Source organism: Dipteris shenzhenensis, chromosome 20, assembly GCF_047967505.1.
Source record: "Dipteris shenzhenensis isolate YYH24624 ecotype China chromosome 20, Dip_SZ_1.0, whole genome shotgun sequence".
NCBI lineage: Eukaryota > Viridiplantae > Streptophyta > Polypodiopsida > Gleicheniales > Dipteridaceae > Dipteris > Dipteris shenzhenensis.
The window spans coordinates 36,915,763-36,987,851 of NC_141615.1; the positions used below are offsets into that span (position 1 = coordinate 36,915,763).

Below are 72,089 nucleotides of genomic sequence, written 5' to 3' on the forward strand. Positions count from 1 at the left end.
ATCTCTAGCTCGAGAGGTGCTTCTGCCAAAATTGGTTCGCTTTTGTTTACCTAAGCAGCATGCTTTGCAAACCTTTCCCAAGAAACTGAAGCTTACGAATTCCAATTGCCATATTCTGATTTCTAACTCTATCAAGCTTTTGAAATTGACATGTTCATATCTCTTGTGCCATTTTGCGAAAAGTGGCATTTGTTGTGGTTGAGCTAACATGGCATGCAAATCTGGTACACTGAAGCTAGCATTTTGAACAACCGTCCTTCCTTGACTACTTTTCCTACTAGCTGATATCCTCTAGATTTTGTCTCTGATAGTGCATTCATCTCCATCAAAGATGACTCGGGAGTTGTGTTCCATCATTTGCCCAACTGTTAAGAGGTTCTTGCTAAGTTTTATAACATAGAGTACATCTTTCACTAATCCTTTTGTACCAGTGAAATTGTTCATAGGGACAATGCCTTTCCCTTGAACTCGATTCGGTGTATTATATCTGCCGCCGTGTAGATGACATTTGTCTATCCTTCTAATGGTTTCATCTATGTGAACCATTCCTGATGCTGTCATATGAGATGATGCACCATTGTTGATGTACCCATGATCTTGATCCCCTATATAGAAGGTCATATTGGTCACACGTGGCTCTTAGAGGGATACATGGAAGGATACTTTTTAATTTGGTGAACTTATGGGACATTTATAGATAGGAGGGGTGTGAAAACATACTTAGCTATATAATTATTGTATGTGCATTTCTAGAGGGTACATTTAAAATCAAACTTATAAGGTGTATATGTACAAAAGAGGGGGAAACAAATGTAAATATTAAACATCCCAAATTCCTATTGTAAATCCACTTGGCAAATTTTGGCTAGATTTGACCACTTTTTTTTGTAATTTTGAAAATGTTTAGGTCTATATTCACTTTTCTCTTTGCTAGCAACTTGGACATAGTAAAATAAATTTTCAAAAAAGTTACATCAACATTATCACTATTGTCATTTTATTTAGGAAGTAATACTTCTCAAATAGAAGCATGTCATCAATTTCAAGTTTTTGGCTATCAATAAACAGTCCAAGTTTAACAAGATATGGGAAGATTTTTTAGAAACCTATTACTTATCAAGTGCTAATGAATGTCAAAAGACTTCCTATAACTTTATGAAGGTTTATAAAGCTTTATGTAGAGGATAAAAAATCAAAACAAATTGAGATTATTTAGAAGATATGATCAGTATTGTCATCACAACAATGGATTCACTATAAAGAAAGATTCTAGTACAAATGCAAAAAATGCAATAATGATCACCAAGATAGCACCACTTTGCAACATTCACCAAGATAGCACTCATGTATTATAGTAATTTACAACATAGCACCAGTGTGCAATATTTAGTCAAATTATTTGAGTCATGAAGTTGTCAATGAAATATATAATACATTGTCAGGATTCTTCATGCTCCATAACAAACACCCAACCTATGCTAATTTTGACAATTTGACTTTGTGAACTCTTGTAATTATTGCAATTTTAAGAATGTACTAGGTGAATGTCAAGCATCAAAAGTTATCTTTAGCACCAATAGCAATGCAATCATTTTTCAATAATGGAAATCATCAATGATTTTGGTCTTGAAGGAAATTTTCCAGATATTCATTAAGTAGATGAAACCTATTTAGCATTGCAAAATCACAACTATCTCAAACAATCAACAAAGGAATTTTTCATGGTGACTATTAGTAATATTCTTCAAAACAAATGCATTTAGATATTGCACATGCAATGCAATCAAAGTTTGTAGTGATAAATTTAGTTTTTCCAATGAAGGCAAATGAGGCTAAGGAGCCTTCTCCAATTAAGAATTTTGATGAGGAGAGAAAAATTAAGCCATATCATGACTCTATTTAAGCTTGTATTCTCATATTTTTATTGGTATTTTGGTTTTGCATGGCAAATAAGTTCTCTACATTGTAATGGAGTAAACACTACCCTTGACTTCCATATAAGGCAAGTGGTAAGACCTTTTCTCATACATCCATATATCCATTTAGAGGAATGCCCTCATTGCCCTTGGAGGTGATTATTATGCCTCATTGGCAAAGGAGGAGGTGTTATTGCCCTTATAAGTTGGAGGAGGTATAGTATGAAGATAAGAAACAAGCATGTTCATGGAAGACAAATTAGATCATGTGCAAATCACTTGAGAAAGGGTGGTAGCCTTGTTTGTTTGCAACCCATTCACGATTCTGGATCTTTGCATGGCATCCAAGATTGAATATCTGGCATGAGAAAATCTTTATGTCATAACCTTGACCATATTCATTGTCTTGTAGATTAATGCATTGATTTTATAGATGCCTTCTACCCTCTATGCCTTCCATAATCTTTACACCTATGGCTTTAAACTGTACGACAACTGTATATTCTTCATTGAATACCAAGTCATCCAATTTCTTGCAAATTGGTTCACAAAGAACATACTCTTGCATAGATTTAGGATGTCAAGCTCTTCCTTGAGTATTTTCTCTTCCCTTATGATGGTGGTCTTGAATGACACAATTCTAATGCCCATGATGGGGCAGCTTTGATTGTCACCCACAATGATTGGATTTAGAACCCACTCCAACCAGTATTTTGTTTTTGACATGTGATTTGGTGCACCAGTGTCTATGTATGAATTGTCCCTCAATCATCACCATACAAGGTCACTACAAGTGCGAAATACATTTATAGCACTTAATTAACACGTCCTCCTTAAAAATGTTTCCAATTCTATTTTCATTCAACTTGCTTGGCTTTGCTAGAGTATTTTTTGTTTGAATCACTTTGTTGATTGTACAATCTTTGGCAAAATGTCCCAATTTACCATAATTAAAGCATGTTAGCCTAACAAGGGGTGGAAAGATCATCAACGTGTGACACGATCTGACACCTCCATAGCTAATGCTCGTGTTGATGTCAGAAGGAAAAAAGCAGGTGCTTCAGAGTACAAACGAAGACCTCCCCGAAGCTAACCATAAGAAGAGGATACCATAAGACAAGGGCAAGATGCAAGGCCCTTTTCCAAAAGTACAGCCAAAGGGACATGTTCAATTCTCAAAAGGTATGTACAAAAGGATTAAAGATATGGCTAGGAATTCTAGTGGGGGGAGGGAAAGGAAACCATTTCCATTTTCTTAGGATGCATACAAGGTTTGCATAATTAGGGACAAATATTTTGAAGGTGAAGGTGGTTTTATCCTAGAATCTATGGGGTTGCCATGACAAAAGTAAGCAAAGAGGCTGTGTAGATTTGGTTAGGTTATGTAGGAATTGAAGTGCGGGATGAATGGCAGTTTTTGGTTCACTTTTCACTAATTGGGGTTTTTTAGTGTTTGTTAATTGTCCAAGTTCGGGGAAAGGTGGATCTATTGTCTTGGTCCATTAGTCATTGTCTACTAGAGGGAGCTGTTTAGCAATACAGAGGGGTACTTTATTGGGGTTGAGGTCTTGGTATGGTCATTTATCTTTAATTTCCTTAGTGTTTATGCTCCTGATAATGTTTTAGGGAGTTGTGAGTGATGGAGACAATTAACTAAACATGTTGCATCCTCATTTTCTCTATAGGGGTGATTGGAACATGAATGAGTCACAAGAGGATAGGTCTCATTTGGGGAGAGTCCTGTCGAATGCAAAGAGAGAGGCTTGGGAAGACTTGTCGATGTCTTGCGGGCTATTGAATTGTGTGGAGCTAGATATAGAGGGTCATGGTGGGTCTTCATGGAATAACAAATGTCGAGGAGTGGACTTTAGACTAGGAAGGCTAGATAGCTTAAGGAAGGTTGGTGGATATCTTCCCCCTTCAGGGGGGTCATATATTTTGCTTCGTGTTTCTGTGGTCATCTCTATAAATTCTCTCTTCCCATCCCCTTGGGTCATTCTTTTGATATTACTTTCAAGTTTGACAACAGGTCTTAGTAGCGTAACGACTTCTATTATTTCATTCAGAAGAATTGCAAAGCAACTACTCATGGTATCAAGGACTTGTGTGATTTGGTATCCGAGTAGTCCATAAACATAAGGATTGAATGTCACATAGATGAAAAAGAAGAGTGATATAGAAGATCAAATGTTGTCAGCTAGGAGAGCCTTGGCGAGAATCCATGGGACCAGGTTTTCAATCCCTTACTGATAGGGGGGGCGGGGGGGGGCATTAAAACCTGGAAACTCGATCAAGCAAAGTCGGCAAGAGTCTAAAGCCATCAGACTTAGGTGGTGGTGGGGGACTTCCTCTTGGATCCATTCTTCAAGTTAGTTAAATGCAAGTAGGAAAGGGAGGTGGATCGTGTCACTGGTAAGCATAGGAATATGGTAACTCGTTTGGCACATTGTAGAGGACTTGGCTCAGAATTGAGTCCTATTGTGGGAAAACTTTGTGCTACTTAAGATGCTGCATGGATGGATAATTTGGATAAGGCTTTGTTCATGTTGATTGCAGGCTGTCAGATGGTCAGAGATCATTATTGGAGAGAGACTTTATAGAGGAAAAAATATGGGAGGCTATCTCATCCATGGACGTAAAGAAGTGCATGGTTATGTTGGCCTCACTATGGAGTTCCATGTGTTCTTTTGGGACATGCTGAAAGGAGATTTGGTGAGTATATTGAATGGCAAAATTGCTAAGGGAATGTTTTCTGTGATGTTAATGCTAGGTTGGTCAAGTTATTTTCCAAGCATTAGTCCTAGCTAGCTGTTAGTGACTAGCAACCCATAACAATGCTTAACTCCTCATACAAGGTTTTGGCCAAGGCTTTATCTCCCAAATTTTGAGATGTTTGCACAAAAGTGGTGGATCGAGAGCAAATGGGATTCATCAGGTCATGTGATATTTTTGAGAATAGATTAAATGTATCAACACCCCTGGGCTATGCCTAGTAGGCTAGACAACAAAGGTGATTTTGTTTGGTATTGACTTGGACAAACTTCGGATTCGTTTGGATTTTATGCTAGTTGTGCTGGAAAAGTTGGGATTTGGCCCTACTTTTTGTAGAATGGTGGCAGTACTAGTTGGCCAAGCTGGTATGATCTGTGTTGGTTAGTCAGGCAAGGATTGCCATTGGCTTCTTGTTGTTCACCTTGTGCACAGTTCCTTTGATAGTTCTCATCAGGAAGGCAAAGGAGGAGGGTCATGCATGTTTTCCTCGGCAATTAGCAGCTCTGTACCCAGCTCTTTGCAAAGGATACCGTGTTGCTCTCACAAGAGTTGCTGCCATGCCTATAAGCTCTCTTCCCTCAGAAGTAGGGCGGTCTGAGTGTGTGTTGAGGTGAAACTTAATTGGGAGAGTTCCATGTTCACCACTTCCCTCAGGAAGTCTTGTAGTGAGGCATGCTCAGGGAGTTTGTCAACCATCCTTAAAGCAACGATGGAAGGTATTGCCTTCAAAAATCACCCCTTCATGATGGCATCATTGGGTGGCACAGACATATTTGCGGCCAGGACCCTCATCCTTGTGTACATCTCCGCGGAGATACTTTCGCTAGGCTTCATGGTACTAGTGGACAACTCCTAGACAATCATATGTTCGAATTTTTCCAACTTAAAAGTGCGCAAAGGATAACTCTTTGGGGAAAGAAGTGTGCTGCCTCCCCACCCACACACTGCGTGGTTATAATAATTATATATTATATATTATCATACAAATATTTTCAATTACTCATCCATTCAAAATTGCTTGTCTTCAATCTGAATTCTTATAACATTCCTCTCTTTTGATACACGTTCTCTCGATGCGAGGGAGCAAGGAAAGCCAAGTTGGATGCAAGATCAAAAGAGATGGACACTTCTATTCATATGATTATAGTCTGTGTGATAATTTGCAATGAGGATCGATTATGAGCTCTTGTGAGCATCACCTTATTCATGTATTTGTTTGAATTCAACTCCCAAAACGCATATGTGGGGGTTAAAGGTCACTGTGCCTTTACCTCGGTTATGTACAATAGTCAAACACATATATAAATGAATGAAAAAGAAGATTAGGGTGTTCTGCACCCACCAAAACTTGTGTGGCTCTCTGTTTCTCTCTTTCCCTCTTCCGTTCTTGCTTCCGTTGAGAGCACTCTCAACTGGTATTAGAGCTCGGGTGATCTAGCTGAGCGTGCGTGAATGCCTGGAAGCTCAGCAACTATGTGGGAGGAAGGAGAAGCTCTGTGGGAAGCTTTGTGGGTGACTTTACTTACATCCAAGTGTGCAGAGACCTTGGAGGAACCTTTGGAAAAGTCACTTTGGCTTTGCGAAGTGGTTTTGAGAGCCTGTTAAGTGTTTTCAAAGAAAAAGTCATTTTTTGAGCTTTTCCCTGTTCCGTTCGATGACAGAGGCTCCGTATTGACTTGTAGAGGCAACTATTGCTTGCTTTTGGTATCCACTTCACTTCAGGAGCTTGGAAACACCTTCATTCTTGAATCTGGGATCATTTCATTGGATTTCTGACTCACTGTGTCAGTTTCTGCGTTTTTTTGCTCGGGTGTTGGAACTCAAGTGTGGAGTAACCATTTGCAGATTTGTCAGTTCCAGTGGACTCAGGAGGTCCTAAAACTTCTATGTTGCTCATCATTCGCACTCCGGTGGAGTTTACAAACAGCTCTATTTCCAAAAACGTTTTTTAGTCCATGTGTTGGACCCAGTGATTGAGACAACGGTTTCCAAAACCGTCTGTCCCATTGTATTCCGAATGCCCAAAAACCCCTACCTGTCAGTTCTTGCGGAATTCGGTGGAGTATTTTCAGAGTTATCGATCTCTGTGTATTCTATTTTGTCTCTGTTATGTATTTTTTCATTCTAAGGTTTTGAAACCTTAGATTTATGCCACATGGCAGTTGATAAGTGTTGACTCCCATTTCTCACTCATCGGTTAGGATTTTGGAGTTCTGGCAGAAGAGAGATATTTGCAGATTTTCTTATTGGGTCCGATTATGCAATGGCGCCCATGTTTTGAGGCATCTCAGGTTCTATTTTCAGTAGCGGTCATTATCGTGGGACCATGATTTCTTAAGCATACCTTATGCAGATCACTCTGGTTGCAGTTTGAGTAGTGTTGTACACTCATTCGTGGTATGCATTGGTTTGCAGTGGATGATTTATAGGCCATTTGGATGCATTGCGGTCCTTATTGGATGCATTGATAGGCCCAAATTACCTTGTGGGATGCTATTTTTATGGACGCTTTGCACATGGATGCTATTTTATGCTGAGGGACAGCTTTGACACATTGCAGGTGATGCACTAGTAGTGCTATGCTCTCTTGGATGAGATATTATTGATGCATATGCCAGTGGACCGGTGTTTATGCTTGAGTCATTTGGCACTTATTAGCATTTTGGATTGCCATTGCAGTTGGCATTTTCTTTTGGGCCAGATTTGCTCATATGGATGCATAGTATATGCACATGAGTCAGCTGCATCTTTTGATGCTTTGAGCTTTGAGTTTTGGTGATATTTCACTCTATTGTGGCATACACATTTGGGTGCACCTGGTATTTGGTGTGATTCTCTCTTGTAGGCACTAGCATTTGGGATTTTTGCTTCATTTGCATCATGGCATCCTCTTCCATGTCTGAAAAGGAGTTTTTTAGCATTAAAAAGTTTGATGGGACAAACTTTTCTTTGTGGAAAGAACAAATAAGGGATGTGCTTATTCAAAAGAAGCAGATAAAACCCTTGGCAGGGATTGAAGCTAAGCCTGCAAAAATGTCTGAGGATGATTGGAATGAGTTGGATGCATTAGCAAAATCTACTATTAGACTTAATCTTGCAGAGTCAGTTTATTTCACAGTAGTAAAAATGAGCAGACTACAGAAGATTTATGGAAGAAACTGTGTGCCACTTATGAGAAGGAAACTGCCTCTAATAAAGTTTACCTCATGAAGAGATTGTTTGAGCTGCAGATGAAGGAAAGGGTCTCCATTGCTTCTCACTTGAATGAATTCAATATTATTTTCAGTCAGCTTCAGGCTCAGAAGATGAATTTTGATGCGGATACTAAGGCAATATTTCTCTTATGTTCATTGCCATCCTCATGGGATACCTTCCGTACAGCTGTCAGTAACTCTGCACCTGGTGGAGTACTGAAATTTGATGATGTTGTGGTTAGCTTGTTGGCCGAGGAGATTAGACGGAAGTCTATGGACGGAAATAAGCAGGATGCAGCCTTAAATGTGTAAAGGGACAGATCACAGTTCAAGGGGAAGTCCCAAGAAAGAGGGAAGTCTCGTAGCAAATCCAGGGCACAAAACATTGAGTGTTACCACTGTGGCAAGAAGGGCCATATGAAAAAGGATTGCTACAAGCTGAAAAGAGAGCAAAAGGATAAGAAAAAGAATGCAAATTGGGGTACAAATAAGAAGGAAGAGAGTCCAAGGGAGGACAAAGGAAAAGTGAAGATCGAGGAGATCAATGCAATCACACATGATAGTGACAATGACGTTCTCTTCATGTCTAGTTTATCTACAGAGTTGCTTACCACTTTAGATGATGCATATTTCTAGGATTGGATTTTGGATTTTGGTGCTTCATTCCATGTTACTCTCCATAGGGAATGATTCTCCACTTATGATAGTGGAAAGACAGGTTGTGTGCATCTTGGAAATGACTATGCATGTGACATAGTGGGAGAAGGTGACATAAAGTTTTCTTTTGCAAATGGGTCTGAATTTATTTTGAAACATGTGCCTAAGTTGACCAAGAGTCTTATTTCAGTGGGTCAACTAGATGATGCTGGTTTTCACACCACTTTTGGCTTTCAAAGTTGAAAAATTCAGAAGGGCTCTATGCTTTTGGCTAGGGGTGCCAAGTGTGGGACTTTGTATCCCTTACATGTATCAGGGGTATTTGATCATGTTGTTGCAATAACCGAGCAGCCAAGCACTTCTTTGTGGCATTGCAGGTTGGGGCACATGAGCCAGAATGGAATGAAACTCTTATGCTGTTTGGGTTATGTACCACATTTGAGTTTCTCTAATTTTGAATTTTGTGAGCACTGTCTCTATGGGAAGCAGCCTAAATCAGCCCATAAAAGAAAGGGAAAGAAAGAGTTTGAAAAGCTTGATTTGGTGCATTCAGACATATGTGGTCCCATGCCTACATGGTCATTAGGCGGGGCTGAATACTATTTGACATTCGTTGATATAACTAGGAAAGTGTGGGCTTATGCTATAGCTCGGAAGAGTGATATGTTCTAGGTATTTTAGAAATGGCTGGCCTTGGTTGAGAATCAGTCAGGTAGAACGCTTAAATGCCTACGGACTGACAATGGTGGAGAGTATCTCTCTCATGACTTTCAGCATTTCTATGATACACATGGGATTAAGAGGGAGCTCACATCCCCTCGTGCTCCAGAGCAAAATCTAGTTGCAGAGAAGATGAACCGTACCAATCAAGAAAGGTTATAATGCATGCTTTCCAATGCAAGTCTTTCTGGTGGTTTTTGGGCTGAGGCAATGAAGATTGCAGTGCATGTGATCAATAGATCACCTAGTAAGAGTTTGTATGGTGGTATTCCTGAAGAGGCATGGAGTGGCAAGAAGCCCTCTTACTATCATTTGCGTATATTTGGGTGTGAGGCATATGCACATGTGCCAAAAGAGCTTCGAAAGAAGCTAGATCCTAAGTCTAGGAAATGTATCTTTTTGGGTTATGGTGAAAGTGGAGAGATGGGCTATCGTCTCTGGGATCCAGAAGTAAAGAAGATCATATGCAGCCATGATGTAGTCTTTAATCAGAAGGAGATGCATAAGGCACCCATGAGGGATGTGGAAATGAGGAGAATCACTTTCCAGGATGTGAATCCACCTGCATATGTTGATAGACAGCAAGCTATCGATGCACCAAATGTGCAAGAAATGGTACCACCAAATACTCCCACAGGTATACAATCAAGGATAGATGATGGATTATCTATTGGTGGAAATGATGAGCCAAATGTGGCTGATATGTAGGTGGGACAACAAGCTGAAATGCCCTCGAGAAGATCATTTAGAGTGTCTAGGCCGTCTGATAGGTTTGTTATAGGGGTAGACTATGTGATGCTTACTGATTGCGGGGAGCCTTCTTGCTACAGAGAGACTATGATGCGCGAGGATCAACGCAAGTGGGAGTATGCTATATGCAATCAGAGATGAGTTCACTTATGAAGAATAAGACTTGGGACTTAGTTTCTTTGCCACATGGAAAGAAAGCATTGCCATGTAAATGGGTCTACAAGATGAAGGTCACAGGTGATGATGTGCCTAGGTACAAGGCCCGTTTGGTCGCTAAAGGGTTCAAGCAAGAGAAGGGTGTGGACTTTGATGAGATATTCTCTCCGGTTGTGAAGATGACCACACTTAAATGCATGCTTGAACTAGTGGCAGCAGAGGATATGGAGCTTATGCAGATGGATGTCAAGACAGCTTTCTTGCATGGGGATTTGCATGAGGAAATTTACATGGTGCAGCCGGAAGGCTTTGAAGAAAAGGGCAAAGAGCATTTAGTTTGTAAGCTGAAGAAGAGTCTCTATGGTCTTAAGCAAGCGCCTAGAGAATGGTATCAGAAGTTTGATGCTTTCATTCGGTCCCACGGTTTTAGAAGGAGTGAAATTGATCACTGCCTCTACACTAAAAGGGCTAAGGATAATAGCCTGATAATCCTGGCACTATACGTGGATGATATGCTATTGGCTAGCAAGAATACTTATGAGCTAGATGCATTAAAGGCCAAGTTGCATGAGGCCTTTGATATGAAGGATTTGGGACTTGCAGGTCATATTCTTGGTATGCATATCACGCATGATCGGAGTAGGAAACTCCTTTGGCTTTCACAAAAAGAGTATGTTACAAAAGTATTGCAACGTTTCAATATGGAGGGGGGGAAGGGAGTGAGTACTCCATTGGCTCCATATGTGAAACTGAGTCATACAGATAGTCCCAAATCAGATGAGGAAAGGGCCATGATGGCCAAGGTTCCTTATGCATCAGCAGTTGGGAGTCTTATGTATGCTATGATAGCTACTAGACTAGACATTGCATTTGCAGTGGGAGTTGTGAGCCGGTATATGGCTAATCTAGGAAAGAGGCATTGGGAGGCAGTTAAGTGCATCATGAGGTACATGAAGGGCACCAAGGAGATGTGCATCTGCTTTGGTAGAGGAGACATGCGTGTACTTGGGTACACAGATTCAGACTATGCAGGGCATGTGGATAGTAGGAGATCCACTTCTAGTTATGTGTTCACCTTTGCAGGTGGTGCAGCGTCATAGGGTGTTCTGCACCCACCAAAACTTGTGTGGCTCTCTGTTTCTCTCTCTCTCTCTTCCGTTCTTGCTTCCGTTGAGAGCACTCTCGGCATAAACAATATGGCTAATTCAATAATAAATCACCACCCCTGACATTTGCAGGGAGGATCTGGTCCTAATAGACCCTGTGTTGTGCCTCACATCCATATTTTTACTCAATTGTTTTTTTCCTTTAAAAATTTGATAAAATGCTAGGATTAGTTAGGTGCTTGACAATGGAAAGCATGCCTACCACAACCTAGTTTTCAATAGGGGGAACCTATTCCCTTCAATCCCTTCATAGGATGAGAGAGAGATGCAACATGAAACACATAGACGAGAGGAGAGGATGCAATTTGTTTTAAAGAGAAGAAATTTTTTAACATCAGGCCAGAAGGCAGGGGATTGAACTCAACACACCTAACAACCTTTCTTAGGCCGAGTTCACACCACCAGACGGCATTGAGGAGAGCCATTGAGATGCTGAGTGGAGTGGGCAGTTCACACCATGCGGCGGTCATCTCTAGCCCGAATTGAGGTGTCTCTGCAGCGCACGACAAAGTTTCCAAAATTTCTGTCAGGTCGGAAGACCCTGGGCATTCCCTCTGGGATCAGGGGCAAGCAAAAGGAGTGCATCTCACTCAACCATGTCCGCCAGATGGTGTGAACTACTCAACCTCAGCGCCGGTTACAGACTTGTCAGGGTGGCAGCCTGAAATGAAGAGGGAGATGAAGCTACAGTCCAATCCAATGTATGGCAATAAAATCAAGTAAGTATTCTTCTGTCATATGCAAAATTTCTCACAGGACCGTTGAAGTGGCTCCCAGGAGGTATGTATTTTTGCGTTCATGTTCAGGATTTAGGGTAAGAGCAACCAGCACAGAGCAGATGTGGCTCCCAGAAGTTATGTGTTTTTGCGTTCATGTTCAGGGTTTAGGGTAAGTCAGCAACCAGCTCAGAGCGGATGATTGTGGTTATCAGAATTTGAGAAGACCGGAAATGCAGATGAAACCGAACATCTAGCTCTTTTGATTTTGTTCAGGTATGTACATCCATTGGAACAGGAAAATTTTGGTGCTATTAGTTGAGAAGATTGGAAATGGAATTCCAGCCGAACAGCCATTTCTTTTGATTACTTGGAGGAGAGAGCCTTAGCTGCAATTTTTCTTTCGATGCAGCTCCGTTACTGTTCCACAAACCAATAAGCCTTGCCACAAGCTCGGCACTCATCTGGATATGCTGTGCGTTGCGCGTATCTGTCCATATTTTGTAGGCTAGATTCATCTTGCGTTGCTTCGTCTTTAGTGGGATGCCCCATTGCCTATAAAGCTCCTGTCTTTCGATTTCTGTTAGCCGAGTTTTCATGTATTTTGCCAGCAAATCTCTCTCACGCTTCAGAGCTTGCGTGCTGTAAACAATTAAAGAGAGGTACTTTTTAGTTCTCAGAGGATAGGTTTGCTGCTGACCTCAAAATAAGAGACTAAAGTTCAAAGAAAGTAAGAACACAGATCTCCTATCGGGATGTTGTACCTAACAGCGAGTGTCGCCAGCTCCTCTCTTGGGACAAGACCTGTAGTCTTCAAGCCTAACGTTGCATGTTGATTTCTTAGCCTCATTAACCTTCGCAGCTCCATTTCTATATATATCGCGTCTGCACAATCCCCTTGGAACAGAATGTAAAACTGCGATCTGTGAAACATTGAGATACAACACGCATCCCAGAGTTCAAAGATCTGCTTCTGTTTGTTCTGGATGTCACGTTTCCATCTGTCAGGTGACGCTGGAGTTACCAGATCATCAAAGGCTTCTTCAGCATTTCTGTTTCTCTCTAGGTTCAAAACCTTGAGGACAAAATCCCACGAAAGAAACCAATTTATCAGCACCTTACATTACTTCTATTGGGACGATAAAATTTAACACCAATAATGCAAATCCAAGAGAGATTGAAATTAAAGAAAATGCTTCAGCTCCTGCACTTTTATATCGACCTCTTGCAAAGTTTGGCTTGTGGAAAGCTGGAGCAATTCTTCCACCCCTGAATCAAGGTATTGAAATTTGGTAACCCCCTCTTTCAAACCTGTCACGTAGGAACGCACGCTTCTGGTATTTTCCTCTGCAGCAGTTTTACACACGTCTTATGTAAGTTAAGTATCACTTCTTTGGCTTAACCATTGAATTGCTAGTTTCTCATGAACGGTTGCTGGACGTGAGCTTAACCTGCTTGTGGTGGGGTGGTTTCATCAATCATAAAACTCGTCTTCATACATGATTGGAGGGAATGAGGACTTTCTTCTGTAGATTCCCGTCTGCTGTTGGTGCTCTCCAAATCATTCGAAGGTGTTCCCGCAGACTGGACAGTCGATCTAGGTGAGACAACTTGGTCCAGTGACAGTTGCCTAATCATAAGCAACTTCTCCAAGTCTGTCATATTGCCATTGGCAATGCTAAATCTCTCTTTGTGCCTGGACACTGTCCTTTGAATTTTATTGTCAAGGGACATGCTGCCAGTGTCCTCTTCAATAGTGAGGCTTTTACCGACTGGGTCCTTTGTTGTGAAAGCTCCAGTAACTTGAGACTTGTACATTGCATCTCTCTCAGCCTGCATCTTGACAACACTTTCTGCCGGAGGGTTCTTGCCAGTTCGAGCTGAATGAAGGCATGCAACATCTTTCTGAACTGCCTCGAATGTTTGATTTGCATCCTTAGTAAGTTCATTCTGCAGATGTTCTATCTTGCAGATTTGTTGAAGTAAAACTGCAGAAGCTGATGATGCTTGCCTTTCCAACCATTCATTTCTATTCTTTTCCAACGGTTCCTCCAAGATCGTATCCATAATCTTCGCCTCAACCTTACAGTCTTGGTCTTGGTTTTGGGCAAGATCCTTGGTATGTTGAAGGGCCTCATCACATAAGTATCTCTGCAAGAGTTGATCATCAGCAGTACTCAACAGTGGCGTTGAAGACCTTGTATCAACAGTATGACACAGTGCCTGTTAAATGCAGATATATTATCAGAATGGTTCTCTTGCTCTTACCTGTTTGTACCACAAGATACCATAGCTTTTAACTTGAACTATGTCTAGTAACTCTGGTGTACATTCTAAATGCTTATCAAACATCTGCATTGACTAGAAAGGAAAAATCAAAATGCTGTAGAATCTTTTTCAAGGGAAGCACTAATCCATTTTGGAGAAAATCAATTAGCTTACAAGGGCTCTTGTTTGCTGAGCTGATTCCATTTGTTTCAGAAACTCATTGAGTTGAGACTGTGCAAAATCCCGTTGCTGTAAGGCTTCATGCATTTCATTTTGCATCTGATTTGGCATTAAATTGTATCAAGAAGGAAGTGTCAAAAGCTATTGATGAATGAATTGAAAGGAAAGATGTTGACTCCAGCAATTGTTTGAGGGGTAAAAAATTACCTGCTGAATCTTGATATCTTTCTCTAGTAACAATATCTCAGAGGAGCTCTGTGAGGATAAATACATGGTAGAGAATTGCAATTTGGCTTCAAGAAGAGTTAGCTCCTTTTTCAACTGCTTGATTAGAGCCTTGTCCGAGATTATCTTGAAGAGTTCTTAATATATGTTAGACAGGTATTAACCGAAGTCATAAATCAGCATGAGAGAGACCTCTTTGCGCAATGCTTGTTTTGACATGAAAAGCATATTTTACCAGTGTAATAGCATTTGCTAAAAGATCTGCAATGCTGGGTCGGTTATCCAATAAAGAGAAGCAGTGCAATCTCCAAACACAAATTGCCACTCACCATGTTCACTCGTGCAATGTTAGTCACCTCCTTCGCACAGGTAGCAAAAGACAATGTGTTCTTTGATTGCTCAATATGTCGATTGGATGGACTCATCATGCATATTATTGCCGTACGGGCATTGCCTCCGAGAGAATTTTGTAGTATGCGTGTAAGTTTTGAATCCCTGTAAGGAACATGTCCCTCTTTGGCTCTCTTGGAATCGCTGCATTTCATAACAATCGTAAAACAGTTTTAGATGGTAGTCCCTCAATGAGACTCACAATACTACTACATTCAACTTATTTGAATTTTATATATGAGATTACCTGAGCTTGCGAATAACAGTGCACAGGGTCAAAAGGCTGCGATTAATGTGGCAACCCTCCCTCAGCCTAGTTCCCTCTGGTTGTGAAAGTGATGCACGTTCACTGCCTGCAAGGTCAACGAAGTTCTGTATAGGGTTTAATTCTTTTCTATCAACTGAATCTGGATCTGGGCTCCATGATGGGATATCTTTTATGAATTACAATGTTCACCAACTATCAGAATCAGGCAAGACGTGGAATATGAATAAAGAGAGTTTACTCACCAAAAGTGCAACTAAAGACTTGCCAGGGTTTTCATTGGCCACCTTTTTTGGGGAGCTCTCAATTGTCTGCACAAGGTAAAGTCAGAGTGAGGAGTGATTCACTTTCCACTCATTGAATATTCACTTAAAAAGAACAGAAAAGATGAAAATGTGCCAGCCTACCATTCTGATAATCTGATGAGACCTTGAACTGACATCATTCAATGATGTCTCTCCAACTTGCCTGTGTGCTGCAGACATTATAACATGAAAATACTTACTTCAGTTGGCTTCCCCAAAAGATTCCCCCTATTTCAATACTCGAAAAATTTCCAGCCATACACTAATAGAATCCTTAATTCTTCAAGCCTGCTGAAAAAGGTAGATTAGTTCTACTCACTGCCACATATGGCCAAAAGATTACGAAGATGATCTTTATCCCGGACAATTTCTTCCACCAATTTCTCTATGACCGTTCCCCTCTGTCCAATCAACACACATGTTAGTGCCTGCATAACATTGAGGCTTCTACAAGATGATAACTTGAAAGTCATTAGAGCTGATCAAACACTGATGGCACTTTGGTTAAGCTGAGAAAGGTTGTGCCAGACTGGTGCATGCTTAATAGGGGATGTGTATTGCATTCGATATTTGCAATGGCAGGTGGTTTTGTAGAGATTTAGGATAGCAAGGAAGCAGGAGTTTGCAGCCAAGCTGAGCACAGAGGATTCTTCTGCGTAGGTTGACGTGATGGAGTACCAGCAATGTGTACGTAGCTTGATCTTTCTCACCAACGACATTAGTTTTGCAAGGGGGATGTTGAGCTGCCTTGACTAGGAAGGGGAGCTGCCAGTTGAAGAAGGTAGGGATAGGGGAACAGATTAAGGTGAAGGGGGGTTATAATTGGAACTATGTTGGCGTACTCGAAGGTGGTAAAGGGGGTCTTAAACCAAGGGATTGAGGATGTGGAAGGTGGGCGAGTCCCTTGCGATTGAGAGGAGGGGCTTGAGGAAGAGGAAGGGGGAAAAGGATGACTTTATCAGGGTAGGGGGCAGGGGGGACCATGTGGCAGAAGTGTTATGTTCCAGTTAGAATGGGGCATGACTTTGGATGGATCGATGAAAGAAGATCCTTAGAGAGACCAATGTGATGTGTATAAATGTAAATAGTTGATTGTGTGGATATATTTTAAGGATTGTTCTATGATTTAGCGAGGTCTTTGGTGATTGGGATCCAGGATGACTAAGGAGCTCTGAGACTATGCACATTTGATGGTTAAATCATTAGTCATGCTCCTATGGGCAACTGCCTAGGGGCAAAGTAAGGTCTTAATTAATTTAATGCATGGGAGAAGGGACTAAGGCCTCCTCCTCTCATGGGAACGATTCTCCCATAGGCTCTATAGCATAGCCTCAGCAATGAACAGACACGTAGCCTCAGCATAGCCCTCCAATGGGGACTCAAACATGCCCTCGTCAACGAGGAAAACATATAGTTGTATAGAGGGGTGGTACTAGCTAGCATAACCAGTCCACAGTTCTCTCTCTCTCTCTCTCTCTCTCTCTCTCTCTCTCTCTCTCTCTCTCTTTAGCATTCCACACTTCTGCATTGAGTAGTTAGGACGGGCACAATTAGTCAGAGAGTGCTCCAGGCCCCTTGTAGCAAGGGGCGTAGGGAGTGGAAGTAGGACATCTCAGGTCTCTTGTAGCTGAGGGAGCATCTCCATGACTTTCCTCTTCAGTCCCGATGGGAGATCCACAAGATCTAGATAGCACAACCATTGCATGCTGATGACTTGCTCTAGCAAGACGACCATGAGTCTCAGAGAACAGACCGACCCTGGCATGGAGGACGAGGCAGCTTCAACTCAATAGGAAGCCCTGCAACCAGCACCTCTACCAGCAGCACCTCCAGCACCAGAGGCACATGGATCATGGTTGCCAATGTGTAAGAAATCCTAGATTTACTATATTTAGAAATGTGCTAAGGAACAGAAAGGAGACTGAAATAGCAGAGAACAAGGAATAATTGTATTGCTTGAGTGTCTGTAGTGTATCTGTAGTGTGTCATCCATACAATTGGGCCTCTCTTATATAGAGAGTGAAGAGTCACACATGAAAAGGTGTGTACTCCAAAGTGTATGTGCACGAAGAGGTGTGTACCCCTTGTGAAGGGTGTGACCCTTGATGAGAGGGTACATTACAATAGAATGTCTCTTGTGAAGGGTTGTGCCTCATAGGAAGTGTCCCGTCGAAAGGGCATACCCTTCCACAAGTGTCCATTCATCAAACCATCCATAAGTCTAGATATAGAGAAAGGAATACGTCACAGATCGTGACATCCCCTCCCACTCAAAATAAGACCCTGGTGGAGATAATGAACTGATGCAGAAAATATCACGGTAAATTCTGAAAATACTGCTGTAAAATGTCAGGGTACTGCTGTAAGTCTTCATCAGATTGCCAAGTAGCGTCGGAGTCATCCAGATCTCACCAAAGAACAAGGAATTCCGTGATAAGTCAATGTCGAGTCTCTCGCTATCGATGGTCCAGAATACGCTTAGGAATAAGGAGAACATAATCGTCTTCAATTTCTAGGACATAATCACCTGCAGGAGGAACTGCTTCATCGCGTGGAATGTACGTCTTTAGCAAAGAAATATGAAATGTCGGATGGATTTTACCCCATGATAGTGGTAATTCCAATTCGTAACTTAAAGGTGAATTTTTCTTGATGATCCGGAAAGGTCCATAGTATCTTGGTCGCAACTTAGGAAACACAGACTTAACCGTCTTATAGCAATGTGGGGCTACAAATAATAGCACCATGTCACTAGTGTCAAATTCCAAGTGACGTCTATGTTTGTTGGCAGACCGTTGATACCGCTCTTGCACTTTTCGCATATGATCCCTGACTTGGAGTAGAATGTCTTGCATTTCTTGAACCAGTTGATCAGCTAGGGCCACTCGATGTTGAAGTATGAAATTCGTTGGTACAATTGGAGTGTGTCCATAAGCTGCTTGAAATGGAGTCATGCTGATGGCACTATGGAAAGAGTTATTATAAGCAAACTCAAGGAGTGGTAGATACTCTTCCCAAGTTGCTATGCGTGACTGAATATAATGTCGAAGCATTTCTTCGAGAACTTGGTTGACTCTTTCAGTTTGGCCATCTGATTCTGGGCGGTAGGCTGAACTGAACAGTAGAGTTGTACCCAAAGATTCGAAGAGTGAAATCCAAAAGTGACTGGTAAACTTAGGATCTCTGTCGGATACGATATTCTTGGGCAATCCATGGTGTCGGAAGATGTGTTGCATGAAGAGTTTGGCGATGTCCGGAGCCTGTGCACTGCTTTTGCAAGCAACAAAGTGTGCCATTTTGGACAATCGATCAACAATTACCATAATCTGAGTGTTACCTCTGGAGGATCCTGGTAGTGTTGTAATGAAATCCATGGAAATACTTTCCCATCTTTCAGTTGGAACTGGAAGAGGCTGAAGAAGTCCTGCTGGAAGTCATTGGCTTGCTTTCATTTGTTGACAAGATAAGCAAGATGTAACCATTTTGATGACGTCGCTTTTCATCTGAGGCCAGTAGTATGTTGCACTGAGTAACCTATAAGTCTTATTGATGCCTGGATGGGCAGCATAAGGAACTACATGATGCTCTTTTAACAAAAGACGTCGAACATCCTTGTCATGTGGTACACAGACACGATCTTGATAATACAGAAGGTCGTCCGTATAAGAATAGGATGAGAAAATCTTCTGTTCGGAAGTCGAAGGTTGATCTTTTGAAAGAACTTGTACTGCTGTGCCGGAGTCTTTATCATTGAAATACTTCCCTTTGAATGAATTCGGAACAGCCATAGATAATGTAGAGATTACCATAGCTGATGCTAGAGTTAACCTGCTGAGAGCATCTGCAACTACATTGCGTAGTCCTGGAATGTACTCAATGGTCATGTGAAAGTTGGCCAAAAACTCAACCCAGCGTGCTTGTCGAGCGTTCATGACTGGCTGAGTAAAGATATACTTTAAAGAGTGATGGTCTGTCTTGACCACAGAGTCGGCTCCCATGAGATAATGTTTCCAAGAGCGATAAGCATGTACAACAGCAAGAAACTCCTTATCATAAACTGGGTATCGGGTTTGGATATCGGAATGTTTATGGCTGTCAAAAACAATAACTCTGCCTTCTTGCATCAAGACTGCTCTTGTAGCGATGTCGGAAGCATCGGTCATGACCTCAAATGGAAGGTTTGGGTCAGCAATAGCCATAACTGGTGTGGTAGTGAGCTTGAGTTATTGGAAACTATACTCTGTTTCGGGAAGCCATTGAAAAATTACTGTGCTTTTCAATAATTCAGACATAGGAGCTGCGATTTCGGAAAACTGATAGACCTTTGTATGGTAGAAGTTTGCCAATCCAAGAAAAGAGCGGACATCATGAACATTCTTAGGAGTAGGCGAGTTTCGGATTACCTCGACCTTCTTGGGATCCACAGAGATGCCTTGAACTGAAATAACATGTCCCAAAAATTCGAGTTGGGTCTTGAAGAACTCACTCTTCTCAATGTTGATGTAGAGAGAATTTGCGCGGAGAACTTTAAATACTTGGTGAAGATGTTGTTTGTGCTCATGTAGGGATCTGCTGAAAACGAGGATGTCATCGAGGTAAACGATGACGAACTTATCGAGGAAAGGCCTGAAGATGTCGTTCATTAGTGTCATGAATGTGGCCGGGGCATTGTTTAACCCAAAAGGCATGACCAAACATTCATAGTGTCCATACTTTGTTCGAAAAGCTGTCTTGTACTCATCGCCTTCTCGTATGCGAATTTGATGATAACCTGAACGAAGATCAATTTTTGAGAATTGTGTTGCGTGTAGAAGTTGATCAAAGAGGTCACCGATGCGAGGCAATGGATATTTGTTTTTGATAGTGAGCTTGTTGAGGGCTCGGTAGTCGATGCAGAGGCGCATTAACTTATTCTTTTTTTCCACAAGTAGTACAGGAGATCCGAAAGGGCTGTGACTGGGCCAAATGTGACCTTTGTCGAGTAGTTCGGTCACCTGTCTTTGGATTTCTTCATTTTGAGTGTTAAGAAACCCGATAAGGAGGTTTCGACGGTGGATTACTGCCGGGAATAAGTTCGATTGGGTGATCCACTGGTCGTCGAGGTGGTAACTGCTTTGGCAATTTCTGTGGAAAAATATCCAGGTAGGGCTGGAAAAAAGGTTGGTTGAGGTATTCAGGAGGATCCTTTGTTGGTGTCTCCTCTACTGCCGTAACCAATAGAAGTGAAGTCTTTACTTGACGTTTACGAATCCACTTCTTTACTTGTAGGACAGAGGCAACTGGGGTTGAAGGAGAGTCCCTAGGACCAGTTAGCTCAATAAGTTTTCCCTGGTGGATAAACTGGATAGTATGGCTGCGAAAACTCACCACTGTTGTCCAAGTATGACATCGTACCGAGAAAGAGACATGATGTCGAAGTTCAACTTGTCCGTATAATGTTGGATGCGAAAAGACAAGTTTTTGATCTTGGTGTTGCACAAGAAGGTAGTTCCATTTGCGAGTTCAATCTGATAGTCCATGAGACTAGGACTGGTGGTCAACCGAAGTTTGTCGACCATAGAACTAGCCAGGAAGTTATGAGAGCAGCCACTGTCGATGAGGATAGTGACCGTTGTTCCATGAATCGATCCTTGAACACAAAGTACTTGAGTGGCCAGGAAAGGTTTGGGGTTGCTGGCAAGGCTCAGGTGGATGGTATTTGCCATTCGAACAGCTTTGTCTTTCTTGTCTTGTGCTGGGGTAGCATCTTCTGTTTGGGAAGTGCTAGGTTCCATATTGGAATTTTGCTTTGGTCGCTTGGGACAATCGAACCATCCATGGTTGCTTGTACAGATGGTACAAAGTTCTTTTGTGCTGGAGTAGTTCTTCTTGTCAGTGGCTGCACCTTTATGTTGGGGATGTCGGTAATGACTTTGTGAAGAAGAAGAGGCGCGATCCTGGGAGGGGTGCTTCTCTTGGAATCCAACATATGATTTCTGAGACTTGTGGGGATCTTGAGACTGTTGCTGACCTTGATTACCCGAGTTTTTTTAAAACCGGGGGTTATCTTGAGGGCGAGCACCTTTGGCCATAGTAGAGTTCTGTGTTCGATTAGCACTCTGCTTCCCTGTGTTTTGGAAATCTGTTATGCGCTCTGCGTAAGCAATAGCGCCAACTGTGGTGGTGATGTTTGCTTTAAGGACATCAATGCGTAACGAGGGATTTAGGCCTGAGATGAAAGCATGAAGGCGATCATTCTCAGTTAAACCATCAATCTCCAGCACCAATGTGGTGAACTGAGAGATGTAGGAAGACAGGGAGCTTGTTTGCTCCAACTGTCGGAGTTTTGAACGTGCTTGGAAGTCCGCATTGGCAGGTATGAACTGCTTATGGAGCACGTGTTCAAAATGTTCCCAGGTTAACACACTTTTGCCGTCCTTTAAGCGTCTTTGCCACCATAGAAAAGCTGTATCCTTAAGGAGGGAGGCTGCCAAGGCAATCTTTTTGCCTTGAGTGAGGTCAACAATATCAAAGTACATGCGCAATTTTGCGAGCCATTGGTCAACTATTCGGTGATTTCGTTGACCAGTGTAGGCTTCGGGAAGTTTAATGTCAAGTCTTTTAGTTGTGGAAGCCGGGAGTAAACGGTAGAGGGCACGGAGTTCAGTGTTTTCTACCTCTGGTGGGAAGGAGTCCACATAGTTGTCTGGTTGCATCACGTCATCCTCTGTATGTGTGGTACTGCGAGAATCTTGGAGTTGTTGGACTTTCTGGACCAAGTTGGAGATGCTGTCTTGAAGCTGGGAAATTTGAAGTTGAAGTAGTGCTTCGCCTTGTAAGTTGACTTCAGGGGTCTTTTTTGGACTTGAGTCGCTTATCTCCGGAGAGGCTGCACGCGAGCGTTGTGACATATCTGAGGTCCGCGTGAGAAAAGCACTAGCCTGCGCTCTAGTTTGTACCATTCCTGGAAGAAGATTCGGGCTGCTCCCTGAGGTTGCTCATGTTGGAGGGGGCAGGCAAGGCAGGATGGAACCACCCGTGGAAATCTGGTAAAGGAGGTCCTGTCTGAGGTAACACTAGTGATGCCGAAATGGGTGCTACTGCTCGTGAAAGTACAGGGGTAGGTTGCAGAGTCCACGGATTGGAGAAAGGATAAGGAGCTGCTGTCGGAAGTGGAGGATATCCAGGAGAAGGAGTGCCTTCAGAGTGTAAATACTGTCTTGGGGAAGGTACAACCTGTATAGGAGGATATCTGGGAGCTGAAGGAGGTGGAGAGTACCTTGGAGATGCTGAAGCTGAGGGGTAAAAATCTCTCCAAAGATGGACAGCAAACTCGTGAGGAATATCGGGTTTTGGGTATCTTCGTGTCTCGTGGAACACAACCTGGACTGTGCTGAGGAAGTAATGTAACTGAGGTGCCTCACGCAGAAGGTATAGGATGTGCTCCAAATCACTAGGAGGGCACGTGACACAGAAGACCCACGATGCCAAAGCTCCGAAATGGGCTGGTTGTGCAATCTGAACACGATATTGTGTGGTAGATGATGCCTGAGGTGTCCTTGAAGGGACGGGTGAATTACCAGGGGTTTCCATGCTTTAAGGAAGCAGCTTTCATTTGCTGTAATTTGATAATAAGCGTCAAATGACAATATGAAAGAGAATCCTTAGAAGTAGGATGGAAGGAATCCGCCTGGCATTGATTTAATTTGCCAATCAGTTGCATAGAAAAGGCCTGCAGATCTCTGTCTGGAGGTCCATGTTGCTGTCTTTGCAAGTCCACGTGGCTGTGTGAACCAGAAATAGGTGCCGGGTAGACTTTCGAAACAGACAGGGGCGTTGGCAGAGGCTGGGTGCAGAAAAGGCAGATTTCCTGCGTTGATTTCAGAGAACAAGTGCCTGTGGGGTGCGAGGAGCAGATCTTGGCCTGGCTGGTCAGGATTGGAAGGCAGCAACAGGGCGCTTTTCACTGGCTGTCTCCATCGCGATAGGGGGGCTGAACCGCTGCTGATCTGGCAGGTAAGGTGGCGAATAAGAGGCTGCGGCTACCAAGGCTGGATCGCGATAGAGGGCTGGCGAAACAGGCTGCAGGCTATCAAAGGCTGATTTGCGGCAGCAATGGCATGGAGTCTGGCGCTGATCTAGCGCTGCAGGGCTGGCAGGAAACCAGGGCAGCAAATGGCGGCGGGGGGGGGGCTGCATATGGCGTGGAAAGAGAGCTGCGTAGGGAGGCGAGCCTGCTTGACGAAATCCGTACGGGCGTCAAAATGGATCGTCCCTTTTTTTTTTTCGTTTGTGGCTGCCTAGGTTGGGTGGTTGCCCAAAAAATTAAAGGGTGGGTTTATTTAACCCTTGGGTAGTCTAGGGTTAGACCTAAGGTATGGGGCTGGGTTTTTCTTTTTTAGCCCCTCTAGGTACCCTTTTTTTTATAAGTGCTTGGTGCCAAAAGGTGTGCCTATTCGAAGGGGTGTGACCCTTGGAATAGGTGCACCTTTTCATGAAGGGGTGTGACCCTGTTTTTAAAAGGGGTGTCCCCACATGAAGAGGTGTGTCCTTTTTTCCACGATGGGGTGTCCCTTGGGTAAGGAGTCAAAACTCTTCATCAAAAGGTGTGTCCGATGGTGGAAAAGGTGCGTCCCTTGGTTTTGGGACAGCCCAAGCACCTGAAAAGAAACGATTTTTGTCGTGTCCATTCACATCAACTCATGATGTGAGGGAGATGGAGAGGCCACTGATGACTTTAGGTAGGGTTTGCGCTAAAAATTTTTACGCTCATTCTCTCCATCTCTTCCATGCACAATGTGCACGGATATCCTTCTAGCGGAAAGAGATGTATCAGATAGGCGCTAGAAGGTGGGGGGCATTTCCTACAGGCAGGAGCGAAATTTGCTCTGATACCACTGTAAGAAATCCTAGATTTACTATATTTAGAAATGTGCTAAGGAACAGAAAGGAGACTGAAATAGCAGAGAACACGGAATAATTGTATTGCTTGAGTGTCTGTAGTGTATCTGTAGTGTGTCATCCATACAATTGGGCCTCTCTTATATAGAGAGTGAAGAGTCACACATGAAAAGGTGTGTACTCCAAAGTGTATGTGCATGAAGAGGTGTGTACCCCTTGTGAAGGGTGTGACCCTTGATGAGAGGGTACATTACAATAGAATGTCTCTTGTGAAGGGTTGTGCCTCATAGGAAGTGTCCCGTCGAAAGGGCATACCCTTCCACAAGTGTCCATTCATCAAACCATCCATAAGTCTAGATACAGAGAAAGGAATACGTCACAGATCGTGACACAATGGTGCTCCAAGCTCCAACTCCATAGTGCTTTAGGGAGCACCCATCCACCAATTTGTACAAGAGCGATAGTGGGGGTCATCGAGCACAGCATCAGTGGGGTTTGCCCACTTAGGCCTATTAGACATCATCTTGGATGTACTATGGCTTAGGACGGCCGCATTTCAGTTTAGCATACAGACCGGAAGGCCATGTGCTTTTTATGTTGCCTAACCTGACCTGCCAGAAGTTATCTATCGATGAATTGGCACCAACCAGAGATTCAGACAGTTCTCAGAGTGCAGTCTTCAGCTTTTCCCTCGTTTGAGCTTCAGTTCATGGGGTGTAATGGGCTTCTGTAAGCTACAGCCCATGGCATGGCTGCCTACGTGCAGTTCTCAGCCCTACAGGCAAGCAAGTTGTAGCAATGACAAATGACTTCAGCTGCTGCTGAAATGACGTCAGCCTGTACGGTGGCTAACGTCAGATCACAAGACAAGGGCCTGCCAGCGGCAGTCGGATACCTGATGTACCTCCTGCACATCCATGTGGCAATCCTATACAGGCTACCATACTGTACTACCGACTTTGCAGCGGCAGTCGGGTGCCCCCTGGGCTGGTCAGCAATCTGCAGCACCTGTTCGGTCACTCTGTGGCATCTCTAGAAGCTTTACCCTTATATAAAGGGGCATTCCTCCTTCAATCCAGATGCAATATAGAAGATGAGTAGTTAATGTACTTAATGATTAATCTTTCAATGCAATACAAAAGGCGAGCACATAAGGTACTTACTGACCACATTCATAGACAAAGTTTTTATCATACTGCTGGAATTTTGCAATGTATTGGAGAAGAAGATTACCTTACGTACTTACCACATTTCCAGACAAATATTTAGAATGGTTTCATCAGTAGAAAAGAATTTGAGGGATGCATTTCTAAAAAGGGAAATTTGATGTTAGATGATTGCAAAGGTTGTATTGAGGTCTCCCTACCGCTACTGCTACTAGGCCCGTCCCTGCCCCATCCTGCCCCCAACCTATGCCCCCCCCTCCACTAGAGATTTGGCAGACTGTGTATGAGGATTTGCAGGCTTCTTCCTATGGATCAACCCTATCATGCACATGCAAATTTTGTTATTCATGTTAGATATCAATGCTCCACTCTCGTGTAACTACGCGGGAACCATCTAACTCTACTTGTAAGCCCCCCAGATGAGAAGAAGGCATTTGAGTAGCTCGGTTATCCGGTAAGTCCTGGTTTGGACACCAGATGGGGGCCATGTGTGGCCTGATGGCTGGACGGCTTCATATAGAGTTGGCACACTGCCAATTAGGCTACATGCAAGTGCACGAAGGCATCCCATGACTGACCGCATTGAGAGTAGATGGAGCATTTCCCGGGGCAGCCCACTCTCGGGTTGCAGGGCCCGTTTGGAGCCCCAGATGATCCCGGATGGCTCTGGGTTGAACGGTGTCCGTAGGTCAGTTGCTCTATTTTGTGCCACGGTTCTATCGTGTGGTCGGTGCCCTATTTCGAGACCGACCCCCAGTCGGCCAGTTCGGGCGGATTGGGTCGGTCACCCAATTGGGTCCAACCGACTACAAGTGGTGGCTATATAGGAGCAAGCCTGTGAAGCCCATTATCATCACTGGCTACAGCAATCTTGATTTCTTAGCATCCAACCTCTGTCCTCTACTATTTCCAGCACGCCATCGAAGCTTCTCACATAGGAGCGCACGGCTGGGAGGCAGCGCCATCTATTGTATCGGTTTTACAGTAATGAAAATTTTGATTCTCCATACTATCTGCTTTTCTCTCTTGTATACGAGATCTTGTTATCTGTTGAGCACAGACGTTGTATTGTTTTCTTACATGGTATCAGAGCTTGGACTCTAGCAAGAAGATTTGGTAGTGTGTTTCTGTTTGCGAGCACATTGTGAGAGATGGCCCAACCCGCAAGACTGCGAATCCCACCGTTTGGCGAAAGCGGAAAGTTGGACGGCTCTAACTATCCACTTTGGAAGTTCAAGATGAAGACCATCCTAAGCGCATACGAGCTTTGGGATACTGCTACTGGGGTGGACATGAAGCCGGTTGCGAGACCGAAATCCATCCAATGCAGGACAACAGATAGTACCAATTGCGGATGAGATTCTCGCGTGGGCAAAAAGAAATGCAGATGCGTTGTGTTTTATTGTCTGCAGTGTAAGTGATTCTGTCATGGCGTTAGTTCAACATGTCACCACAGCGGAAGAGGCATGGACGGTCTTGAAAAATCAGTACGAGACCACGAATCAGACGCGGATTCAGAATTTGAAGACTCAACTCGCAAACGAGAAACTGTCTGAGTGTGAAATGGTAGAGAAGTTCATCACCAGGGTGAAGAATTTGCGCGATCAGATGACTGCAATTGGCATCACTATCACCAGCGAGAATCTAGCACGAAGGTGCATATGGATTCTCCCACCAAAGTACGACGGTCTTGTTACGGCGCTGAATATGCAGAACAAAAATTCGTCCCTTAACTTTGAGGATTTCAGCGCCATGCTTCTGGAGGAGGAGATGTGTCAAAAGACGAGGACTGGAGAAGATTCGGCTTTCTCGACTGGATCAAAGAAAGGTAAGGGTAAGGACTCTGGTAACCCATCTTCTTCTGATGATAAAAAGAGAAAGAAGAAGATCAAGTGCTTCTATTGCAACAAGGCAGGGCACAAGCAGAATGAGTGCCGGAAGAAGATTATAGATGAGAAGAACGGAGTAAAGAAAGAGTCCAGCAATAGCGTGCAGGCAGTACCAGTAGAGCTGTTCGTAGCAATTGAGGAGATTTGCACGGAGGCAGTTTATGTATCTGCGGATGAACCTTGGATTATTGACAGTGGTGCATCGCGCCACATGACCAGTCGGAAGGATTGGTATACCTCTCTACATCCGGTAGGGAATGACATCGTAGTAGCAGTCGGCAATGATGCAAAATGTCCAGCAAAAGGAAAAGGTACGATTGCTCTCAAGTCAGATGGAGTTGTAAAACAGTTGTCCGATGTTCTTTATGTGTCAGATATCAAGAGGAACTTGTTGTCCGTTTCTGCGATCACGGATCGGGACCTCAAAGTTCAATTCGATAAGAATGGTGCACAGATTTTGGATCTTCAAGGGAAGGTCGTTGGTAAAGGTTCACGGTGCAACAACATCTAACTCTCAGCTTTCAGTTGTTGAGCTGATGTGAAGAACACTAAGCTGTGGCATGAGAGGTTTGGTCATCTAAATCTTAGTTCTTTAAAGGAGATGCATAAAAGTGGAATGATTGCAGACCTACCAAAAATTACAGATCTGCCCGATGTATGTGAAGCTTGCATGATGGGCAAGCAGCATCGGCATCCCTTTCCTAAAGAGGCCAGCAGGGCAAAGGCTCCTCTAGAGCTCGTTCACACGGATCTCTGCGGAAAGATGGAGACGGAAGCTTTGGGTGGTTCCTACTACTTCATGACACTGATCGACGACTACAATAGAAGGATATAGATAACACTGATCGACGACTACAATAGAAGGATATAGATATACTTCCTGAAGACTAAAGATGAGGCTTTTAGTAAGTTCAAAGAATGGCATGTAATGGTCAAGAAAGAAAGGTGAAGAAGTTGAGATCAGACAGAGGTGAAGAGTTCACATCAAGTAAATTAAAAGTTACTGCAAAAGTCATGGGATCAAGAGGCAAAAATTCCCACCACATACATCACAGCAAAATGGAGTAGCAGAGCGCAAGATGCGCGTCATCTACGAAATGGGCAGGAGTATGATGAAAGGGAAAGATTTGCCAAAGACTTTCTGGGCTGAAGCATGTAACACGGCAGTTTACATTCTGAATCGTAGCTACACGAAGGCTGTGAACGGGATGACTCCATTGCAGGTCTTTTCTGGTAAGCAACCTTCAGCTGCACATTTCAGAGTTTTTGGATGTGACTGTTTTGTGCATGTTCCTGATGCTAACAGGACCAAATGGGAACCGAAGAGCCGAAAATGTATTTTCTTGGGCTACAGTGAAGAGGCGAAGGGTTACCGTCTCTATAATCCTGTTACCAAGAAGGTAATAGTAAGTCGCGATGTGGTCTTCTTAGAATAGCTGCATCAATTGGAGGAGGATGCTTCCTTCCCAGACAACCAGGACTAGGATATCCATCCAGTACAACCACCAACATCAGACCGAACTCCCTCAACGGTGCTTGAGAGGATTCAAGATAAAGAAGAGGAAGAAGAGTCTGCAGAATCACAACAGCAACTGCCATTCCCGAAGTGGGTAAAGCAGCTTTTGGACGGGAGAGAACCTCCAGTCATTGAGGAGAAACCATCTGAACACCGGCGGTCCAAGAGATTAGAGAAGCAAAGAAGGGCGCAAGAACACTTGGTCAACTATGCTTTGATGATAGAGGTAATCCGTGCTGAAGAACCCAAGTGTCCTGAAGAGGCACAGGGTGATGATAGGTAGATGGAGGCTATGCAGTCGAGTATGGCTCCATAATGAAGAACAACACTTGGGATAAAACCAGACTGACCGGTGAAAGACAGCTATGGCTTCAAAATCACCACTCTTAAACGACGGGATTTATACTCTCAAAGCTCTCCCTCACTCCCTCTCTCTGAAGATGCACTAGGGCCCATGACAAATCGTCGGGCTGGACCCCCCCGAAGGTCTTTATTTATCCAAGAAAAACTGTTACAGAAGTTCAGCGTAGAGCTATCTCGTAAATCTCCACATTCCAAAACGTGAATAATCCCTTTTTTTTACAAGAGCTTCAAGCTCCATTCAAATTGGCAACATGCCACTTGTCTAAAATCTAGACTAAATCCTATTACATGCCACTAAGGGCCATTCTGGAGTCTTCAAAGCTCTCGGTCACACGAACCGCCTCCTAGATGCTTGTCAGGCTCCCATTACGCTTAGGAAAAATAATCCTTCCTAGTACCTGCAATAATTAATTAAAGCGCACCACCATGATACCCATTAATTGTTAGCGCTTTGCATGTAAATAATACACTGTGGACTAATCCTAGTCACGGTGGGCGTCCCCACTGAACACACGTGCACATCTAAACAAATATATATACAAATAAACATATATATATTCTCTCGTTGACCGGAGTCAACACTCTTGATTATAATTAAAGAGCTTTGACCAAAGGTCAAGGCGCCTTAATTATAGCCAAGTCTCTCCAACCGAAGTTGGCACATCTTGGTTAACCGGGGTTAACCCTCTTGGCGCATGCCAAGTCCTGTTGACCGAAGTCAACACTCTCTGACCGCAGTCAGGTTTACTTGACTAGAGTCAAGTATCTTTGACCGTAGTCAATCCTTTGACCATTAAAATAACTCTTTGACCATAATTAACACATATAAAAACTCTTTAATTATGATCAAATAAATGGTCAACTGTACTTTGACTTAGGATATTTACATTGTGGTGACATCCCCTCGGCTTCTATTCAGTTGACCTCAACTGAAAAGCTTCCTTGTAAACATCCAAAAGCTGTGGATAATCGGATAACATATCTTCGTCCATCCACTTGGCATCTAATGCTGTATAATTCTTGAATTTTACAAGATACCTGTAAAATTCCTTACCCTGAGGGCCTTTACGTACAATATGGTACACAATTTGCTCTGGCTGAAGGACTTCCTCCAGCTCATCCACTTCTGGTGGATCTTCTGATACTGGTTCTGTAGGCTCTGGTCCTTGAAATTTCTTTAGAAGACTCACATGGAATGCATTGTGAATCCTCCAATGCTCTGGCAATGCTAATCTGTATGCAACCTCATTTATTCTTTCTGTAACCCTGAAAGGGCCATAGTATCTGGGAGATAACTTTGCATACACTTTCTGTTTGCCTTTAAACTTGCGGAGCCTAGCTTTTTCAAACCTCAAAAGTACCCAATCCCCTTCCTTGAGATCTAATTGTCTCCTATGTTTATCTGCAGCTCTTTTATGTTTCTCTTGAGACCTTTCAATTGCTGTCCGGACTTGGCTGTAAGCTGTCTGGAGGTCTCTCACAAACTGATCAGCTGCAAATATTTCATCTTTGGTCCTCAATATAGGTGGCAAAATCACCTTCCCATATATGACTTCAAAAGGGGCTTTCCCTGTAGAGCTATGTACTGTATTATTGTAAGCAAACTCTACTAACGGTAGGTACTTTTCCCAGTCTGAACTTTGGTCACCCACGTAGCATTTCAGCATATCCAAAATTGTAGAATTTGCTACTTCACTTTGACCATCTGTCTGGGGATGGAAAGAAGAAGAAAAATTCAGATTCGTCCCCATGTTATCAAATAAAGCTCTCCAGAATAGACTGGTCATTCTGGGATCTCGATCACTAACAATGGACTTAGGCATACCATGATGTTTAAAAATTTGTGCCATGAACAGCTTAGCCATATGATCTGCCTTTATGGTTTTGCGAACCGGAACGAAATGAGCTTGCTTGCTGAATCTATCTGATAGTCCAAATCCCATCATTCCCTGACTTTGATCTCGGCAAATAAAAAATAAAGTCCATTGTAATACTTTCCCATGGTGCCTGAGGCACGGGAAGAGGCATAAGTAGGCCAGGTGCCTTCCGTCTATCATACTTCATTTTCTGACACGTAAGGCATTCAGTAACAAACTGATGTATATCTTTCCGCATTCCTGGCCAAAAGAAATACCTCTCTAGTGCTAGAGTTGTTGCTGTAATTCCTCTATGTCCAGCATAGGGAGGTGCATGTCATTCCCCCAAAATCTTTTTCCTCATCTCCTGGGTTATGCATAGGCAATCATCTTTCATTAAATACCCATCTTTCAGGGAATAGTGATTGGTGGATTGCCCTTCTTGCATTTGCTGTAAAATTTCACCAAAATCAGAATCATGAGCATATTGTTCCCTCATGCCTTCCAGGTCCTGATGATAAGCAATAGTTACATTATTGACCTGGGGTCTTCGGAACAAGGCATCTGCCACTGTTTCGAATTCCTGGAGTATGGACAATCTGAAAATGATACATTGACAGCATGTTTGCCCATTTCATATGCTTCTCGGAAAGCTTGGTCTGAGTCAAAAAGTATCTCAGACTTTGGTGATCTGTTTTAACAGTAAAATCTGCACCCAAAAGATAGTGTTTCCATGTATGGATGGCATGAATTACAGCCAATAACTCTTTCTCATAGATTCCTAAATATCTTTCCGCATCCCGAAGTCGCCTGCTTTCATAGGCTACTACATGACCATTCTGATGCAATGCAGCCCCAACACATTCTCCACAAGCATCGCAATCCACATCAAAAGACTGATAAAGATCCGGGACTACCAGAATAGGCTTTGTAGTCAACTTTTCCTTGAGTGTATTGAATGCTTTCTTCTGTGATAATCCCCATGTGAAGGCTGCATTTTTCTTAGTAAGGTCATGTAATGGAGCTGCGATATCAGCAAAATGTCTGATAAACCTTCTGTAGTAAGAACACAGGCCTAAGAAGCTTCGAACTTCATGCACAGTTTTCAGCTCTGGCCATCTTCCAAGAAGAACTCACTTTTCTTGCTGTTTGCATAGAGCTGATGATTTCTCAGCTCTTGAAACACTATAGCAAGATGTTCTCTGTGGTCTTCCTCTGTCTTAGAATAAACTAAGATATCATCAAAGAAAGTACCCGTAAAATGCCTGTACTCCCGGAAGATGCAATCCATCATTCTATTGAATGTGGCTGGAGCATTTGTCAACCCAAAAGGCATCACTAAGTATTCATACAACCCGAATGTAGTGCGGAATGCTGTCTTGTGCACATCCTGAGGTTGTATCCTCACTTGGTGATAGCCACTCTTTTAAGTCTATCCTGCTGAAAACTGAAGCTCCATTTAACTGATCCAGGACATCATCAATACGCGGAATAGGGAATCTATTCTTGATGGTCATTTTGTTCAGTGCGCGATAGTCGACGCACATATGGAATGAACCATCTTTCTTCTGTACTAACAGTACTACTAACAGTACAGGGGAACAAAAAGGAGACGAGCTGGGCTGAATCAACCCTTTGGACAGCAAGTCCTGTACCTGAGCCATAATCTCCTCTCTCTGAGTCGCACTGACCCTATAAGGGGGTCTGTTTGGTGGCTCACTACCAGGCATTAACTCTATCTGATGATCTCTGGTCTCTCTGGGGGTAACTCCCCTGGCAAAACATCAGAAAAACAATCTTTAAAGTTTACCAGAAACTGAAACTTATCTTTGTCTGCATCATTCATTTCAGCATGCATATCATTCTCTTTTTCTTTTACAAAAACCATGTACGTAGAAATTGCAGGCTTTATTGCTTTACCGCATGAAACATCAGATACAATGGGGATAGTGTCCCCTTTATTCCTGGCAATTAAACGCTGATTTTTCCCCCTATGCACAAACTCCAGCACTCTTTCAGGAAGAGTCAACTTCACTGCCTTGCGGTGAAACCAAGGCATCCCCAAAACTACATCATAATGTTTCAGTGGAGAAATGAAGAAGTCTTCCTGATCCACATAACTCTGAACATGAAGACGAAGCTTCCCTATCAAGGGAGTAACTGGCACAGGATTTCCACAAAACATTTGATCGGCATCCAAAGCCCTGCCTAACTCTTCCGTCTTTATTCCCAGCCTCAGGGCTAGATCCTCTGATATAAAATTATCAGTAGCCCCTGGATCAAATAAAATTAGCGCTTGCTGGTCTCTAACTTTGCCCCATGATAATTCTCGTTCTTCTGGGTTCAAAGCATGACCCAGTATATCAGGAATTCCCCCCGCCATTGGCTTTTGCGGTCCTCGTGGCTTCTCTGCCTCTTTTCCCTTCGATGTTGAAGGCCGCTATCTGTTCAGGGGTGAATAGAGATTTGCCCTTATAAGTCTTTGAAAACTGAGTACCCCTCGGCTTCTGAGGCTGAAACCCTTTCTTTTCAGCCTTGGGGTACTCTTTCTTTTCTGATTTTGTAAAATCAGTTTTCTTTTTATCAGCACGTCCTGCATGCAAGGATGGCACTGTAGATGGATCTTGTAGCGGCACAAGACTCGCTACTGAAGCTGAATGCATAAGATCTTGAATATTCTTTGCCCCCAAAGCATTCACTACTGCCTGAATTCTTGGAGTGAGACCTGCTCTGTACTTCCTCATTTGGGTGCCTTTGGAGATCTTTTTGAACGGTGCAACCTGCAAATAAGCATCCCAGAACTTTTGGTTGTACCCATCCACTGTATCTCCTGCATCCATGTGCAAGCTGTCCCAGTCTTGAAGAACATGGTCTCTAAACTGTTTAGGCATGAACTGCTGGTAGAAGGCTTTCTTGAAGCCCTTCCACTTCCTTGGGGCTGACCCATTTGTGGTCAGTGCACTCCATCATGCACTAGCCGTTGCTGTCAAGTGTAAACTGACCATTCTTAACTTGGAGGATTCTAGAAATTTTTCTGTACTGAATGCAGCATCAAACTGTCTGATAAACTGCAATGCTTTGTCTGTATGACCATACTGTCCATTGTAGGTCATAAACTTGACAGATTTTCCTCCCTCTTTAAATTCCTTGGTCGCCTTGGAAGACTTTCTCTTCCTAGACTTCTCGTGTTTCCTTCTTTTCCTGGATGATTTATCTGATAAGGAAGAAGAAGGCACAGAGGTCGAACTCGAGGTAGACGATAATGGACTAGGAGATCGGTGATGATGCCTCGATCTCTTTTTACTATGGGACCGTCTCCTATGAGATCTATGAGATCTCTCTCTCTCAGGCTGTATACGAGAGTGTGCCTCCGGCATTGGCACGTCATATACTGGATTAGGCATAGCTTCTGCTTGAAACAAATGCTGAGCCCTGGGATCCCTTTTGAGATTTTCCAGCTCTTGTATACGAGTGCGTACCATCTGTTCAAATTCTTGTTGAGTTTGCGGCACATTTCTCTGTCCTGGATGTACATCCCTATCTTGTGAATCCCACTGGATAGGTGATTGATCCATATTCTGAGATCTGCAGATTTCTCACACAGTGCGGGTAACTGATGCTCACTACTTTTGCTTTTCCAACAGAAAAAGTACCTCAACAAGAGGTGTTTTGCATTCACAATCTCTGCCAGTACTGGCTGTCAGTTCAAGGCATATACCCACACAGTTACCAAAGCATCAACAACTATATTGCCCTTTTCTGGCTGCTGCAGATGGCTTCAAAAGGCATCTGTTTTTCCCTCTTTTTACTGCTCAAAGGCATGCATACTCTTTTTCTGCAAATCTCTGATTCCTCTGTTTTTCTGCTGTTTTCTGACAGTAAAAGTCTGACAAGCAGGTGAAAATTGCTAGCAGAAACAGTCTCTGCAACTGTCTTTTTTTTTTTTTTTTTGGGGACAGTGACCAGATGGGTAACTACTGGTTACTCTAACCAGACTGACTGGTTCTGGTCTGGTTAGTCTGTGACTGGATAGTTACTGTCTGGTCAAACTGACCAGACTGGTTCTGCTCTGGTCTGGTTTGGTTGGGCAGCTAACTGGACCTCTGATCAAAGTCCAGCTAACCAGAGTTACACTAACCACGGGTTAGCCACCTGTCTGCCACGTGTCAGTGCTATGTCAGCATCTGAGCTGGCTGCCACATGTACTGCCACATCACCTGAGTACTTTGCCGCCTGGCTGCCACGTGTACTACCACATCAGCACCACACGTGTGTGCACCACGTCATCTGCTGACTTGCCACATCATCTGCTACCTGGCTAGGTGCCATGTCAGCGCAGTACACGTGTCTGCCATGTCACGAAAGCCATGTCACGCTAAGGTTGAACCTTGGATGAAAACGGGCGACAAAACTCTATACCACAGTCACGCGCCGTCGCGTTCACAGGCTGGTGGTCTGCTCTATTGTTCTCGAAGCGCCCACTGCAAGGAATAAAAGAAAGTTGTTCAAAGCAGATGCAGCTTCATCCGTCTACGCTTCATCAGCACCTTTCTGATAGCATTTGTTGGTTGTGCCGTCTGCGAAGAGTAGCCTTTAAAGGCATAGCTGTAGCGTGGCATCAACGCTGCACGTCGGGTGAGTTCTGTGCCACGGAATCACGGAGAGAGATGGTTTTGGGGTTAGCCTGCTTGGCAGGGTCTACGCAGGTGCGCTGCTTGTATGAGCGCCTACATATACAGACCAACTCACCACACTTGTGCGGCACAAAATTATTTTGTCAAAACCGTGTTCCGCGATACTATCAGAAGTCCGTGTATCCTCTCAGCACCTAACGAATACTTTACACTCAAGACCGTCATCTCCAAGGAAAAAGATGAATCCGGCTCTGATACCAATAAAACCAGACTGACCGGTGAAAGACAGCTATGGCTTCAAAATCACCACTCTTAAACGACGGGATTTATACTCTCAAAGCTCTCCCTCACTCCCTCTCTCTGAAGATGCACTAGGGCCCAGGACAAATCGTCGGGCTGGACCCCCCCGAAGGTCTTTATTCATCCAAGAAAAACTGTTACAGAAGTTCAGCGTAGAGCTATCTCGTAAATCTCCACATTCCAAAACGTGAATAATCCCTTTTTTTTACAAGAGCTTCAAGCTCCATTCAAATTGGCAACATGCCACTTGTCTAAAATCTAGACTAAATCCTATTACATGCCACTAAGGGCCATTCTGGAGTCTTCAAAGCTCTCGGTCACACGAACCGCCTCCTAGATGCTTGTCAGGCTCCCATTACGCTTAGGAAAAATAATCCTTCCTAGTACCTGCAACAATTAATTAAAGCGCACCACCATGGTACCCATTAATTGTTAGCGCTTTGCATGCAAATAATACACTGTGGACTAATCCTAGTCACGGTGGGCGTCCCCACTGAACACATGTGCACATCTAAACAAATATATATACAAATAAACATATATATATTCTCTGGTTGACCGGAGTCAACACTCTTGATTATAATTAAAGAGCTTTGACTAAAGGTCAAGGCGCCTTAATTATAGCCAAGTCTCTCCAACTGAAGTTGGCACATCTTGGTTAACCGGGGTTAACCCTCTTGGCGCATGCCAAGTCCTGTTGACCGAAGTCAACACTCTCTGACCGCAGTCAGGTTTACTTGACTAGAGTCAAGTATCTTTGACCGTAGTCAATCCTTTGACCATTAAAATAACTCTTTGACCATAATTAACACATATAAAAACTCTTTAATTATGATCAAATAAATGATCAACTGTACTTTGACTTAGGATATTTACATTGTGGTGACATGGGACCTTGTGGATCGACTACCAAAACGCAAGGTCATCGGCACCAAGTGGGTATACAAGACCAAGTATAAGTCCGACGGCACGTTGGATAAGTACAAGGCTCGGCTCGTGGCAAAAGGATTCGCACAGGTACATGGTTTTGATTATCAGGATACTTTTGCTCCCACAGCTCGACTAACCACAATTCGCAGTGTTTTGGCTTTAGTAGCACAGGGAAGTTGGCCCGTGTTTTAGATGGATGTAAAATCCGCCTTTCTGAATGGAGATCTCAAGGAGGAGGTATATGTGGAATAACCACCAGGTTTTGTGATCCCCGGTTCAGAAGGTAAAGTCTGTAAACTGAAGAAGGCACTTTACGGGCTGAAACAGATCCCACGAGTGTGGTACTAGCAGATTGATGCCTACTTTCTGCAAAATGGGTTCGGGAGGAGCCTATTTGATGCAAATTTGTATATCTTCACAGAGAAGGAGGCAGGTGTATGATCGTGGTCCTTTATGTGGATGACCTTGTCATAACAGGGAACCATGAAGAAAAGATCTTGCAGACAAAGCAGTTGCTAGGAAGAGAGTTTGAAATGACAGACCTCGGACTGATGCATTTCTGTTTGGGGATTGAAGTTTGGCAAGAGCCAAAACAGATCCTCATCTCACAGCTGAAGTATGCTGGAGAGATACTGAAGGCATTTGGCATGGCTCAGTTGGCACCCCTATGGAGGTTGACATGAAGCTCTCAAATGAGAATTGATCACCAGTGGTGGACGAAGCGAAGTACAGAAGGCTTGTGGGCAGCTTGATTTACTTGTGCAACACGCGGTCGGACATCAGCTTTGCGACTGGTGTACTAAGCAGGTTTTCCAATAAGCCTCGGGAGAACCATTGGAGGGCAGGGATGCGGGTGCTGATACATCAAAGGCACACTTGATTATGGCATCACCTATACTAAGGGTAACATCTTAACCGCATTCTATGACTCGGATTGGGCAGGAGATGTGGACAGCAGGAGATCAGTGATAGGTTACTGTTTCTCACTTGGATCTGGAGCTTTGTCATGGGTCAGCAAGAAGCAACCTACAGTTGCTCTTTCTTCTACCGAGGCTGAGTACAAATCAGCATGTTTTGCTTCTTGTGAGGTAGTGTGGTTGAGGACGATTTTAGGGGACATGGGTGTAGTGTAGAACAAGCCTACGCAGTTATCATGTTACAATCAGAGTTGCATGGCGATTGCAAAGAACCTTGTGTTCCACGCTCGTGCAAAACACATTGAGATTTAATATCACTTTGTTCGCGAGCTCATAATGGATGGAGAGGTCGACTTGGTGTACTGTCCGACTACAGAGAATGCTGCGGACATCTTCACGAAGGCTCTTGGAAGAGACTTGCTGGAGAGGCATCTTCATTGACTTGGCATTGGGCCGAAAAAGTAAGTTCACTTGCGGGTGGACATTAGGGGGGGTGTTAGATATCAATGCTCCACTCTCGTGTAACTACGCGGGAACTAGCTAACTCTACTTGTAAGCCCCCCATATGAGGAGAAGGCATTTGAGTAGATCGGTTATCCGGTAGGTCCTGGTTTGGAGACCATTTGGGGACCATGTGTGGCCTGATGGCTGGACAGCTTCAGATAGAGTTAGCACACTGCCAACTAGGCTACATGCAAGTGCAGGAAGGCATCCCATCAGTGACCGCACTGAGGGTAGACGGAGCATTTTCCGAGGCAGTCCACTCTCAGGTTGCGGGGCCCGTTTGGAGTCCCAGATAATCCCGGATGGCTCTGGGCCGAATGGTGTCCGTAGTTCAATTGCTCTATTTTGCGCCACGGTTCTATCGTGTGGTCGGTGGCCTATTTCGGGACCGACCCCTAGTCGGCCGTTTTGGGCGGACTGGGTCGGTCACCCAATTGGGTCTAACTGACTATGAGTGGTGGCTATATAAGAGCAAGCCTGTGAAGCCCATTATCATTATTGGCTATAGCAATCTTGATTCCTTAGCATCCAGTCTCTGTCCTCTACTGTTTCCAGCACGCCATCGAAGCTTCTCACACAGGAGCGCACGGCTGGGAGGCAGCGCCATCTATTGTATCAGTTGTATAGTAATCAAATTTTTGATTCTCCATACTATCTGCTTTTCTCTCTTGCATACGAGATCCTGTTATCTATTGAGCACAGACGTTGTATTGTTTTCTTACAATTCCTCCACTGATGAAATTTGAGCATTGTTTGAGACTTTAAATCAATTCTAGCGCACCTAGCCCTCCACTTCACATGAGTCGTCTTTCCATATTTTATAGTCTTCTTTACCCATTCTTTATTGGAAACATCAATTCTCCCATTATACCTACAGCATAGCCTTTACCATAGTGTTAGCCATAGACAGCCTCATAGACTCAGCACAACCCTTTAGCGGGGAATCAAACATGCTCTCTTGGAGGAGGAATATTAATAGTTGTACAGACAGGTGTTACTAGTGATTGCCAACCACCAACATAATAATGAGGAAAATAATTAGCGTAACCATGATGTCCACAGTTCTCTCTCTCTCTCTCTCTCTCTCTCTCACACACACACACACACACACACACGGAGCTAAGATATATGGATCGGTCCTAAAGAGGGAGATCAGCAGCCACAGAGGATCATGGACAACGGGCACTTGGGCAGGTAGGATTTCGGAGACAACACTCCACCCTGGGTCACATTTTCACGCTGAGGGCTATTATTGAGGAGGCGAAGTTGAGGCGTCAGCATGTCTATACTTGCTTCGTAGATTTTCGTAGGCATTTGACACTGTCCCACGCTCTCACCTGATCAGGAGGTTATAGGAGTTATGGCTCCCAGGTATCATGATTTGGGGGGTCATGAGTGTATATGAGTTTGTCAGAAGAAGGATACGTGTCTCAGGAGGCTTATCAGATTGGATTGAGAGCACCATTGGGGTTAAGCAAGGCTGTCCCCTATCACCAACTCTCTTCGGGCTCTATATTGATGAGATCACTTCTTTTGTCGATCGACTAGGAGGAGAGGGTTTGCTCCTGACTGACCTGATGGTGCAGATATTGTTGTATGCCGATGACATAGTCATCATATCATCCTCAGCAGGAGGGCTGCAGAAACATCTAGAGGCTCTGAAGGTGTTTTGCAAGGAGAGAGACTTGACAGTTAACCTTGGGAAGACCAAGGTTATGGTCTTCAACACCTCGCGAGCAGCGTCCCGTCATCATAGTTTCACATACCGTGGCGAGCCTGTCCCTCAGTCCCTCATACCGTGGCGAGCTTGTCCCTCAGTCCCTCATCAAATTATACAGGCAGAGTTTGCCATGACCCCTCTCCAAGTTGATGCCATCTTTCAGACAGTAACATTTCTCCACAGAGTTTGGACCTTACCCCAGGGGAGACTACTGAGGTTAGCCCTTCAGTCCTCCAGGCGACTAGCAGAGAGTGGTGTTGATACGGCATGGTACGCACGGATATCCACATGGTTTGGTAGTCAGGGCTTTCAGATGGACAGACTTCCCCCGTTTCAATACAGCCTGGATGCACCACCCGAGATGATCCCACGAGATGAGATCAACCGTATCATACGGTTGGACCTCCTTCAGCTCCATACATCTAGGGCTTGGGGGGAGAGGATCTCTCCACCAAGCTCCAGTTTTACCATGATCACTTCTTGAGGGTCTCAGAGCACGGTCTTGTCATCAGACCTTAGTATCTTGAGGACATAAGAGTTTCACATGCATTGAGGATCGCCATTGATCATGTACGAGTCTTATCACATCAGCTGTGGATTGAGACAGGGAGAGCTGCAGGCATACCCAGAGAGCAGAGTACTTGCACACTATGCCAGATGGGGGAGATCGAGACGGAGGAGCATTTTCTATGTGTCTGTCCGGTCTACTAGGAGATCTGAGGATGATATCATTGCCTCTTTCAAGAGGGGCAGATTGGATTGAGAGCACCATCGGGGTTAAGCAAGGCTGTCCCCTATCACCAACTCTCTTCGGGCTCTATATTGATGAGATCACTTCTTTTCTCGATCGATTAGGAGGAGAGGATTCGCTCCTGACTGACCTGATGGTGCAGATATTATTGTATGCCGATGACATAGTCCTCATATCATCCTCAGCAGGAGGGCTGCAGAAACATCTAGAGGCTCTAAAGGTGTTTTGCAAGGAGAGAGACTTGACAGTTAACCTTGGGAGGACCAAGGTTATGGTCTTCAACACCTCGCGAGCAGCGTCCCGTCATCATAGTTTCACATACCGTGGCGAGCCTGTCCCTCAGTCCCTCATACCGTGGCGAGCCTGTCCCTCAGTCCCTCATCAGATTATACAGGCAGAGTTCGCCATGACCCCTCTCCAAGTTGATGCCATCTTTCAGACAGTAACATTCCTCCACAGAGTTTGGACCTTACCCCAGGGGAGACTACTGAGGTTAGCACTTCAGTCTCCAGGCGACTAGCAGAGAGTGGAGTTGATACGGCATGGTACGCACGGATATCCACATGGTTTGGTAGTCAGGGCTTTCAGATGGACAGACTTCCCCCGTTTCAGTATAGCCTGGACGCACCACCCGAGATGATCCCACGAGATGAGATCAACCGTATCATACGGTTGGACCTCCTTCAGCTCCATACATCTAGGGCTTGGGGGGAGAGGATCTGTCCACCAAGCTCCAATTCTACCATGATCACTTCCTGAGGGTCTCAGAGCACGGTCTTGTCATCAGACCTTAGTGTCTTGAGGACATGAGAGTTTCACATGCATTGAGGATCACCATTGATCATGTACGAGTCTCATCACATCAGCTGCGGATTGAGACAGGGAGAGCTGCAGGCATACCCAGAGAGCAGAGTACTTGCACACTATGCCAGATGGTGGAGATCGAGACAGAGGAGCATTTTCTATGTGTCTGTCCGGTCTACTAGGAGATCTGAGGATGATATCACTGCCTCTTTTAGGAGGGGCACGGCTTTGGTCCACTCACACGGTTGATACATTTTCATGATCAGGTCTGTGTTGGGCTCTACCTGCTTGAGATGTGCCGACAGAGAGAGACACTGATGCGACAGGCCAGCGAGCTGAATGGACTGATGCCACAGGTCATCATCGACAGATCGTAGACTTTTGTCACAGACTTGTATGCATCAGTGTCAGTTGCCAGTGTAGCTGAGGGAGAGGAGCTTGAGGAGATGAGAGCATCATGGATCAATAGCAGGACTGTCCACCAAGATGCTGTCAAATGAGTGACACACCCCACGTACGACACGGAGAGAGCCCAGAGTACGCACGATCGAGGTTCGGCCTATCTCATCCCTTCTCAAAGGCGACTGCCAGAGACGAGGCATCACCCTTGACGTAGCCCATCGGATCTAGAGATCGAGGAGACCAGGCCCTCCCCCATGTCGTGAGACAGCTCAACAGACACAGATACGCGAGCTTCTCACATCTCATCAGAGTGCCACTAGGTTACCTGGATATATGGAACCTGAGCACGTACTAGGAGTGCTAGCCCTGAGCGCCTGACGCGCTTCTGTTACTTTGCTACTCTAGTCTAATGTTTTTCTTTGCTCACTAGCTGAGCATGTTAGCATGTTAGCTTTTGCTTTCAGTTTTGAGTTCTCAGCAAGGGTCTTAGTGAACGCTTTACTTCAGCCCTTAGTGGCTTGTATGAGGTACTTCTTGGGTTTGCACTTTGTCTCATAGGCCCGCACGAGGCCTCTCGCAGACGTTAATCTCTCTCTCTCTCTCTCTTAGGAGCATGTCTTGTGTGCCTGCCCAACCTACTAAGAAGTCCAGGGATGATGCCACTGCCTCTTTCAGGAGGGGCATGGTTTTGTCCACTCTCATAGTTGATCCGGGTCTGCGTTGGGTTCCATCTCATTGAGGTGCGACGGCACAAAGAGACACTATTGAGACAAGTCAAACAACAATAGGAGGTGACCGCGCCACAAGCTAAGGTAGACCGAGCACAGCAACATGTCACAGATTTGTATGCATTTGTGTCAGCTTCAGGACATAGTGGGGTGGAGGAGGAGCTAGCTAACATGAGGGCGGTGTGCATTAGTGGGGGAAGACGCCGCGATGCTATAAGCTAGAGACGCATAGACCACACTCGATACAGAGAGTGACTGAAGCATGCACGATCGGGGTCTGGTCTATCTCATCTCTCCTTAGAGGAGACCACCAGAGTTGGGGCGTCACTCTTGACATAGCCCATCAGATACAAAGCTTGAGGAGACTATGTCCTTTGCCATAGCGGGAGACTGCTCGCCAAATAGGATTTGGGACATCTTTGCAGCCCGCCAGAGAGCCACCACTACACCGGGTGCCGGATTTTGAGTTTCAGATTTAAGTTTTGAGTTTTGAATTTGAGCTCTTTAGCTCTTTAGCTTAGCATACCACTAAGCAAGGGCCCTAGCACTCAGGGCACAGAGGCTTGTATGAGTTTCTTCTCTTGGTGTACTTTGTCCCATAGACTTGTGAGGCCTTCTGAGGATGTAAATATATACATTTTACTCTCTCTATCTCTCTCTCTATATATGCACACATCAGAGACGACTATCAGCAGATACTGGCAAACACCACTCAGATCTCGTCAGTTCTCTCCACTGCCTCTCCGGCAGCGTTGGGATCTTTTGCCACTCGTCTTTTTTTGTACTGTCAAGAACTTGAAAATTCTTGACCCCTCCACAGTGGAGGAGATTTTTGTATTGAGGATTAGGTTCCATGGGTCATTTTTGGCCCCCCGAGGACGATAATAAAATTCTAGGATATGGTTTCATGTTTACACTCGTGTGAACAGCAGTCATCTGTCCTTTGCATCAATTTTGTGTGTAGACTCAACATTCTTTTGTTCTTATGGCCTTGGAATAAGCTATTTGCTACATCATCAATGGGGTCACCAATGAATAGTTCCTGCTACAGGTTACCGCTTGGAATGCTCTAGGTACTATATTCCTCTTGTTATCCCAAGAAGTTCTAACCAAAGCTTGTTGAAGATTGCTATTTTTTCAATATAGTGCTTGGCTGTGGAAACAAGATCAAGATCCTTCTACAATATGGCAAAGCTGTCTTACAAGCTCAACCTGAACCTGAGGATAGTAGAAACTGTCAACTATGCTTGAAAGGAGTTTTCTCCAAAACCCATTCCATCAGAAGTACTTTCACCAAGGTTCCTTGGAAAATTCATAGTAGAAACTGTCACATATGTTTGTAAGGAAAATTTTCTCTAAAACCAGTTCCATCAAAAGTGTATTCCCTAAGAATTCGTTGTGAAGTGGGAAGATATAAGAGTAGTTGCCAATGTGCCAAACCCTGAAGGAAGATGAGTGGCGCAAAGACCTGCAATGTTCCATTTATATCCTCAATCGTTTATATCCATTTATAACCATTTATATCCTCAATCGTTGGAAAAGAAGAAACCTCTCCTATAAACAAGTAGTAACCCCTTTGTTGAGGGTATGGCTATGAATGAGATGCGAAAATAAAAATCCAAAATATGAAAATACCTAAACCTTGTTCTGAGTTCACATCGTCTAAGCTACCTAGTAGAACTAGAATAAATTCAAGTTCTACAACCAACTTCATGCTTGACATGGAGCAATCTTAAGCATGTTCTTAATCATCCAATATCATCTCTTCTATTACTCCATCTTTATTAGTTAACTTGCTACTATTCCTTATCAGGAATAATAGAAATTATTATTATTATCAGGAATAATAATAACTTGCTATTAATGCTTATCAGGAGGATACACTCTAGAATGACTAGAGACTACAAATTTCTAGGTTCTCCCACTATGCACCCTTCTTATTAAAAAGGATTTCCGTTTGTGCAAGGAAAGAACAAAAGTGATTTTTTCTCATGTCACAATTACCAAACCAAGTGCAGGAATCAACGTGCATATTCAATACATGAAGAGGTTGTGCACATGTGACCAAACTCTTCTGTAAGTGAGCCTCAGAATTATTTGTATGACTGAGGTCTGGAAAAATAATGATTATTCCAAACACGTACACCTTAGAAAATTGTGTGTTTTTCTTATGTCACAATTAGCCAACCGAGTGCAGGAATCAGTCTTAAAGAGTTGAAAGCTAAGTTAAAAGTATCCCTGTCCATGCATATTAAGAGGTTGTACCCATGTGACCGAACTCTTCTGTAAGTGAGCCTTAGAATTATTAGTCAATAGCAGATATACCATATAGGACAATAAGGTCTGGTAGGATGATGAGTATTCCAAAAACACTTATTAATTTTGCTTTAGGAAAGGAAAAGGCAAAGGTGTTACACGGTTGAACTAGTAAGACTGTCTACCAACCCGTAAGACTGTTTGTCCTACAAGATTGAACTAGTAAGACTGTTTGAACTAGTAAGACTATTTGTCTACCAACCTCAGGATCATCCAAAAGTCGAAGCGAACCACTTTCTGGATTGAGGAGGTCATTCACCACCTCATTATATATCTCCAAAGCGGAAAATTTGAGCTCAAAAGTACGATCATCATTCTGCATCTCAACATCGTCATAAGCTTGGTCATGAAAGGAAAAAAATGTGTCAATGTACTGTGGTCTAATTTCTTTTATGGATACTCTACAATGTCCATGAGAGCAATGAAATCAGGTCATGTAATCCACAAGTCAAACTGCTTCATGTACCAAAAAGCGATTCAGAACTCTAGCTTCATTGTATCCAAGGTATTTGCACCTGCTTGATATAGCTATAGATGTCATCCACAGCAAACTCAGTTACATCCTGCATGGTATATGTCTTCCCACTACATGTCTGCCCATAGGCAAATATTGTGGCTGCAAACAAGCAAAACATGCAAAATTTCAAATTGAAAATCCATGCCCATAGTAAAGGTCACCTTTGAGAACTTTGCAATCCACAAATATTTGATAATCAGTCATAGGGAAAGATGCATCGTTCTAACAGGCTTGAGGATCCGGGGCACACACATGAACATCCCAGGCCGTGGTCTCGACTTCACAAAAAGGCCTTACCATTTTTCCCTGTTAGGGAAGAGATGGCAACATCTTTGACACCTTTCTCATAAACTTCTTTTGTTGTTGCCTCTGTTCCAAAAATTTGGTCTGAAAAAATCCAAGATCTTCAATCAACAGCCTAAAATAACTCAGTCATATTCTTGGTAGCATTTCAACTTTCCATAAATAATGTTTTACAGCATACTTTACGCTTACCAGTCTATTTTTGTACATGCTGCCTCACCTTTCCTACTTTCTATTTAAAAATTTTACAAATCCATTCCACAAGTTCAATGTGCACTATCCTCAGTCTATGCTAAGATGGTTGATTTGGTAAGTTATTTGTAAGAACATCTAACTGCTTGTACTGCATTCAAATCATAGTGTCAGAATCTATTAAAATCAATCCTAGTTGGAACATGACCTTCAGGCACAACAGAAACAGTGCAGGAGGAGACATCGCTCATGAAATTTGAGACAACAGGAATTTGACGGTTCCATTGAAGTCCAACAACCTACCTAGCCAATTCTACATAAATAATATATGTATATGTAGTTACATCACCATTTTCAATGCCATTGCTGGAAAGGTGGCATGTTGTGTCAGAGAGTTGAATGTGCTTACTGTAGCAAACTCTCACAGCAGAATGGTTTCTCACACCTCCTAGTTGGTAGAAAAACCTAGACCATCTAGTGGAAATAAGGTGTGTGCAATGGAAGAATCTTAAGATAGGAGAAGGGAATGTTTTAATTCAAAACTTCAAATTTATGTGTCCACAAAAGACAGCTCATAAGCACCAAATTCAGGAATAGAACATTCTGAAACGCACAGACTAGGTCGGCCCAGTGTGTGGCTGGTTGGCTGGCCAGTCTAGGGGGCTTGGAGTCCTATAAAAAACCCCATTGTGGGGGGCCAATTAGCAGTTCAGACTGCAAGCAGCCCTGACCTTCTGGAGCGGAGCCCACCTGCTAATCTGCAGACCAGCCTGCTTTAGCCTTTCTGGACCTACAACAATCCACCATCTCCAGAGCCTTTGGCTGAACCCTTCGTTTGCTGTCCGCATGCTACCGGCTCCTGCCCGCCATGCTGCGCATCCCACCTGCTACTTTGCCAACCAGCCTGCTGTAGCCTTTCTGGCCCTACAACAACCCACCATCTCCAGAGCCTTTGGCAGCACCTTCGCACAGCAGCCACGCCTCTTTGCAACAGAGAGTAGCTATGTAAGCACTAAGGGGAGCTAATGTTTATGCTGTAATACCACATCTGACCACCTTAAGTAGCAAGTATGCACTAAGCGGAGGGGATGGACTTTCTTTTGTAAACTCACATCTGACCACCTTGACTTTATTCGCCCTAGTAATGGGACTATGGGGAGATGGTTGGTTTTTTGCGACCAACCCTCCAAAGTAACTGTAATAAAAAGGATTTGTGTATGCGGCCAAAGGGCGTTTCACGTTTTCCGTTTGTATAATTTGGTCAAGCTGACTTTTTTGAGGACGTCATTAGTGCTTTGATGACTTCAAAAAGTTAAGTTAGCTTAGTGCCATATAGGTTTTGCCACCTTGTTAAAAAGAGGATATTTCCAGTTTAGATACATGTATGGAAACTCACTTTGTATTGAGGCTGGGTCTCATGAGTTCAAGATAAAGAGTAGCAGATGGAAAGAGAGGATAGGACGTGTAAAGTATGCAGCAGAAAAGAGGTTGAAGGTGAAGAGCATGTGCTCCTTCGTAATCGCAAATATGATTACTTCTGAGATCTCCACAACAGGATCAGCAAAACAGACATTGGTATTTAGAAAAACAGACAGAACTTGTATACCCTACAAACTTAAACATATGATTAATAATTTAGTGCATGAGAAGGGATTTCCACGAAGCACAGCTGCTTCTGGACATTGTATCACACAATTTTGGTTGTACCCCTGCTTCTCTTCCACAAATGAATAAATTACACGGGCTTGTGGAAGGGAGCGTATTAATAAGTGACGCTGGGTTCTTTTCGCACTGTCATATTCCTTGGGTGAAACACGTATTGCGGTATAAAGCATGCAATGAGAAGCTGCATGCGCCAAAAGCAGTGACAATCCCTTGAGCGCATCGGTAAGCGTCCACATAGCCATTTTTTATACTCGTTCGAAGCGGGGTTGACTATAGTGATTCTCCCCAGGAAATGTGTTTTAAGTTACTTTTGGGACTACGATTCATCATACAACACAGGTCGTGGTGCGTACCAAACGTGTAAGAGGGCGGAAACGATGTTTTTTCTCCCACGGGATGACGTAAAGTGATGGTCTTGTCATCCGAGCGCTCCCAAGCAGAGAAGTCGCCCCTAGCGAGCTCCTTGGAGGAGAGAGGTCTCAAGCGCACAGTGACGAAGACTTTCTCTACGGTAGCCTTGGGATTGTGGTCGAGCCAGTTACCATGGATGTGAGTAATTGGAGAATGGCGATGCAATGCAAGAGACATGACGATCACCGAAACGTTACGTGGAGATCCAGAGAAGAAGAAGAATAAGAAGAAGAAGAAGAAGAAGAAGGTGGTGTGCACAACTGGAAAATGGACTTGGCCCGTTTGTGTACAATACAAAGAGAAGGTTGCTAGTTCCAAATGCAGATGACAAAATAAGATGAGCACATTGCCGGCATTCCTTTCCTTTTGCAAAGGGCCGGCTCTTACATGCACAGTTTATTTTATTTTACTATAGACTATAGACAAAGAGGCATCGAAGCTCAAGGTGGCGAACTATCCATGCATGCTTCCATGCATGAATAGCATCCATTTCCTTCATCTTCACATCGTCCCCCTAGCGGACACAGGGGCATCTCAGCAGGAGTTGGCCATGCTTGCATCCTCCATATATGCACATCTTGCCTTGATTTGAATAGCAGTAGTTGTGTCGCGAGGTGGCTGTTTGTGCATGCATCCTCCATGCATGCACATCTTGTCTTGATTTGAATAGCATCCTTCATGTCATGCTGCCATGGCGCCTCTAGGACCTCTACTCTCCCTAGATGCCTTTAGTGGGGTCCTTGAAAATAATCTCATCCTTTGCATAATATTTCATTAATTTTGGACTCATGTGCTCTCCAAAGGAAGTCCAAACAAACTTGATAAGAGAGTCCTCTTGTACTTTTTAACTTAATTGGTCCTTCCATAGATGATCAAGTGAGCTTTAGAGACTCAAACTTAAGTTTGAGCCTCACTAGCCATTTTGAGACCATTCATGTGAACCGAAATGCCTCCTCATGGTCAAACTCAACCTCCATGGCCATCTAAGATGAAATTCCTATGTAAAGAAATGCTTCATGAGGCTTCCACACTCTCACACATGGTAATAGTTTGGAGGCTCAAACTCAACCTCCAAGCTAGTTTTTGAAATGAATTTATGCATGCTCTTCAATTGTGTAAATAGCTTAGTAAATTTTAGAGGCTCAATGTAAAATTGCAAGATTTGTAAAATCCTAATGGGAGCTTACAAGAGTTTTAAAAAGCTACCATACTAAAGTCTCTAAGCCTTAATAATGGTGTAAACAAACAACTTGAAAGAGTTACAAAGATCAATAGACACCTTGTGAGAGAGTTTTAGAAAGCACTCCGATTTGTATCCTTTATTAGAGATTCAAAACACACTACTGACTATAAGAATATGAGAACGAAGCAAGCAATTGTAACGAGTTCATGCTACGTTCGCAAATGATGAGGAAATCGGAATGCTGATAAGTTGTGTGAAAGATTTAGAATCAAGAACGGAACATAATCGTGCATGAAATATAATTATATTTTCAAAGGAGAAGGGATCGTCATGGCCATCTTTCAAGATTTTGAAATAAATTACTTGGAAGAAGAGATCTCATTGCAGATTGAGTATGATTTAGAGATAGTAATTGTCACTGTGCAATGAATATAATTATAATTTCAACAACTGATGTTTGACAATGCTAGTAAAGAATGTCAATCATTACAAAACCATGCATTGGATATAATTGTATTTTTAAGAAATAGTGAGTGACAATGCTAAATTAGAAGAAGGTATCGTCATGGTCATCATATAATTATAGTTTAAAAAATAATAAGCGGCAATGCTATTGAAGAGCATCAATCATAATAAAAGCATATGCTTGATAAATTTTATTTTCAAAAAATGATGGCTAACAATGTTATTGAAGAGAGTCTCAAAGAGTGTTGATCATTACCAAAGCCTTTATTCAATATATTGTTTTTTTAAAAAGAGTGCATATATGCACAAAAGCACTAACTTCGGCTATGAGCTTGCTATGAGGCTCTTTTAATTAAGGCTCTATCCAAAACAAATTTAAAAACAACTTTCGCACCCATATAGGACCCCCCAGTTGGTGAAAAATAGGATTAATTAGTGAGCAAGAGAGGTGAAAAGGAAGGGCTCATTAAGCCAAGGAACTTCCAAAAATTAAAGAAGTTTCTCGATGAAGGTCAAAGTCTACTTAAAAAATTAGATGCGGCCCCTATGCTCGATGTGCTTCACTCTCCCCCCCTCTCTCTATTCTTCCATCGCTCTCACCCAATCTGGAACCTCTCTCGTTCTCTCCTACTCTGGAACCTCCCTCGCTTTCACCTTGTGCTTGCGATTTCAAGATCTGCATGGATTGCTGTGTCGATGCTTGCAAAGCAATATCATAGATTGGAAAATTGTTTTTGGGATGTTGGAGGTTTTTGCTCTTGTTGAGATCTGGTCTCATAGTATTTGATCGAGCTTGTTCCAGGTATTGCGTTGCGCAACTGTTTTGAAAGTGGAAATTGTTTGTAGGAAATTGTCCCGGCTACAAGGAACCTTTGAAGTCGGCAACTCTTCTTCCTCTTCTTGCCCTAGAGTGCATATTGTCCTTGATGAAATCAAGGTGCCAGAACAATGATTTCGATCATGCTCATTGGCTGTATGAAACCAAGGGGACCTATGGGTTTGGAAATGCACTATGGCCCAAGGAAATTGAATGGAAAATCCTTCGTGGACTTCAACGAGAGAGAAAAGTGACCTTTGACACGCAATCCGCGAGCAGAGAAGGATGTGTTGTAGACTAGCCATAAAATAGATGACGTTGAGCTGAGTGGAGGATGTTGAGAGATGTGGGGAAGGGAGAGGAGCGAGCATGAGAGCTATGGAGAGGGAGAGGAGGGAAGCGGAGGGAGAGGGGCTCTCCAAACAGCCAAGGGAGGGTTAGGGGCAGCGGCAGGTTGGAGATTAATTAGATTAATTTACAGTAGGGGTTTTAGCTTAGGTTAATTTTTAATTAAATCACCAATGAATTTTTTCAATGAATCATGCAAATTTTGTAACTTTTGTTAATCCAATCAAGATTTGGAATGCCAAGACAATTGAAACAAAAAAGTACAAACCTAATGTAAAAAGTTTTATGCAAATCCAATGCTCGAGCACAAAGTTAAAGAATTTCTAGAATTAGTAGAGCCATTAGCTCATTAGTTGAAAAAATGCATTAAAGTGGGTAGCTTCTACTTAGCCCTGAGAGACCCGCTTATTGTCACTGATAGCTCTCTAAATTTCAGAGTCCTTGGTATGTCTTTATTAATTCATTCATTGCTCACTCACTATACTTCATAGTTCCTTCTTTTTTTTCTTTCCTTTTTTCCCTATTCAGTACATAACAATCTTTTCACCGGTAGGCATAAAGCTCGTTAGGCAGGCTTAAAGCCCATTTGGTAGGCATAAAGCCTATTTGGCAAGCAAAAGGCCCCTTTCGATAGGCGAAGCCCTTTTTTATAAAATAGCTTTTCTAGTGGTAGATATTTTTGCAAAATAGCTTTTCTAGTATAGAATAGTTTTTTGGTAATTAGAAGAACCATTTTTTTTTGCAATTGGTAGAATAGAGTGAGCAAGGAATTGTAGTAACCTTCAACATATAGAAAGCCAACCCATCAAGCTCATAATCAACCCACATCAACCACAAAAATGATCTTCTAAAAAATGCACGGACCGAGCCGTGTAGAGGGAAACAAAAACACCAATCTTGCTAACAAAGAAGGCTAAGGATAACTCTTAATGAAGGAATGAATTTAAAAAATGATGCTTTAGTAACTTACACACTCACATAGAGCGCCATAGAATTAAGGCTGAGCTCAAAGCCAAACCTCTAGAGTTGTTGCTCTAAACACTCATGATTGGGCAAGGACAAGGATTCATAAAGACAATGAATATTTAATGAAAGAGATGACATCCTACCTGAAAACAAGAACTACCTCAACCCGACTGATTATGCCTCAACCTAGGAGCTCAAACTCATAATCAAAAGTACCAAAGAAGAGCAGAGACCCTCCTAACAAAAGCACTAGGCTCAACGACCATGCAACACCTGTAGCCACCCAAACAGGCTCAACTAAATAAGCAACGATCCCAACATGAGCAATGAAGCAAGGATCAATAAGCGCTCAGATAGAGATAGATAGAGACACAAGAAAGAGACACAGAGAGGCATCCTCATAACTAGTAGCATCATAAGTAGCTTTATCTACAAAGAGTGAATATTAGAAGATGAGAGCTTGCAAATAAGACCGTTGTACTCACACAACACCATGGCATGCGAGCTTGCAAAGAAGTTCAAACAAAGTTTTACTTGAGACCAGTAAGGTGGGAGAGTTGCAATCTTCAGAGACCGTATTATCTAAAATTGAAGAATCATTCTTCTCGTCTGTCATGCAAACACTTGAACCCGTGTCATTAGTCAAGCAAAGGAGATCATCATACGAGGAGCATTCCCAAAGGAAATCCCTCTCGAATGAACTAGCATCCTCAATCTCCACAGATCCTTAGCCTGCTACTGAACTCGTCAATGAATAGCTGCGTGACCCTCCTTGGGAAGGTCATAGAAGTCCGAAGCTCCGATGGGTCCCACAACTAGTAGAAAAGTTTGTGTTGGTATGAGGTCCCCTAATCTGCCTCGTTGCTTTGTTGTAAGCTTTAGCGGCTTCCTCAGGAGTGTCGTAGGTGCCCAGCCATAGTCTCACACCTTTGGAGGGATCTCAAATTTATGTAGCCCATTTTGCTCACCTTCGATGTCTCACCTCTCTATACTTGCAAGACTTGGGATCAACTTTCGCTCCCACCCTTCCAAGTCCTCATAGCAGGCCACTTTCTAGCACTCTTTCCTCATCTCCCCTTTCTCTCCTATTCATTCCCAGCCTTTGGAGGCTCAAGGATGCCTCCTAGGAAGGGAGAAGTTGAAGGTTGCAACTCTTAATTAAAGAGGTCATGCGGTACATCAACCGCCGTAATCATGGAATCCTATGGTTTAGTTATGGTAAGGTGGGAAACAATGAGGGTTCAACGTGGCCTCTTTACTTCCCTCACATCTCGGCCCGTCGAGGGCCATGCCACCTCTTAGTCAGACTACCTGGTTATGACTAATCCAAATATGATGAGTGCATTTGACAAACAACAACACCTTCTCACTAGATCTACACTTTCCCTCCATCGAGGACCTACTCAGGCATCCTCCAACTTGGCCCTATCCATGGCATCTCTTAAAATGAAGACCGTAGGTCTTGAAAAGAGGCAAGGTTTCCATGTGGGGTAAGCTGGACCCAATTAATGACTACATATGATGCTAGCCCACCAAGACCCAAGGCATCTATGGTGAGAAGGTTGTAGAATGTATCTACTCTAATGTCACACAACAAGCCACTCAATGTAGTGGGGTTTGTATCACTCTTCCACTGTACCTAACCAACCCTACTAGCAAGGAATGTTTGAACCATTCACCATCCTAGAGATCTAACCTTACTTAATTCTCGTTAATCACTCATACTACGACCCTCTAACCTTTGTGAAAGGCACACCACCACAATTTATAGTCGAGCCATAGCAACCTTTGCCAAAACAAACACATGTACTATGGCACTTGCCTTACAAAATGCAATCAAGTGTGACTTGAATGTCATCATTTGATAGGATCCACATTACATGTGCATTGATTTGCTTGTATTGAAGGATAGATTTGAGCCTAGATCTGAGCCTCTATTACATAGCTACCTGAGTACTGGATCTGTAGATCCCAAAGCGGAATTGTTGAGAAACCATGTCGGGTCCAAGTACAGTAACAGGTACATATAGTTTGCATTTCGTAGTGTGATCGATTTAAGATTTGGGTGGAAGCTCACTCTTTGATTTCAGTTGTAGCTTGTCAATCTACCTAAATGCCTGGCTACGTGAATAGTTGAAGATTTGTGTAGAGCGAGCTATTCAATTTGCAATTGCAAAGCCTCTGCACCTTACTGCGTAGTGAGCTGTTTGATTTGTAGTACCCACCTTTGTGGCCTTGGACTCATTCTCTGTGTGGCTCCTGCAAGCACTATTATTCGCTAACCTCTTGAATGTTGCACCAGATGTTTCCTCTCTCCTCAAGGCCACTTCTCACACAGGCACCGGTCTTCTCAACCGTGTTTCTTACATCCAATGACTGTAGATTCATGGAGGAGTCTCTCCAACGTCTTGCACACAAAATAGTTAACGTAGATCATTATGCTTTTTGGAAAAGATACGACCATCCCTTCGAAAACTCCTCCTCAACTTTTGGTTCGTGCATTGTACAAATGCATCTATAGTCTCTATGGGAAGGAGCTCAACCATACCATTTTAATGGGGCTTCTTAGGCCATCGATCCCGCGGGTACCTGCGCTGTTCTTTCATCAATACCTGGATATGGAGCAAAGGGATGTGTCATTCATTTCAAAGCAAAGGAGGCGAACGGAGGGTAGACCACCTACAAGCTAGCTGTCCCTCATAGTCATGCGACTAGTCTGCAGCACACTTTGGGCCAAGTTTGGACCATGTCAGACTTTTGCAGATTGAAATACAAGGTGAGCAAATTAAAAGATAGCAGAAGGAAAGATCTATGAGAGAGTGAGAGTGAGTGAGTGATCAGCGGTGCTACATCGCCACAGCCTTTACGGAAGCCTCTACCCTTGCCTGCCAAATGACTTCTCCCAAGAGAGAGAGAGAGAGATGACCACATCAACGTGAGTTCCTTTCCCACATTTTGGATGACTAGCTTTGTAGTGGCACCAGATGCTCTAGCCTGCGAGTCCTTGTGCAAGAAAAAGGTTCTATATAATTGTGGGAGTGTTGCATGAGAGTATAAGATAACATGTGACCCTACATGAGAGTATAAGATAAAGGGAAGAGTTGTTAAATGGGCTGTAGACTTTGTTTTTCTAGACTTCCCTATGGAAGAGGACTTGGGCATCAGTACCCTATTGCCTTCTTGGAATATGCTTTCAAAGGAGGACGTGAAGTATTTGGAGACAGCGGGTGGCTTGCGATTTTGTATCCCACTGTAGTACTTGGCATATTGAGATCTTTTTTGCTAAGGAAAAATTGCTTCTATTTGGTTTATTAGAAGATGTGAACTACCGTAATGTATTTCCAGGCCCATGCTTGATATGGATGGAGAGATACATTCTCGCCCAGGACATTCAAATGGTGAGGCGAGTGGTGGTGGTCATGGTTGGACAAGAATGTGTATAGAGTTTTCAAGCAACATGGGGAGACTATGCCGATATGTGAACATTGTCATTGCAAAGGTTTTTTGTTCCTTAACTTCTTTACGTTACATGCTTTATATTCTCTTGTGTAGCTTCAGTCATCTATGTTGGTATTTGTATGCCGCACGGGAGCCACACCACCCATCTTCATAACCGAGAGTCGATCCATATTTGATATGTATCGGGTACAGTGAGTGACGATGTGTGGACTCATTACTTGTCAGAGGCTCGTCGAACTCGAGGACACTCTTCTTCCACTGCAGCTCTACAAGGTGCCAGGGGTGCTTTGGAATGCTACTCTGGATTCATTTCTATGATTTTGAGTTTGTTATGTGTGCTAGGAGGCCTAGTCCTTGAGATGGGATGTGGCGCAACCCCACTCATGAGGTCATGCCCGGCTAGTGGTCACTCTCGTTACTCTTTTGATATGGATGCAATTGTAGTAGACACATGTGTTGCCATTAGTGCATGCATCCTTTGGCAAGTGGCCTCGCCATGGATGATACAAATCCCACTTCCAATCCGTTTGATGACTAATGAAAGACTTCACTTTGACTTCGTTGTTGTATTACCTAAATTGATAGCATATGTACTTTGTTCATATTTGGTTTCATATGGATAACACTTTGTTGAGAGACCACGCTCAACATCCTGTGATTACATGTGCATAGCACTAACACATATAGAGTGCTATCAGGGAAAGGGTTAGATGCCCTAACCCTAACCCTAAATGGGTTTGTATATATTTAACATTTTCAACTAAATCTTGTGTAGTACAGTTAGTCATTTGTGGTGTGCTCTCTAGATGTGTCCTCTCTCCTCATCTCCACTCTTCTCCTCTCCACTCTTCATATTTTGTCATGGTATCAGAGCATGGTTCTACCTTCCACCGCCGTTGAGGCGCCATCCTTGTGAGAGAGATTGAGTGATTGAGACATTGAGCGATTGAGTGTTTTCATTCTTTCATTCCATTGATGAGAGAAATTTCCATCCACTTTGAGAAAAATTCCATCCATAGGATATCCATTCATATCTCTTGTGAGAATTCTTTATTTCTTCTCTTCCGTGAGAGAAAAGTTTATGTCCATTCTATGAGAATTCTTTTGTTCATGTTCATTTTCTATTGAGAGATATAGATGTGAGGATTTCTATCCATTAGATGTTTGAGAATTTGGTGAGGATTTCGTTTTTTTAAATGTGAGAGAGAGAGATCCTTACTTTGAAAGAGGGAACTGCGCACCTTTGAGAGATATTGAGAGAGAGCTAGGTCTCTCTCCAAGGGACTAGTGACCTCCAAAGCTTCCTCCATCAAGCTCCCTTGTAATAGCCAGCTAGCTCCTTCTCGGGTGGCTCCAATGAGCTTCTAGCACATCCAACCCATCTACTCAAGCTTCCCTGCAATGAGGGCTCCATCGCCTTCTCTAGCGCATGCAATATTTCGAACAACAACACCATGAAAAACGACTGCCAATGGACTCCCCCAGCGAGCCCACACATTAAGCTCTTCTGCCTGTAGCTCATGAAGAGAGTGCAGAATTCTGACGAAATGTGCCCACCTATGCTACAACGCATCTAGCCACCAACAACGGCAGATAATAATCTCTTTAACGACTGCCTCTCTTGTGACTTGCTCTACGGCTAATAGCCCTATGCCTCAATGGCCACCATAGAGCTTCACCATAGCTACCCGACATCTCAAGCAGAGCAATCGATCTCTGCACCAACCAGCTTAGCAACCGCACGCAACGCCTTTTCCAAAGTCTTCTCAACTCCAAACGACGGATCCTTTGCCAAAGTGGCTCCACACATCCAAGGCTCCTCATCTAGAGAACAACAGCACAACGAACCTTTGAATCCCATGCATGCCAGAACAACCACTCCATCGACAGACTCCAAGCATGCCTGCGACTAGCCTCTCTAATCGGGTCCTTAAACAGCCATGCCGCCTCACGATTCTACTCCACAACGAAAGCCTAAGGCTCCATCTGGCCATGCAATGCTAAAGCTCACCTAAGTGGCTCCTTCAACATATGCGATCTCCCAAGGCTCCGGCCAACCCGACTGCTGCCTAAACAAATAGAGCAGCCCAAGCTCCATGCCACATCACCGAAAGCCAACCTCTAGCACACGAAACTCTGCCACAAGGTTCTAGCCTCTCCAAGCTCCTGCTACATCTGCATCCTGCGCCATTGACGGAACACCTCGACGGATGTCCACCTCTTCTATTCTTAGAACTCCAAGGTCTCAAAAAAAATGACATGTGGTAGAGATAGATTCTAACTAGGGTTAGTTGATAAACTTGGTTAGCATAGTAATTAAGTTAATCTAGCCTTGGTAAGAATGGTGTGGTCACTGGAGTGGTAGAAAGGGCTGGTCAAGCTAGTTGAGTGACACGTGGCACCTTATCCTCAACAGACCTTATCTTCCATGTCACACACCTTCAACAACTGACACATGGCAAATAAGCCACCTCATCAATGCCCAATCAAGAGTTGAATAGTCAAAGTTGAGTCATCAATGCCTGGTCATTAGTCAAAGTTAACATTGCCACCTGGCACTGCCCCGTGCAGGCACACTAGACCTCTGTAGGCATACTGTTCACACTGCATGTGAACCCACCTGCCACATTAACACACTGCTCCACTGGCACCTCTCTTCATAGGCGCACTCATTGCATGTGACCCATGACTGCCACATCATCATTCAATACCTTGCACCCTTTTTGCCCCTCCATGTAGATCAAGTTGTATCTCTTGATCCAGGAAGAATTTGAGGGCGCTCCAAAAAGGAAAAGCGCTCACATTTTGTTGCAATTATCACTCACTTTTGAGCCTCGTTGACAAATCCACTTCCTACATGCACATCAGCCTCTACATCGATGCATCTGACCCAACACATAAAAAGAACCAAAGAAAAGAAATTACTTGCTGTTCTTTCATCGATTGATGGTTGGTATAGATCTAGATCAGAGTAGACTAGATTGCCATAGAGGAGACGATTTGAATTTCTCCAAGTTGCCAATCTAAGCGATGCCCAAAATTCCCAACTAGTTCCTAGAGAGTCAGTCCCTATGCTCACATACGGTTTCACATCATCACATTACCTGAAACTTGACGTTCATCAGTTCAGTGAGCAGACTTTAGAGTGTTCAGAGGCATTGGCCGATTGATTAGTGGGCAGATAGCACATGATTTGATTTCACACACACATGCCATCATTGTAAAGCCTATTTGGCTATTTCACGGCATTGTGCACCAGGGATGTTTTTATCGAAGCTATACTTATATATTAATATAAAACATTGGTGAAAGATTATCGAGATAGTTTTTTTAGTTTCACAATATTTGTATAGCATATTATACTTTTAGATATTTTCATTTGAATTTTAAAGAAAAACTTATAATTTATCCTGGCGAAACTTTAAAATTTTTCTCATAAAAGTTTCAAATCTTGGCGAATTTTTCAAACCTTTATTTTTATCAAGGCATACAAACTTTCGACACCAATATAAAAGTTTCTCTTCTTAACAAAACTAATAGGAAAAAATCATCCATGTTGTACACTTTATTTCAGCATTGTATTTAGCCTCTTGGCTATTCTCAGCATCATTTGCCACGAGCCTTGTAATAGATCAGATTATATATTGTAGTTCTACCTTCACTGATAGTTCATATTTCACTTGATATAGTCGGTGTTTTGTAGTTGATTTAGATAGTGACTTTCACAACACTTTGAGTACATTTCTTGCACCATGTCTACGACTAGCAACCTCAATCTGGAGGCATCTGCTAAGCTAGACAACTCTAATTACGGCACATGAAAATACTGAATAGAGACCATTCTTGTACTTCATGACAAATGGGATTATGTCGATGGATCTACACCTAGACCATTGGATGATCTAGCCAACAGTAGCTCTACTCCACCTGTTGTTACAGCACCAGCAGTGGGATCTCTAGCTACACTAGCAGTTTTCACACCTATAGCAGATCCTACCATTGCTCGAGCACATGCAGAATGGGGTAAGAAAGACAAGTATGGATATCATATGATCAAGCAGAATGTGCAAGATGTCATGCTAGGACAACTAAACACCTTCAAGACATCGAAAGAAGCATGGGATATGTTTGCAACTCTCTACGAGTCCAAGAACACTTCCAGGATTCTCACACTAAGAAACCAAATCAACCAGAGTTTTTGCAAGAGCAATGAGACCGGTCATGCTTACGTACTCAAGATCAAAGACTACATCAATCAACTCGCCAGCAAGAGAGACGATGAATCCAACAAAAATGGTTCAAGTAATCCTAAAAGGACTAGGAGAGGGATACACAAATATAGTACAGAGTATTTCCATCCAACAACAAATTTTGACACTGAAAGAACTTTAGTCAGCCTTACTTGGTGAAGAGCTTAGGACTCAAGCCATTCATGCACACAAAGGTCATTCCAATGATCAGGCATTCATAGCTTCAGATAGAAGCAAAGGTAGAGGCAGAGGCAGAGGCAGAGGCAGAGGCAGAGGCAGAGGTAGAGGCAGATCATTCCAGAGAAGTGGTCATCATCAACAACAAAATCAGCATCATCATCATCCTCAACAACATCGGAATCAGCAAAGAAGAAATCATTCCAATCTAGGAAGATTCCATGGATGAGGGAATGCATCCACCAATGTGTCAAACATCCAGTGCAACTACTATAATAAGTTTGGACACTATGAAAGTGATTACTGCAAGAAGCAGTACGACCAAGGAGGTCAATCCAGCAACAATCGAGGGAATTTCTGCAAAAGAGGAAATCATAGTGTGGTGGAAATTCTAGTCACAATCATTATGCAAATGAACCTGGGAATATGTTTCTTGCAAACGAGGAAATGCAGCAGCCTGATACAGTGTATGGATTCAACTTATCAAGTCGACCAAGCAGATCAGGATCCTTGGTACATCAACAACGGTGCATCATCTCATATGACAAATCATCAGGAATGGTTCACAGAGATGAAACCATTAGAAGGTCAACATAATGTTATCTACACAGTAGATAATACACCGAATCTAGTTCAAGGGACATGCATTATCCCTATGAACAATTTCACTGGTACGAAAGGATTGGTGAAAGATGTGCTCTATGTTTCGAAAGCTCAGCAAGAACCTCTTCTAAGTAGGTCAAATGACAGAACACAATTGTACTGAGTCATCTTCAACGGAGATGAATGCTCTATCATAGAAAAATCCAAAAGATTTCAGCTAGTAGGAAAAGGAATCAAGGAAGGACGCTTGTACAGAATGCTAGTACAGTACCAGATTGGCATGCCATGTCAGCTCAACCACAATAGATGCCACTATCCACAAAATGGCATAAGAGATATGGTCAAGTCAATTTCAAGAGCTTGCTAGATCTTAGGAATCAGAATATGGCAATTGGGATTCCTAAGCTACAGTTTCTTGGAAAAGTTTGCGAAACATGTTGCTTTGGCAAACAAAAGCGAACCAACTTTGGTAAGAAGCACCTCTTAAGCATGAGGTATTCTTGATTTGAAACATATAGATGTATGAGATTATGCCTAGACCCGTAGCATCAATGGTTCACTTTACTACTTGACTTTCATGGACGACTAGAGAAGATATCATTGGGTCTACTTTCTGAAAGACAAATTTGAAGTGTTTTCCAGATTTCAAGAATTCAGAGCTATGGTAGAAAAACAGAGTGGAAGAAAGATCAAAGTCATGAGATCAGATAGAGGAGGTGAATACATTTCTTCAACATTCATGAACTTTTGCATAAGTCACGGCATTCGAAGACAATTCACTTGTGTAGATACTCCTTAGCAGAATGCAAGAGCTGAAAGGAAGAATGGTACTTTAGTAGACAGTGCTAGAGCAATGCTTAGTGAGAAGCATCTTTCAGATCAGTATTGGGCAGAAGTAATAGCCACTACAAACTACTTGCTTAATCGGCTTCCTACTAAACTGATACAGGGTATGACACCTTATGAAGCATTCATTGGACATAAGCCATGCATTGGGCATCTTTGCATACTTGGTTGCATAGCATATGCCCACATACATGACGACCATCGTAGGAAATTGGATGCGAAGTCACGTAAATGCATCATAGTTGGCTACATTGAAGAAAGCAAAGCATACAAGTTGTATGATCCCATCAACCGCAAGGTCATTATCTCCTCAGATGTAATGTTTGATGAGGAATTGGTATAAAACTCTTTTGACGAAAGTGCTCAAGAGAAACTTGATTCAAATATGCCTAAAAAGGGAAAAAATAAATAAAAGTGGATTTCATTAATGTGTAGAAATGTTTGAATTGCAAGCTGTAGAAATTCTTGTGTATGGTTTTGAGCTATAAAAATTTGGATACTTAAGCGTTGAAAAATAATTGATATATTAAAGAAAAAGGTCCAAGGACTTTCCCAGTTGAATATAATAGTTACTTATCCTTTGTAATTTGTCATGTTTTCCAAATTATAGATTAAAACACTCTTTCCAATTCATAATATTAAACGTTTCTAGGTTTTAGGGTAAGATGTAAGTAATGTTTTTTCCATAAAAGTAGCTATTTTTAAAAGATATTTGACATAAAGTTGTGTATGCTCCTCTTAAACTGATTGAAGTCTCTTCTTCTAGGCTGTGGAATTGATAAGGATCCTTGTTTGCAACAAATTACATACTTTGTCGTTGTTTTGGGTTGTGATTCTCAAACAACTCTCGAGATGATGCCTTTCAAGTTTTTTGAACAATTCAAAATCTATTCCCATGGGGTTGAATGCTCCACTTTCGATAAGAGAGAATTCCCATGCTCTCGAACATAGATGAACTTAATTGATTACACTTTCCCTGTTTTGCAGTATCGTTTGAGGAGCACCCGTTAATATCGTGAAAATGGAAGAGAATAAGCGTGAACTTTGCTTTGTCTCCATTTTCGCGACCTTGCAACCGACCAAAGCTCCACTCTGACCTTCATTTTCATGAGATTGTAGCTCCGATTGTAGTTTCAGTTTTTGCTTCCCTATTTCGCATGCTGAAACTTCTCAAACCTTGAACTCCCCTTCGTGGAATTGCCCTCTAATGAATGGTAGTACGAAGATGTGATTCCAAGGATACTAGTGCTAGAGTTCTGGCATGGTTGCTAGCTGGAGGGTGGCGTGGGAAGATGCTTTATTTGAGTGAAATTCGTAGAAATTCTTAACACGTGTTAACACGTGTTTCCATCAACGCAGCCTTGTGCTTAAGATTAGAAAGTTGATAAGCGGTGAGAAACGGCTCTTTTCTTGACTTGCATGGACCCCTGGTTACCAAGTCGATCATCATGCCAGCTCATGCAGACTTTCTTTGTTCAGTTCCTCTGGTTTTTGGCTCTTCTTTGATTATCTGATCGAACGCAGAAACCTGGAATGTATCAGCCAGCAAGGGTTCCTCTCGCCGTCAACATGCGACCATATTCTAGAACAGCTTCTGTTGTTGAGATCCTCCTCGCAATATTGCTGCCACCACTAGGAGTATTTCTTCGGTATGGATGCGGGGTAAGCCTGCGTATTTCTTCGTAGATCACCTGTATAAGTTTATTGTTGGGTCAAGATTGGCGGTTTGGTATTGCATTTGAAGCCTGAATACATTCAACCTATGTTTCTTCATGTTGCTTCTTGTACGAAGAAGGGCCTTTTAGTATGTTTTAAACTATTGAAGCCTCGAGTATAATTCCGTGTAGACAGTAAGTCGGCTAGAGATAGACGAGGACAAGGTATAGTAAGTCATGGTGTCCGGGGAGCCACCGTTGCTTCTCACAACCTGATTTTGGAGTTCAGTTGCAGGTGTACAGTGGCCACGCCTCACTGACATATCCTCTTGGTTAATTCGCAGTCAGAATTCTGGATTTGCTTGCTTCTTTTTTTGTTGGGATACATACCGGGCGTCATCTATGCTGTTTATGTGCTCGTGGAGGACCAGAGACTTCCGGTCATGCAAGCGCCAGTACTTCGTTAGAAGAAATGGGCTAAGCGAACTTGCATTGGTACTTTGTTCACCCTTTTTATTATGAAAGTTCACATTGCACTGTCTTATAGCAGCTCACAGGATCTCCATATTTCAAATCATTTCTAGTCGGCTTAAAACGTTTTGTATACAATAGCTGACACAACATGAAGCGCTGCTCGTTATGACGTGCAACTCTCAACGGGGCCATCTCATCCGTCTTTGAAACGCAGTTGGGCACTTACGATTTTAATCATGTGTGATTCATGGTTTTATGGAGGCTTTAGACAGGTTTCCAAGCGACCTAGAATTTACTCTTAAAACTATACGTTGATATGCGTTCCTTTTCCAAAATGTCTGATTTGCATTCTAAGGCATTTTTTAGGCTAATGCCATTCAAATGGAAGTAAAGCCACATCTTGTTATATAGATTTGTCAAATGCAATCGGGGTTCGTACAGGCACATTGTATATTGTGCAAAAACAAAGCAATGGCTGATTGTATGTACTAACGTCTTTCAAAAAGTACATAGTGTGCTTAAAGATTTGCATGAATTATCCCCTTATAAGCTTACAAAATGAGAGGTTAAATCAAACATGAGGGGCATGAATGGGGTGGATGTATTTGATTGAGATAAACTAGACGAGTTTTATAAATATTTGTGAGCTTTCTTTGTGTTGTATAACGTTTATGACATCCTCACTAAATTGTGCTCTTGCAACATTTGGCTTGTAGGAACACTATTGTCTTAGCACTTGCATTCCATTTTTCACTGTGTAGTTTTGTTGACACAAAATTGGTTTGACACTTTGGAGCATACGAAGTAGATCCATTAGCTATAATAAAGGCACAGTCACATAAGTGGTGGCGGTGAACTTGGGAGCACATTCTTTATGGGCTTGTGATTTTCCTTAAATCTTTTTAGAATGTGGAACTAATTTGGGAGCACATTCTTTATGGGCTTGTGATTTTCGTTAAATCTTTTTAGAATGTGGAACTAATGTAGGTGACTTTTCTCATGTCTGTAGAAGAGGGTGGGGGTTGACAACCTATTGATCATCAAGAGTTTCGACCAGAAATTTTCCATGCTTGCATACGCTTCCCAACAAAAGTTCTTGGGCGATGCCCAAGGATCAAAGGAAAAATTACTCAAATAATCGCAACTTCCCTAAAATAACCCAATCAACTATATAGTTGACTTGAACCTTAGAAAAGTGACAATGGGGCCAAATATTAATCTATGCCATGTGTCACAATCGGATAAGAGCATCATAAGACCAAAGGAAACCGTCAGCAAAAACATATACGATTTAGTGTCGAAGCATAATAGAACAAAAAGAGTACTGTGGATGAACTGTCCAACAAAGGAGAATGGAACCTTCTCTGCGAGCTAGCATTGGGCAGAAAGAGACTTACAGCTAATATTCAAAGAACTAAGAGGCTGCTATAGGTTTAAGATTTACAGAAACAGGATATGGTGTCGAGCCATCGCAAAAGGCTTGAGAACGAGAGAAATAAGAGCATGACTAGAAGAGCTTCACAATGGCCTTAAAAGAATGGATCACATCAAGAATTTTGAGGGTTGTTAAAGACAGTCACATCTCTTTTCTAGGAATTGGCTTTTGCAATCCTCAGTGCATAAGTTCTCGTAAAAAGTAGCAATAGCCAGTAAGAGGAGGTTCAAAAACCAATGTTGCCACAAGCAGTTAAAAATGCCTTCCCAACTAGCTTAATAGAGAACTGCATTAGAAGACCTTTGAAGGATTCGGTTAATCTCATCTTGCGAGATTGACTGAGTCAATGCAATGGATGCATGCCTTGTGCAAAATCTACAAATGCTTGGATCCCCAATAAGGATCGGGGTTTGTTACATACATGATCCTCTTATAATTGGAGGATTTTATCATATTCTCCTTTCTTTGCTCTCTTAGTCACCAAGAGTTTTGAAAATTTTGCTATGATACCATGTAGAGAAATATGAGTGCAAGGGAGAGAGATGCAAAATGGTGGAAAAATATGATACTATGTAGAAAAGACAAATTGCAAAAGGATAGTCTCAAGAAGACTATCAATTATCCAACTACAGTCTTGAACTTCATCACACACTACCAATGTGTGTGAATAAACATCAAATGCTTGGGGTCCATATCCCCAACAAGGATTAGGGTTACCATCCCCAAATCTACTCACCAACATTCCATCGGCTCTCACATGCTTAGCCTATCATACACACACTCTTTTCTATTGAAACCCATCCTACACACACACACACACTCTTGTCTTGCTCCTATTACATGTAGATTCCAATATGGATGTGGGTGTTTAAAATTTCACCTTTTGTTTATCTTTTTCTTGTGCCTTGATGGGTCAAAGGCATGTATAGTCTTTTTCTTGTGCCTTGATGAGTCAAAGGCATGGATAGTCTTTGGAGACTAGATCAATTCCTCCTATTCCCTTGAGGCTTAAAGACTAGAGTATGTCAGATGTCATCAATGTAGACAAAGACTCGCTATAACAAAGCAACTACTTGGTTGTAGATGGTGAGCATGTGAGACTTTGTAGATTGTGTAGGTTATGATGATGAAAGGGTCTTGTTTAGAGCAACAAGTAGGATCCAAAGAAATTTATTTGTAGATTTGGGCTATTCAAGGGGCTTCTTTGATTTTACTTTGAGCAAAAAGAAGGATCCTCCTCACATTCATTTGGATGGTGATAGAGTCGCCATTGAAGAGAGAAACCTCTTTTGAGTTGATGGTTTTAAACCACGGACCTATTATATTCCTTTTGTTTTCCCTTTCGGGTTTGATTTCTAAGCTAGACAATGTTTTGTTGAAGCTAAATCTATATTTTATGGTGCTGCACAAGTTTGATAAAGGTGTCAAGGAGGCTTGAAGGGTTGTATTTGTGTTAACTCTTAAGGAGCCTCATGCCCCTTGTTAACTTTCATTATGGACTTTCTAGGTGGAACATCAGGGAAATCCAAAGTGTCAAGGCTACCCATGGGCTTTAGCCCTCAAGACACGCTCATCAACTTTAGGGCTCAAGAAAATGGGAACGCACACAATCAAGTAACCCAATCTTGTTCACTCAAGCACGTTTAAACACACTACTAGTATCAGACATGCAAACATATTCAAATACATAGCTAATTATGTCAAGTCACTCCATGTAACTCAATCCCAAGAAGAAGTTCATTATTCTCATGGTACATAGCACCATCACCAAATAGAAAGGATCCTTCATCCCAATGAGGGGGACAATGTATGTGGGGGGTGGGGTTGGAAAAGGTAGGGGGGAGTGGGGTCCTCAAGAGTAGAATGTGTGAATTAATGCACACTTGTTTCGAGCTTGGTTCATGACTGTAGGTTGGATTGGCTACTCACAATTGGTTGAATAATTCCTATCATAATTTAGAATCAGGAATGAGAAATAATTTCATTTTCTCATGAAAAGTGTCTATGCGTTTCTATTGTAGAATTACTAGGTCTTGTGTAGAGTCATCTCTATAGTTTCTATTGTAAAATTACTAGGTCATCTCTATAGTTTGTACCTTAAAAAGTTTTTACTTAGTTTTGAAAGATACTTAAGTATTGTAAACCATGATATTACATTTTTTACACAAAGAGACTATAGCATTACATCAATTCTATTAGATCATCTTGTTCTAAATATTTTTTAAATGAGAAGATAACTAGTACATTTTGGTTTGTAAAACATGTATGCATAAATTGTCTACTAGTTGTATATGCTAGTTTCTTTATTATAGCTAGTTTGGTGGCTAAGTTCTATGATCTATCTAACGAGTTTGGTGGCTTAGTTCTACAAGCTAGCTAGTTTACTACAACTAGCATGATAGCTTAAATGTGCATAGTTTTCAAGCAAAAACCCATGAGCACAAAAGATAGAGCCATAATTATTTGTTTACACCAACCATGTTAGTGCCTTAGCAATGGATGGGGCTAGCATGGGTTTAGAATGAACATCTTTTTGTTATCATTACTCCCATCCTAGACCACTTGGTCTAGGATGGATTTAGAATGGGAGTAGCCACTTTTTCTCCATTCTAGAACATGGCCTGTAAACCCTAGCAACCAGAATGGGCTCCCCTTTTTTAGGGATCAAGAACATGGCCTGTAAACCCTTAGCAACCACATGCTGGGATAGGCTCACCCCTCCGCCCTACCATGTCGCACATGCAATTCTGCAATTTCCAAACAAATTTGTGAATTTTGGAATCTATAATTGACTCAAAATAGTGTTAACTTTATTCATCAAACATTTTACATTTGGGGCTCTCTTAGGACCCAACGCCTCCCCTGTCTGACTCTTCGTTGCAACCAAAGCGCAACCCCTTGGCTCCTTGTGGAGGACTTCCAAGTAGCACATCTCCTTGTTTTCTTGACATGTTGAACTGCTTTTGCGAGACTTGAGACCTCTACCTTATCGCGCTTGAGTGTCCTGGCCTCTAGACATCTATAAAACCAATCGAACATTTCGTGTAGTGCATTGCTTCGCGCGATACCACCCCCATGCCTTGTATTCTTGAAGTATGCTACCTTTGCTCTGTAGTGTGATTTCTCCATTCCTTGAGTATTCCAAATGGACAGAGGGCCCCATTGCTTCACAAACCATGGTGCATGTGCGTAAAGAATATGCTGTAAAGAAAAACATTGTATTAGAAACATAAACTGACTCAAGTTTAAAGCACAAAATTTCAACCTAAGGAGGATTACCATGTAATGTGTAGTATGTGACTCCCCCCATGCTGCTACCATTAATGATATGAATTCTCCCAATGATGTCCTGAATCTCTCATAATAAAGCTCATCTGTTTGACCTTGTCTAAGCAACTTTATAAATGCATCAAGCTTTGTTCACAGTTTTGCTCTCAAAGTAGCAATTCGCAGATGTGAAGCTTGATTTGTGGTGCACTCACACAAATCTTTCCATTAATCCCAACCTAGGGTGCTTTGAGCCAATGTATGTTTTTCTTTATCAGCATTGTGGTTGGACAAGAACCTCCTTGTCTTTCCTCCACCCATGGACACTTTAGCAGGCAGATTTTGTGTCTTTCTTGATTGTTTCTTGTCCTACTTAAGCTTCACATTGCCTCCGTGAAGTCCCATTAGTGAGAGTAGTTCTCCAGCTTTTACAATGCATTGTGCAGATACTTGCTGTGGCCTCAAATTCCAAGCATAAACTAGATGGAGATAGAGTAACTTATCAAGTATATGCAGTTCAGCATACAAAGTACACACGTGTACCTGCTCCAACAGAATTGGTAGAATTGTAAGAAAATAATACAACGTTTGTGCTCAACAGTTAATAGGATCTCGTATGCAAGAGAGAAAAGTAGATAGTATGGAGAATCAAAATTTTGATTACTATAAAACTGATACAATAGATGGCACTGCCTCCCAGCCGTGCGCTCCTATGTGAGGAGCTTCGATGGCATGCTGGAAACAGTAGAGGACAGAGGCTGGATGCTAAGGAATCAGGGTTGCTGTAGCCAGTGATGAATATGGGCTTCACGGGCTTGCTCTTATATAGCCACCAGTTGTAGTCGGTTAGACCCAATTGGGTGACCAACCCAGTCCACATAAAAAATGGCCGACTGGGGGTCAGTCCCAAAATAGGCCATCGACCACATGTTAGAATCGTGGCGCAGAATAGAGCAACTAACCTACGATCTCTGTTTAGTCCAGAGTCATCTGAGATCATTTGGGGCTCCAAACAAGCCCAGCAACCCGAGAGTGGGTTGCCTCGAAAAATGCTTCGTCCACCCTCAATGTGGTCAGTGATGGCATGCCTTCCCGCACTTGCTTGTAGCCTAGTTGGCAGTGTGCCAACTCTATCTGAAGCCGTCCAGCCATTAGGCCACACATGGCCCCCATCTAGTGTCCAAACCAGGACCTACCGGATAACCGAGCTACTCAAATGCCTTCTCCTCATATGGGGGGCTTACAGGTAGAGTTAGCTGGTTCCCACGTAGTTACACAAGAGTGGAGCATTGATATCTAACACCCCCCCTCACAATGTCCACCCGCAAGTGAACTTACTTTTTTGGCCCAATGCTAAGTCGATGAAGATGCCTCTCCAGCAAGTCTCTTCCAAGAGCCTTCGTGAAGATGTCCGCAACATTCTCTGTAGTCGGACAGTACACCAAGTCGACCTCTCCATCCATGATGAGCTCGCGTATAAAGTGATATTGAATCTCAATGTGTTTTGTGTGAGCGTGGAACACAGGGTTCTTGGCAATTGCCATGCAACTCTGATTATCACATGATAATAATTGCGTAGGCTTGTTCTGCACTGCACCCATGTCCCCTAAAATCCTCCTCAACCACACTGCCTCACAAGAAGCAAAACATGCTGATTTGTACTCAGCCTCGGTAGAAGAAAGAGCAACTGTGGGTTGCTTCTTGCTGACCCATGACACAGCTCCAGATCCAAGTGAGAAATAGTAACCTGTCACTGATCTCCTGCTGTCCACGTCTCTTGCCCAATCCGAGTCACAGAATCCGGTCAAGGTGTTACCCTTGGTATAGGTGATGCCATAATCAAGTGTGCGTGTGATGTATTTCAGCACCCGCATCTCTTGTCCGGCCACATGTTGCACAAGTAAATCAAAGTGCCCACAAGCCTTCTATACTCTGCTTCGTCCACCACTAGTGATGAATCCTCGTTTGAGAGCTTCACGTCAACCTCCATAGGGGTGCCAAGTGTCTTGCACTCAGCCATGCCAAATGCCTTCAGTATCTCTCCAGCATACTGCAGCTGTGAAATGAAGATCTGTTTTGGCTCTTGCCAAACCTCAATCCCCAAACAGAAATGCATCAGTTCGAGGTCTGTCATTTCAAACTCTCTTCCTAGCAACTGCTTTATCTGTGACATCTTCTCTTCATGGTTCCCTGTTATGACAAGATCGTCCACATAAAGGACCACGATCATACACCTGCCTCCTCTATAGATATACAAATTTGCATCAGATGGGATCCTCCTGAACCCGTTTTGCAGAAAGTAGGCATCAATCCGTTGGTACCACGCTCATGGAACCTATTTCAACCCGTAAAGTGCCTTCTTCAGTTTACAAACTTTACCTTCTGAACCACGGATCACAAAAGCCAGTGGTTGTTCCACGTATACCTCCTCCTTAAGACCTCCATTCAGAAAGGCGGATTTTACATCCATCTAAAACACGGGCAAACTTTCCTGTGCTACTAAAGCCAAAACACTGCGAATTGTGGTTAGTGAAGCTGTGGGAGCAAAAGTATCCTGATAATCAAAACCATGTACCTGTGTGAATCCTTTTGCCAGGAGCCAAGCCTTGTACTTATCCAACGTGCCGTCGGACTTGTACTTGGTCTTGTACACCCACTTGGTGCCGATTACCTTGCATTTTGGTGGTCGATCCACAAGGTCCCAAGTGTTGTTCTTCATTATCGAGCCATTCTCCGACTACATAGCCTCCATCTACCTATCATCACCCTGTGCCTCTTCCTGTGCCTCTTCAAGACACTTGGGTTCTTCAGCACGGATCACCTCTGTCATCAAAGCGTAGTTGACCAAGTATTCTTGCACCCTTCTTTGCTCCTCTAATCTCTTGGACCGGCAGTGTTTGGATGGTTCCTCCTCAATGGCTGGAGGTTCTCTCCCATCCAAAAGCTGCTTTACTCACTTCGAGAATGGCTGTTGCCATTGTGGTTCTGTAGGCTCTTCTTCCTCTTCTTTATCTTGAATCCTCCCAAGCACCGTTGGGGGAGCTCGGTCTGCTGTTGGTGGTTGTATTGGATGGATATCCTGGTCCTGGTTGTCTAGGAAGGAAGCATCCTCCTCCAATTGATGCGGCTGTTATGAGAAGACCACATCGCAACTTACTATTACCTTCTTGGTAACATGGTTATAGAGATGGTAACCCTTCGCCTCTTCACTGTAGCCCAAGAAAATACATTTTCGGCTCTTTCATTCCCATTTGGTCTTCTTAGCATCAGGGACATGCACAAAACAGTCACATCCAAAAACTCTGAAATGTGCAGCTGAAGGTTTGTTACCAAAAAAGGCATGCAGTGGAGTCATCCCATTCACAGCCTTCGTGTAGCTATGATTCAAAAGGTAAACTGCCATGTTACATGCTTCAGCCTAGAAAGTCTTTGGCAAATCTTTCGCTTTCATCATACTCCTGCCCATTTCGCAAATGACGCACATCTTGTGTTCTGCTACTCCATTTTGCTATGGTGTATGTGGCGGGGGTTTCTACCTCTTGATCCCGTGACTTTTGCAGAAACTTTCAAATTCACTTGATGTGAACTCACCACCTCTATCTGATCTCAACTTCTTCACCTTCCTCCCCGTTTCTTTCTCAACCATTACATGCCATTCTTTGAACTTACTAAAAGCCTCATCTTTAGTCTTCAGGAAGTA

General features: G+C 43.0%; 1 long non-coding RNA gene and 1 pseudogene across 2 annotated transcripts; one reads left to right on the top strand and one right to left on the bottom strand.

Moving 5' to 3' along the window:
• The first annotated feature begins 11,520 nt into the window (after positions 1 to 11,520).
• LOC147889606 (uncharacterized) lies at positions 11,521 to 14,675 on the top strand. Of its 2 annotated transcripts, XR_015542837.1 has the most exons (3): positions 11,521 to 12,050; positions 12,212 to 12,323; positions 12,460 to 14,675. It is a non-coding gene; the product is annotated as an uncharacterized LOC147889606 (long non-coding RNA). The 2 variants fall into 2 exon arrangements; XR_015542836.1 differs by having other exon boundaries at positions 12,212 to 14,675.
• On the bottom strand, positions 12,362 to 48,552 carry LOC147889607 (kinesin-like protein NACK1; annotated as a pseudogene).
• Between the last annotated feature and the right edge of the window lie 23,537 nt (positions 48,553 to 72,089).